Below are 55,990 nucleotides of genomic sequence, written 5' to 3' on the forward strand. Positions count from 1 at the left end.
ACCAATTAAACGACAGCCAACATTCCTAAACTCCTAACATATACTTTGAAGACTAAACTTATCTTTAAAATGTGTGGACATGATAACTGGTCAACATAAAAAATTGCTTAACAATTATACCAATAATAATCATAGACATATATGTGAAGATCACGGATAGCAAATGGAAGTAAACTGGTATGGAAAACTAGACATACAGATCATATATTTAAATGAAGAAGTCAGTGAGTGTGAGTGATAAAACTCATTGATAAATCAGGCCCCAAGGGCTGTATAACTGTAGCAAATGGGTCCTCTACCTTGACTGTGTACAAATGGTTTCCATAACAAACATTGTAAATCTGGGTAACCAGTACGCGGAACTCGCACCAGTCACGTCATAATGTCGACAGTAGCTGCCGTTTAGTCAATGCAGAACGCTACCAAAGCTGGGCATTTATAATGACCAGTGACATCAGGGATTGTGACCGATGACGATCGTATTGACCCATTTCTTTAAATGGTAACAAATAGGAAAGAGAAAACATTAGAGGCATTATTGTAACACAATACATTTAATTAAAGGCAAGTAAATGGTTATTTCATTTAAAGTAATCTTAGGGTCTAAAGGGTCTATTTACTAAGCCGTGGATATAGATAAAGTTAACGGAAATAAGGTACCAGCCAATCAGCTCCTAACTGCCATGTCACAGGCTGTGTTTGAAAAATGACAGTTAGGAGCTGGTTGGCTGGTACCTCATCTCTGCCAACTTTATCTCCATCCAAGACTTAGTAAATAGACCGCTAAACTTCTAAAGTAATCTTAGGGTCTAAGCCGCTGGTGCCATGGGCCAGTGTGCTCCCTGCACCCATTATAGATCCGACAATGGTCCCTTCATGTCTGGCTCTCACTATAATTTGTTGGGGGCGAGGACTGTTGCTAGATGGATTTACTTGAGCATTTGTGTGCCACCAACACAAGGGAGCGCTGAGTGACATTCGTTATCTAATGAAGTGAATTGGTCCTGTAAAAAAAAAAAAAAAAAAAGAACTCAGTGATGTTGGGTTTTTGGGGGCTTTTAAAGACAAATACAGAAATCCCTCAAGTTATGTCATCATCTGGAAGAAAGGACGTTTGCTATAAGTGGGCGAGAGAAGGAGCGGACATAAATTCCCAGATCAACCATTATAAATTCACATAAAAAACCTCAAAAACATCCTGTATGCTACAAGAGACCATTTCTATAATTACTTGTCTAGCCCTTCTAGTGATTTCACAGATGGCCTCATCTCAGGGTTATTTTGGTATAAGGGCAATAAGGTACCACAGCATGTAAGCAGGTTAGGTATGGGTTGCCGGCAGTCGGGATCCCGGCAGTCAGAATCCCTTTTGGAACCTAACCCCGCCAGTGCCTGAACTTATCCCCCCTTACCCACACCCTAAACCTAACCCTCCCCCCCTAGTGCCTAACCCTAACCTTGCATCCTAGCCCTCCCCCCTAACCATCCTATACTTATCTTCGGGATGCCGGTGGTGGTATGTAGACCATCAACATCCCCTCAGTCAGGTTGCTGACTACGTGCCCATGTGAGCATGAAGCACATACTATGACTGATTGCATGGCAGACGGACATGGGAAGGACTCGGGTTAAAGGGCAGTGTAAATGGGTAACCCGGGTCCCGTTTACAGCATGGGACTTTATTGACAATTACATTAAGTTTATGCAAAGAGTCAAAATTTGCAGGGTTGACCCTTCTTTTTCAAGACCTCTGCAATTCGCCCTGGCATGCTGTCAATCAACTTCTGGGCCACATACTGACTGATGGCCGCCCATTCTTGCCTAATGAATGTTAGAATTTGAGGGTTTTTGTTTGTCCATCCATCTCATGAGGATTGACCACAAGTTCTCAATAGGGTTAAGGTCTGGGGAGTTTCCTGGCCAAGGACCTAAAATTTCGATGTTTTGTTCCCCGAGCCACTTAGTGATCACTTTTGCCTTATGGCAAGGTGCTCCATCATGCTGGAAAAGGCATTGCTCATCACCAAACTGTTCTTTGATGGTTGGGAGAAGTTGCTCTTGGAGGATGTTTTGGTACCATTCTTTATTCAGGGCGAATTGCAGAGGTCTTGAAAAAGAAGGGTCAACATTGCAAATATTGACTCTTTGCATAAACTTAATGCAATTGTCAATAAAAGCTTTTGACACTTATAAAATGCTTATAATGTTACTTCAGTATACCATAGTAACATCTGACAAAAAGGTCTAAAAACACTGAAGCAGCAAACTTTGTGAAAAACAATACTTGTGTCATTCTCAAAACTTTTGGCCAAGGCAGTACATAAGAAGAATAAAGTATTGAGTTATTGATTAATGCCAAAGTTGCATTTCCCATTTACTGTAAAATATGATCAAAATGAATCTGAAATATCTGTTGTTTGCCTCTTTAACCCCTGCGCTGCTAAGGATGAGCGAGACTAGTCCTAAGAAGTTCAAGATGAGGTAAGAACTCTCCTTAAAGTCTCCCCTAATAACTGATGTTACTGTGAGTCAGGATCAGCTGAGGCTTCATGACATTCCTGCAAGGAAAGGTGTTGGTATAGTAGGATTATAATTTCAACCAAACCTGGACTGTAGCTATCTTTATGAGGTCCATGGTTGGGGTAATATCGCCACCATCCAGGCTTCTGTAAGCTTAGGGCAACCTTAATTGGGAAGAATGCAGTCTGTGCCTTTAAATGAAGAGGCCCTTTATTATTTAGTGATCGACAGATAATATCATCTGGCACTGCAGGAATACTAGTAGAGGCAGAGGATGACACTTTACGTGACCATTGTCTCACATCCTGGCACCATACCACCCGGGGTATCCTTATATGAAAGAAGAAAGTACTCTCTTCCCAACAATGTGTTCCCTTGGTAGTTATCTTCTGGGGGTTGGGTACGGGATGCCGGGATAATGACCGCATCCCATTTTCTGGTGACCACAGACCATAACACACGAGGGGGGAGATGTACGAAAGGAGAAAATGCGGTAAAACCAGGGTTTTACCGCATTCCCCGTATGTACTAAGCAGAATGCAAGGTCGCTAGGTAACACTACCTTCAGGTGGCGTTACCCAATAGAAGCCTATGGGCTTCTTAACGCGATTCTCCTGGCTGGGAGGGATCCAATCAGATCGCTCCCATGAGCCCCCACGTCCCGCGTCCTTCTGCGCATGTGCAAAAGGACTTCTGGGTATTCAACCCGGAAGTCCTCGGCCTGGCAGCATCGCAAAGGTCAGCTGTCCTTTACGAAATCCTTAGTACATAACGCTTTAATGAATCGCGGTATGTATGCGAAGTCAGGGGGGATGTACCGCATCGCGGAAGTGATGCTTAGTACATCTCCCCCTATATGACAGAAAACATTACGAAGTCCAGAGATGGAGGTCCTAATGCCCAGACTTTTCACATCCAGTAGGTTGTCTACTTTTCAAAATGGTATGCTAGGCATACCCCTACACATGTCATACCTTTCATTCAAATACTATTAAAAAATATATATATTATTATTTTCAAGTGAATTTGTTTTTTTTAATATAAAGCACCTTTTTGCAGTTTTGGAGAGATGGATTAACAAAAAAACCCACATAATTAGAAACATTAAGCAGATCAAAACATACTGTAATGCGATTTAAAAAGTGAAAATGTATTTTATGTTTTTCATTTTTCAAAGACTATTTCTTCCATGGTATAAGGAGTAATACGTGCCCTACTGTGGAATGTAGATGGAATGAAAGTCACTGTGGAGTTTTGCAACCTTTATAAATGGACTAAGTATATGCAAAGCTTTTATATAGACAGAGAGCCTGATTCTGAGGTGTAAGCAAGGCAAGAAAAAAAGAGCATAATAACTGTGCGGGATGCGGTCAGAGTACGGACAGTCAGGAGGCCGGCGTTTAACATGCCTGTCCCGGAGCTGGCTTCCCGTCCGATGGCAACCAAACTAAGTACTGGGGTTAGGGGGGGGGGGTTAGGCACTAGGGGGTTAGGGTTAGACACTAGGGGGTTAGGGTTAGACACTAGGGGGGTTAGGCATTAAGGGGAGGGTTAGGGTTTGGCACTGGGGAAGGGTTAAGTATAGGCACTAGGGGGAAGTTAGGTTTAGGCAGCAGGGAGGAAGGGATAGGTATAGGCACTAGGGGGAGGGTTATGGTTAGGCACTAGGGGGGGAGGTTAGGTTTAGGCATTGGGGGTAGGGTTAGGTATAGGCACTAGGGGGAGGGTTAGGCACTAAGGGGGAGGGTTAGGCACTAAGGGGGAGGGTTAGGCACTAAGGGGGAGGGTTAGGCACTAACTAAGGTTAGGTTTAGGCATCGGGGAGGGAGGGTTAGGTATAGGCACTAGGGGAGGTTAGGTATAGGCACTAGGGGAAGGTTAGGTTTAGGCAGTGGGGAGGGAGGGTTAGGTATAGGCACTAGGGAGAGGTTAGGTTTAGACATCGGGGAGGGAGGGATAGATATAGGCACTAGGGGAGGGTTATGGTTAGGCACTAATCAGGAGGTAGTGTTAGGTATAAGCACTAGGGGTGAGGTTAGGTTTAGGCATTGGGGAGGGAGGGTTAGGTATAGGCACTAGGGGGGAAGTTAGGTTTAGGCATCGGGGAGGGAGAGTTAGGTATAGGCACTAGGGGGAGGTTAGGTTTAGGCAGTGGGGAGGGAGGGTTAGGTATAGGCATCGGGGAGGGAGGGATAGATATAGGCACTAGGGGGAGGCTTATGGTTAGGCACTAATCAGGAGGTAGTGTTAGGTATAAGCACTAGGGGGGAGGTTAGGTTTAGGCATTGGGGAGGGACGGTTAGGTATAGGCACTAGGGGGAAGGTTAGGTATAGGCATCGGGGAGGGGGGGTTAGGTATAGGCATCGGGGAGGGGGGGTTAGGTATAGGCATCGGGGAGGGGGGTTAGGTATAGGCACTAGGGGGGAAGTTAGGTTTAGGCAGTGGGGAGGGAGGGTTAGGTATAAGCACTAGGAGGGAGGGTTAGGTATAGGCATCGGGGAAGGAGGGTTAGGTATAGGCACTAGGGGGGGGAAGTTAGGTATAGGCATCGGGGAAGGAGGGTTAGGTATAGGCACTAGGGGGGAGGTTAGGTTTAGGCAGCGGGGAGTGAGGGTTAGGGGTAGTGAGAGGGGAGGGTTAGGACATAGACTGGCAGGTGTCGGTGTCCTAACCATGTCAGGATACTGACCGTTGGGTTACCGAACACCGGCATTCAGTACCTAGAGGTGTCAACAGGTCTGGTGACAACAGGTGTGCGCGGCAGAGCCACACGCGTCTGAAAAGAGAGCATGGCCTAACATAAAGGGGGCATGCCCAGCATCCCAGGTGATGCTGGGCTGCCCGAGTGCCTGCACTATCGGCTCCTCCTCTGTGACAGAGTGCTGCAGGAGAATGTCATACTACAGAACCCTGCCCGTCACTGAGGAGCAGCATTTTGGCGTCACCCCCTCCGAAGGGGACATCAAGTGCATCCTGCACCCCTATAGTATCGCCACTGCCCATCCCCAACCCAACTGTGCCCCAGGACAAACCATGTAGCATTGCAAGGGGTGCAAATTATTTTTACATGCAGGTAAAACACTGGCTGCTTTTGCATGTAGCCCACAAATACTGGGCAGTTTTATATTTACACTGCAATTAGGATTTGATTTTGGATACTCCCCTCCCAATTCGAAATCTCTGCACGTTTTAAAGCTGCCCCACCTGCAATGCAACATGGTAATATCCCAAGGTGCATTTCTCATTTCCATAAATACCTCTCAGGGGTAAATTTACTAAAGTGCAGTTTTTTTTTAGAAGTGGAGATGTTGCCCATAGCAACCAATCAGATTTTACTTAACATTTATCTAGCACCTTCTAGAACATAATAGCTAAAATCTGGTTGGCTGTTACGGGCAACATTCTCCACTTCTAAAAACCCGCACTTTAGTAAATATACCGCTAAGTGTGCCCATAATTGCGGAATCATGTTATGCCTGCACAACAAAAATATTTAGGGAGTCACAAATGCTGAAAACTAGAAAAGGTGTCTGGAAATCAGGGGCAAATGTTACCCGTGTGATTATTCCAATGCAATGATTACAGCTCCTACTACAGCATTGTCTGTTACACAAGTGACATCTAGTGGTATCACGCAGCATTGCATTCAATTCAAAGTATGTTTTGTGGTCATCTATTCTGATACAAATCAATGAATGACTGGAACTTTGGATCATTAATAAATACATTTCTAATGCCAAACTGCACATAATGCATACTTGCCTACTTCTGAAAAAGCATTTCAGGGAGATAGTGAAAGCAGCACCTATGAGCACCACGGTAAAGTGGGCGTGCACTGATACATCTGAGAGGTGTGTCATAAAATTGATTTACATCCAAATGTAACTGAGCCCCAATGCACTTAGTAAGATCTATTTGTTGAGGAAAACACATGTAGCCATAGGGATCATTGTGCCTTATAACTAATGCAGGGAAATAATACTAATGATCCCATTTGAATGTATATATCTCTGTTTATATATATATATATATATATATATATATATATATATATATATAGCTTCATAATGGGGGTAAGGTGCAATCTGGGAGATTGCTAGACTCTTCAGGGAGATTGTCAGGGAGACTCCCTGAAATTGTAGCAATCAGGGAAAGTTGGCTAGTATTACATAATGGAGCAACCAAATTGCAAAATGAAAGAACATACTCAGTATTTATTGATCAGCAAATAACGCTCTCACGCGTTAATAAAGATCTTTAACCACTCACATTATACATTGTACCCAATCAAAAACAACTACAGTTTAAAAGTTTAGTCAGTAATGCAAATTTTACAGTTCCATCCGTTTTTAGAGCTATAGCAGTATTGTGTGATGGAGGAACAGCAGTTCCCATTCTGTACAGTATAAGGCAATGTCGTGTGATGGAGGAACAGCAGATCCCATTCTGTACAGTATAAGGCACTGTCTTGTGATGGAGGAACAGCAGTTCTCATTCTGAGGCACTGCCATGTGATGGAGGAACAGCAATTACCATTCTGTACAGTAGAAGGCAATGTTGTGTGATGAGGAACAGCAGTTCCAATTCTGTACAGTAGAAAGCACTATTGTGCACTGAAGGAACAGCAGTTCCCATTCTGTACGGTATAAGGCAATGTTGTGCGATGGAGGAACAGCAGCTCCCATTCTGTAGAGTATAAGGTACTGTCGTGTGATGGAGGAACAGCAGTTCCCATTCTGTACAGTAGCAAGCAATATTGTGAGCTGGAGGAACAGCAGTTCCCATTCTGTACAGTAGAAAGCACTATTGTGCACTGGAGGAACAGGCATAAGCACTGGTGACAGACCAAAAGGGCTTCTCCATTTGCTGAGATCCATCTACAATAATACAGGTCAACCTAAAACATCCTGCTTCTTAGCAGTGTCTGGTCGGGTGGAAATTCTGCCGATCGTTAGAAATATGTTGGCTATTCATTTTTGGAACCTAAAAAAAGTAGGTCTGCCTCTGTCCATCCCTATTATATTTCAACGCCTGTCATTAGTCCCCTGCCGGGATTTGACAGGCGGGAAGCCGATGGTCTGCATTTTGACTGCATCCCCCCAGGGGTACCCACACACAGAACCAGGACTTTGGGGCCAACCCTGTAGCCTACTGTGCCCGGTCCCAACACCCAGCTCCCTTTAATCCCTGCACGGTTTTTAGGGTTGTGTTGTATTTAGGGTCGTTTCTGGTGGGAACGGTGATCAGGCACCACCCCGCCCCTCAAATTCAGCAGTATGTCATGCGACTTAGTGGGTCTGGAAGAGAGACCGCAGAATGGGTCCTGTGCAAGCGCAAACCCCTAGACATCGGAGATATGCGTTCCTCCTCAGATGAACACATATCTCTGAATCGGGCTCTCTATGGGATAAATACTCACCCAGCAACATAGATTAACTCGCCTGTGCACGACTAAAGAAATCCACAAAACATGACCTGCTGGTGGTACTTGAGAAATGGAGTTGAGTACTCCTGCTATATTAAATTTAAGAATTAGAAAAAAAGGTAAAATAACCTTTACCCAAAGCTGGTCACCTAACAATACTTGACAGTTGTCAGTAGCAAACACCTTCATGTTTTAGATTGGTAAATTATTTTATTTCTTCCAGTGATAACAAGAAACAGATATAGAATTGCTTTTGCTCATTATATTGTTAGGACAATTATTTTGTAGCACATTCTTCCAGCGCCACCCTTTAATGGACACATGATTTCTGTCACAATTATTAAAGTCATTTGGGCACAAACATCATAGGTACCAAATCGTACAGTTGTGGGGGCTGAAGTGATGAGTCGGCGGCCTTTTGGGTGCTCTACGTTCCCCAAATTTGCCGATGAAATGTTCCCCACAGACACACACAATACAATATGCTGCCAATTTCAGGTGCAAATTTATGCATTTTTGCTCCTAATCCTGAATGGGCCCCAAATGTCCATTAACATTGCAAGCAATAAATGTTTTAAAATGAAAATACTCTCTCGGAAATAAATCGGGTGGCTGTCGTATTTTTGGCACTTATTCGGTTAAGTGCGAGAAAGTTGGACAAAAAGCTAGGAACAAACAGGCACCTACGGGTTAATACCATAATAGTACAATTGGTGCACCCATCCACTGATTTGCCTGTGCCGCAAAAATAATTGTTGCGTTTCCCCCCTTGCAGAGAGGATTTCAGAGTGCCCCATTAGCGTAGCGCCTTCTTCTGCGTATACAGGGCCCGATTCAGACCCGCTCGCGAGCACTGAGGGCTCGCAAGCGGGTCGATGTTGCCCAAGTGCGCATGCGCACGACGGATAGAGCCAAAAGCACTCCAGGGCTTGCGGCAGCGAGACCCTACCGCAAGGGTCTCGTCGCAAGCCCGATCATTTTGGCCGCTCGCTATAGCTGTGGGTGGTCACCCACAGCTATGCGAGCGGCCAGGAGACCGCTCCAAACAGTAAGAGGGACGGCCCTGAGTCAGAGCGAGCGCTCAGTCAGAGTGTCCAGCTCTGAATCAGGGCCACAGACCTCACTGCACACCGATGGTTTTGCAGAGGACCACAACAGTATAAAATCACCAGATAAGTCCAATACCGGTTATATCTTTGGTACTAATTTTCTTTATATGCATTAAGGACACACATCTTACAGTTCACAGTCTATGCTACTAAATCTGTTTTTGTTTGGGGGGCGAGGAGCATTATCTTGTCATAGACTTTCATTATGTGACACACCTACTCTTTACACATTTATACGCACCAATGGCACTTACTTATCTTATTACAATATTAGGCACACACTCCATTTACAGCAAAACTACATGGAGCCTAATGTGGTGGAGCTGACCTGTAGCACGAGTTTATAATACTTTTGCCCAGAGTGATATTCTTGTTATCACACATTACTAATCTTAAATGCTGCTTCAACCAATCAGCTCCTAACTGTCCTGTGTTTGCAAAATGAAAGTTAGGAGCTGATAGGTTGGAGATTAGTAACGAGTGACAACAAGAATATTACTCGTTGATACATCTGGGCCCAAGTCCAAGATGCTGTCAGGGGGATGGAAGGGGGAAAGGTTCTTTAATTAGCAGATGGATCACTTGCAATGAAAACCGCAGTCAGTGCAATGAGCAGATACACAGGGACGTCATTTCGGCCTTGAGAACAGAATTGTAGTTTTGTCCTTCATCTTGTGCACACGTCATCATTGCACTAAAAGAGACATGAAGGTGATAGGTCACATCAGCAAGCAATGGAGATTATACAGATATGAGAGGTGCATTAATACAGGAGCTTTAGAAGTTGTTGCATTACATTAGAGGACCAGAAGGTAACCGTCATAACTACTACAAGAGGCTAAATGAGGAGTCTAAAAACAATCAAGAGACCAGGACCAGTGGTGGGTTCACAGTCTCACCTGAGGGCGCTGGCCTTCGGTCACATTCGCGGTGATTCCAAGAGTGGTGATTATTGTGTCTAGGGGAACATGGTCACCAGGAGAATCTTGTACAAAATAAAGAATGACCTTTTCTCCCCCTAGAGAAAAAAAAATAGATTTGCATTATCCGTCAAAACACCTCGTACATAAATGATCATCTCAACCTTTGTAACAGTGATAAGGCTATAAATCAGAGTTTCCCAAACTCTGCCATTCCAGTCCAGGGTTTAAGGATATCCATGCTTGAGCCCAGATGGTTAAATGAAATTGACTGAGGTGCTAATCAAGTAATCGGTGTTCAAGCATGGATAACTGTAAAACCTACACTGTCATGGCGGATTTTGGGAACCTTTGCTATAGTTGGAGGGTTCTCTCTAAGCTAGTATACTAGGGACTACTAGGAATAAAATCCTTCCTTTGTTTCTTAATCTACTCAAACGAGTCTTCTATTGGTCGTAAACTAGGTGCACACGACCAGTGATATGATGATGCGATGTAACGACACATTGCGCGTGCCGTACACACTGCATGATCTGGCATATGATGGTCACCCACTGCTATGCGAGTGGCCAGGAGGCCGCTCCAATAATAGGTAGGACGGCCCTAATTCAGAGCGAGCACTCTTGTCAGAGCGTCCGGCTCTGAATCAGGCCCACAGTGAAGAACCTCTGGTACACCCCTCACAATGAGTAATCATGCATGGGGGGGGGGGGGGGGGGTCAATGATGTGGAACAGGTACGTGGAGGTGTAAATTATATGACACAGGTACGTGGAGGTGTAAATTATGTGGGACAGGTATGTGGAGGTGTAAATTATGTGGGACAGGTATGTGGAGGTGTAAATTATGTGGGACAGGTATGTGGAGGTGTAATGATGTGGGACAGGTATGTGGAGGTGTAATGATGTGGGACAGGTATGTGGAGGTGTAATGATGTGGGACAGGTATGTGGAGGTGTAATGATGTGGGACAGGTATGTGGAGGTGTAATGATGTGGGACAGGTATGTGGAGGTGTAATGATGTGGGACAGGTATGTGGAGGTGTAATGATGTGGGACAGGTATGTGGAGGTGTAATGATGTGGGACAGGTATGTGGAGGTGTAAATGATGTGGGACAGGTATGTGGAGGTGTAAATGATGTGGGACAGGTATGTGGAGGTGTAAATGATGTGGGACAGGTATGTGGAGGTGTAAATGATGTGGGACAGGTATGTGGAGGTGTAAATGATGTGGGACAGGTATGTGGAGGTGTAAATGATGTAGGACAGGTAAGTGGAAATGTAAATGATGTCGGACAGGTAAGTGGAGGTGTAAATGATGTCGGACAGGTATGTGGAGGTGTAAATGATGTGGGACAGGTAAGTGGAGGTGTAAATGATGTGGGACAGGTAAGTGGAGGTGTAAATGATGTGGGAAAGGTAAGTGGAGGTGTAAATGATGTGGAACAGGTAAGTGGAGGCCTTGTATTGGGAGAAAAGTTTTTGAACATTCAGACCGGAGCTAAAAGCTTTTATTACGCCTTTTTACAAATTTGGAATAAAACACTCTACAAGCATTTTCCCGTACCCCAAAATGCTGGAAAAACTTTAATTTGCTGGAAAATGAGTGAAATAATTTTTTAACCATTATTAAAAAGTGCAAAGAGCAGTCGTTTGACACCTTTGAACCTCCAGTACTTCACTTATGGCCATTAGCAGCCTTCTACACTATGTAGACAGAAGTGACTGGATACCCCCCGTGTTTCAGCTGGTTTGGCATGGGTTCACTAGTTGGAATGCATGGTTACATTAACTCTTAGAAGTATAGAGATGTTCTCAATACCTGTGCTCCCTACATTGTGGCAGGTCTACGGAAACAACAAATGTTTTTATCAGGACGACAAAGTCACCTGTCCTGTTTCCAGGGCAATGCTGTACTGGTATACAGAAGCAGGATTATGGACTGGCCAGAAATGAGTCCAGATCTCAACCCCATTGAGAACCTCTGGGACGAAATAGAGTCACGGGTGCGTTCTAGGCTGACTCGACCTTCTTCATTGTCACAGTTGGTCACTGTACTGTACATAAGGCGGAATGGAAGAACATACAGCCTGCTGGTGTCCAGGAACTTGTGGACAGTTTGTCATGAAGGGTGTCTGCAGTAATCACTGCACGTGGTGGACTTACAAAGTACTGACGTCAATAACATCTCAATGATCTATTTGCCGTCAGTGTCCAATCACTTTTGTCTACAAAATGTATAAGGTCCTGCTATCTCAGTTGTCACTTTTTTAAGATACAGGACAGTTTCACCACTTTTTCATGCTCTTCTCTCGATTCTTGTACAAAATTCACACATCATCGCCGCGAGTAGCATGAATTGGCATCTGTAATTGGATTCAGCGTTCCTCGGGTCGGGTGCGCGAATTAGCGCAAAATGTGCAAGCTTTATGACACAAACTATCATTCCCAAGCTTGCACATAATAAAATTCCCCCATGTGGGCGCTTCAAGAAAAATCTGACTTAGGTATCGGACTTCGGTATAGTGCCAACTATAAAAAGTACTCATGTAAGTTAAAGGGCAGGAAGCATGCCGAACACCACAAAGGACAGCTGTAACGATAAAAGTGGCCCTTTGCGATGGAGGGACTTATGGGTCTGTGACCCAAAAGCCCTTTCTGCGCATGCACAGAAGGACGCGCGAGCCGTGGGGGACTTGACCAGATCGGATCCCTCCCTCAGCATTCTTCCAATAGAAGCCCATAGGCTTCCATAGGGTAAGACGGTCAGGAAGATGGCGTTATATGACACAGAGCCAAAAGCACTCCTGGGCTTGCGGCAGCGAGACCCTACCGCAGGGTCTCGTTGCAAGCCCGATAGTCGCGATGGTCTTGACCATCACGACCATCTTTTTGGTCGCTCGCATAAGCTGTGGGTGGTCACCCACAGCTATGCGAGCGGCCAGGAGGCCGCTCCAATAATAGGTAGGACGGCCCTGATTCATTGCATCGCATTCCGGTGCTTGGTGCATATGAAAAATGCTGTAAAAGCCGCAAATTGGGGGTTTGACCACATTTCTCTGTTTTCTGCTTCCCGTCCTAAGTGCGTTTCCCCCTTATGTAATTATTATTACCAGTTATTTATATAACGCACACATATTCCGCAGCGCTTTACAGAGAGAATATTTGGCCATTCACATCAGTCCCTGCCCCAGTGGAGCTTACAATCTATGGGCCTGATTCAGAGCCGGACGCTCTGACCAGAGCGCTCGCTCTGAATCAGGGCCCTCCTCCATTAAAATGGAGCGTCCTCCTGGACGCTCATATAGCTGTGGGTGACCACCCACAGCATATACGAGCATCCAAAAAGATGGTCGCGATGGTCTTGACCATCGCGACCATCGGACTTGCGAGGGAAACCCTGCGGTAGGGTTTCCCAGCCACAAGCCCTGGAGTGATTTTGGCTCTATCAGAGCCAAAATCACTCCCACTGACATCAAGAGTGATGTCAGTGGGGCCGGCTACAGAAGGTAGGCGTTCCCATGGGAACGCCTCCGTCTGACAGGCACGCCCACCAAAAGGGGCGTGCTGTCAGTCACCATCGACAGCACGCCCCATTTGGTGCGAGACCCGCAGCGACAGCTTGGCTGTCGCAGTCCGGGTCTCGCACATGCGCACGACGGAGCTCCCTCCATCGCGCATGCGCAGTGGGGAACATCGACCCACTTGCGAGCGTACTGCCGCTTGCGAGTGGGTCTGAATGATCCCCTATATTCCCTATCACATGCTCACACACATACACACTAGGGGTAATTTTTGTTGGGAGCCAGTTAACCTACCAGTATATTTTTGGAGTGTCGGAGTACCCGGAGGAAACCCATGCAAGCACAGGGAGAATATACAAACTCCACACAGTTAGGGCCATGGTGGTAATTGAACCCATGATCTCATTGCTCTGAGGCAGTAACGCTAACCATTACACCGTCTGTGCTGCCCAGAGCATGTAAGAAAGTGTGCTGCACCCGTGGGCAATAACCCTACAGTCAGAGCAAGAGGGATTGGGCTGCGGGTGCCCAGACAAACGGAGAAGATTGATATCCATTATAGGTTGAAGAAATTCTCTGTGACATTTACACATTACAGCATGAACGTGCCCATACCCATGCAGAAAAAGTCTTCTTCCTAGCACCCTGCGCCTGTCACAACCCGTGCAGTTCCTCGTTTCTGCCTGCAGTGTCGCTCTCTGATCTGGTCCTTCTAGCACACACTGGTATGTATATCAGCAGTTTGTCGGCTGAGCTGGCTAGAAGCACCAGAGCAGAGAGGGCGCATCAACCTGGGATTTTTGTCGGTGTAAATGAATCAACCCGGGTCCAGTGACACGGGGATCCGACCCGGCTGGCTTGCAGGGTTGTGCACGGGTCGTTCCCATGTCACCCTGCAGTGCAATGGCGCGACCCGGGTCACGATGACACCGGTCGCGCCGCATGCTGCCCGATTGGCCGGCTTCAGAGGCGCTTGGAGATGACATCATCTCCAAGCGTCCACTGCCAAGGCAGACCAGAACGGAGCAGCGTACCCCACCCACCCTCCTTGCCTCCGGACCGCTGCGTAGTAAGGTAAGAGGGCCGTGGAGGGAGAGGGAGGGTAAGAAGCGCTGCTCACCTGCGCTGGAGAGCCGGGTCAGTGCAGTCGGGCGCCGCAGTGTAAAAGGGGTCTGTCCCAGGTCTGATACGGGTTGTAAATGTGTTCCAAGTCCTGAGTAAGACCCGGAACTTTGGTGTAAAAGGGATACTAGTCTTGTTCCGGTAAAGCTAAAAATGCGGATATAATAATTTTGACCTGAAACACAATAAAATAATGTCAGCCCCGAAGCATCACTAGATCATTTAGCACCCTGGTGGATTAACGTTGGGTAGCAAACTTAATTTCCGGCCTTTATTTACATCTCAACTCAAATTTTTTTTCTTGAACAAGTGAACAGCTAGTATATAGATCCAATACAGCAAAAATACACATTGGACTTACATAAACAAATAACGTTCCCAAATATATGACATATGCAAACATTTCGGGATTTCACCAAGGCGGAGATTAAGGCCTCATCTGTACAATGAGAGGCTGCTACTCTAGAATCCTTCAAAAACAGACTCAAGACTCACCTGTATACTCACACGTTTCACTAATGTCCTTTTACTAATGTTTCTCATTTGTATTAAGCTAATTTTGTATTTTGTGTTTAAATGCAAATATAAAGCACTATGGGTCTGATTCAGCACGGAACGCAAGTCTGCATACGCACGCACCCAGCCACTGCGACAATATGCTAATTAACCCAATCTCAATGACACCACAGCACAAGAACCAGACACCCAGCACTACATAATGCCGCCCACTTCCCTTTACTCACATCTGCAATACCTCGCTATACAGCGAAAACATTGGGAACCATCGAACTCATTAGCATAATAGTGATAGACCTGACCTCACTCAGGATTTGGGCCACTTCCGGTGTGCATCTAGAGCTCTGACTGCGTCTTCCATTGCAGGGGCTTAATTATGCACGTCCCTGCGCGAGTAAGAAGCCATGAGCGTTTGGGGGTAACGGATCGATGTGCTTGGATGTATACGCAGGACTGCGAGGTATTACGGATATGAGAAAGCAGCTGTGGGTGTCTCTATGCTGGCTGAGCTGTGGCAGGCATTAGAATATTTTCGCAGCTGCATTGCGTGCGATTATGCAGCTGGGATCGCAAATTGCGATCCATATTGAAAGGCCCTATGAGTCCTATTTGCAGAAAAGTGCTATATAAAATAATAATAATAATATTATATCTGTGTTAATATGGGCACTGCATTTAACAAGACGAAAGATGGAATATTCCCTTCTAATTTTAATTGAGCAGCCTCCAACTTTTACTTTGTCTATGTACGCCAATCTTTTTAGAATATTGGAGATGACCTGTTATAGCATTAGAGCTTGACCTAACAGTGCTCCCTTGTGGCTGATTGGGGTAATGTTCTACCGACTTAGACATGACATAAAAGCATGTCATTGCCTCGTTAGAGAACATGAATGATATCATTAGTAAGTAGGGTACACTGAATTTAATTTACCTTTACTGACAATCAACATCCCCCCGCTCTGCAGCAGATCTCCGCTGAAATTTCCTTGTACGCCATCTGCATTTGCCTGTAAGATGTCAACAGATCACATATTAAAAAATATCTCTGGACTCAATGCCACAGCGAAACAAACTTATATGACTCCAACTGTTGGATTATTTTATGTGAGCTTTCAAAAAAATATTTTTTTCTTAAAAACTCCCCCACAGGCTGCAATCCTCGTACTTTAAGAAAACGATCATAAAAACAAAAATGACAGGAGTTTATTTAAACATAAGGTAGAAAAGAGACACATTGTTCCAGCTAATTTATATAGACTGTCCTATACCGATGCGATAAAGCAGTGGGACCCTGCTTTATCGCATCTGTATATGACTAGTTAGCAGATAATAAGTGTATTTGCTTATTTAAATGACAAAGGGGCCGATTCATCAAATGATAAATGGCCCGGTAACCATGCGGAAACGCATATTTAGTTTACCGGGCCATTCATCATCAGGGGTCAGAAAGGACCCCCTTGGTATTCAGCAAACTCCAAAAACTGAATGTTTTCGGCGTTTGCTTGCGAGAACAAGCGCCATCTTCAGATGGCACTTGCTTTTGTAGCAACGCTCTTTACTATGGGAAGGAGTTCCGGGGATGCGAAGAGGGATCCGAGCGGATCCCTCCGCCTCCTCCTCGTGCATGCGCAGCCGGGACGACGGGAGCAGGTAAGTAACGCAGCTACAGAAGTGGATCCCTCCGCCTCCTCCTCGCTCATGCGTAGCCGGGACAACGGGGAGCAGGTAAGTAACACAGCTACAGATGTGGATCCCTCCGCCTCCTCCTCACGCATGTGTAGCCGGGACGACGGGGGAGCAGGTAAGTAACACAGCTAAAGAAGTGGATCCCTCCGCCTCCTCCTCAGGCATGCGTAGCCAGGACGACGGGGAGCAGATAAGGAGCAGATAAGTAATGCAGCTACAGATGTGGATCCCTCCGCCTCCTCCTCACGCATGCGTAACCGGGACGACGGGGAGCAGGTAAGTAACGCAGCTACAGAAGTAGCTGCGATACTAACCACAGGGACAACTGCTTTTCGGAGCAGTTGTCCCCTCACCGAAGCAATGATGAATTGCTCCGGTGTCACGTTTCCCCCGCTGCCAGTTGGATACTTAAGTATCCCTCGCAGCGAGTTCTAAACTTCATCATCGGAGGCCATATGGCCTTCGATGATGAATAGGCCCCTAATTCTGTACTTTAGTATAACAATGGGACTAAAGGTGGCGCTAAAGAACCATGAAGAGGTAATAACTTCAATCCACCGTTATATTATATAAATGGAGGACATGGTTGAGTCATAAAAAAAACAAAATTTATTTCCAAAAATCTCATATAAAATAAATAAATGTTAAAAAAACAGGTTACATATAAATAATCAGTAAAGTGGCACCGTGCATTACGGGTAATTATAAGTCCATATAGGTCACTCACCAGTCACAGGTGCTGCGGTGGGCTAGCTGGAAAAGGAAAAAAATCTCGGGCTGGAGAGCTCGGCACCACCGCAGAAAGCTTTCCCTGACCATATATAGGAATCCACTGTCCACACTCCTGAGCAAGAGGGGGGAGCCATGTGCCCCTGAGCCAGGGGCAAATCGCGGGTGGGGGCACAAGCTTGTGCTGTGCTAAGGAGACACAGACTGCTGCCTCTGAGAGGTATGGGAGGCACCCCCCTCCCTATCCACCACCACCACCTCTTGGCACCTTTGCACATACACATAATTTACATAAGCACATATACACACTCAAAAGTGCTCACCAATAAACCGGTTTCAAGGTGCCGTCTTGTAAAACCACAACCATTATACCTCAGAAAACGGCAGCACTCAAAGTTCCAAAACCAGGAACAAGCCCAAAATACAAAATCTGCCGGACACATCGGACAAAGACATACTTAGCTTCACCGTGTCCAAGTACTACCTCAAAATGGGTGCAAGCATTATGTGGAAGCAACATATCAAAATGGTTTAGAAATTAACAAAAGACAACTTAAAAAAATAAAATAAGAGAAGGACCTCTAATTTAACTTTGATCTGTTAACAATAGTTATTATCACAGGAATTAGAGTGATACTGAAAGGTACACGCATAAAGGGCTCGACTCAATTCAATGCAATGCTGAATATCCCTGGGAGGGAGCTCCTGGAGCTATTCAACTCACCGCGCTGTTTGGTCCGACTAAAGGATTTCTTCTCACACCTCCCTGAGGGTGCGAGGAGAAATCCGACAAAAGTGCCGGCCGCGGGGCTATTTTCCAGCTTAGCGCGGCGCTAAGTCGCCTGGCTGGCACTTTCGTCTGAGAATGCCGGTTCTCGCGACTAAACACCTAGGTTAAGTCGCGAGAACCGTAATTCTCCAACCTAACAGGCAACTGTTGGACCAAACAGCACAGTGAATTGAATCGAGCCTAGAGTGTTCGAACACGTAAGTGCCCATACAGCAGCCTGTGGATTAGTGGGCAGGATGGCGCAAGAGGTGGATCTTCTGACATCGGCTGAGCCCAGTAAGGTTGTGTTGACACAATTGGGGATATATACAGACAAATCTAGATTTGCAGGTCATCAAGGACAGGTGTACATAGTGGATGATGATGGTCGCGGCACTAGTGAACCCACTTACGATTGCTCCCCTAAGACGGATTGGTGCTTTCTTCATAGCTCGGGTATACTGTAGGACATCGCAGGGTAATTGATGTTGAATAGTGAAGGTGCTTATTGCACATAAAAGAAATGGACTCAGATGTCTGTCACTTATCTGGCATAAACCAGATACATATGGAACTATTACGACAGAAACAAATCTCTAGCTCCACATATTCGTTTTCCGTCAACTGTTTTTTAGCAGTAATTTACGCCCATTTTGCACCCTACATCACCCTCTCAGTGAACAAGATCATGTTACTTCCCAGCTTGGGTGCAGTTCAATATTATTATTAACAGTTATACATCTAGCTCTAGCATACTATAATTACATATGCCAACTCAGTTATCATCTAGTTTGGATAAAGAGTTGACCTCACCTGTAACTAGGCTTGCCATGTCATACCTTTAGTAAATATACCTCTTATTCTTGCCATATTGTACCTTTAATTCTGGACACGTGAATTACACAGCTGAAATAGAGACTTGAAGGCAGCCAGCCACAGAACCTGTGTATTACATACGTGTCCCGAATTAAAGGGATGATATGGCAAGCCTACCTATGACACACAGTGCCTGTAGCGCTATCTGGCCATGATTCAGAGCCGATCGCTCTGACAGAGCGCTCGCTCTGAATCAGGGCCGGTCTTTTTTTTTTTTTTTTTTAGAATGGCCAGCTATAGCGAGCGGCCATGATGATGGTCGCGATGGTCTTGACCATCGGGCTTGCGACGAGACCCTTGTGGTAGGGTCTCGTTGCCACAAGCCCCAGAGAGATTTCGGCTCTAACAAAGCCGGAATCTCTCCACTAACATCACTTGTGATGTCAGTGGGGCTGGCCCCAAACGACGGGCGTTCTCATGGGAACGCCTCCGTTTGGGCAGCCAGCCCCCTGGCCCGCCCACCAAAGGGGGCGTGCTGTCACTCAACATCGACAGCATGACCCCTTTGGTGCGAGAACCGGAGCGACGGAGTGCCCGTCGCTATCCGGGTCTCGCGCGTGCGCACGACGGAGCCGGCTCCATCGTGCGCATGAGCTCTGGGCCTCCATCGACCCGGTTGCGAGCGCACAGCGCTTGCGACCGGGTCTGAATCAGGCCCTCTGTTCCTTGTGACTCCTAACTAGGAATATTATTTTGTTTTTCATTATTTCACCACCCAGCAAGTGTCACTGTTGCTATAAGTCTCTATGGAGGGGCCATATTGCTGATTTTCTACATAAAGTGCTCAGACTTTATTACACCAGCTTAATTTCTTAATATTCTATCCGTGTTTACTGTACATGGCAGCAAACAAGGATAGTATTATAAAGCGGGTGATATACAATAGGATTAATACAAGTGCGGGATTATCAAGGGGACCATTATAAGGAATCATCTAGATCAACTGTTCTGAACCTCAACCATCAAGTTCCCCCAACAGGTCATGTTTTGTGGATTGCAGGTGGGATAATCACTGACCTAGCAACATAGATAAACTCACCTGTTGGGAGCACTTGAGGACGAGAGTTGAGACTCTCTGATCTAGACCTTCAAGTGACGTTTTGATGGTAACGTGCATAGACTCACCTTAGTAACAACATCTCGGACCTTCTTCCCCAGTGCAGCAGGAACTATGGAGAGAGCATTATACCTGTAAGGAGGAGGAATTCACACATCATCATGTTAGTATACCCAAAAAGCCTATTGTTAAGACATACCAGTGTGCCTCTACATGCTCACCCCCAACATTAACGGTGGTGCACATAGATGGTGAATCAATCTGTAGGGTGTGCTATGAAGAGTCAACAGTCAGAATGTCAACCCCCGAATAATTGACAGGTTCTAAATGTCGACAGCCAAAATGTCAACCTGGACTTTAGGTTGACAAGCAGTATATCTGACATTTGAAAATGTCAACATGGTTAAAATATCGACATGTTCAGAGTGTCAACATACAGTTTTTTTGCTTATTTTAGTCTAACCATAAAAATAAGCAAAGCAATGTCAGCTTTCTGGTGTCAACATTATGAACATGTCGACATTTTAATCTTGTCGACATTTTTAAATGTCTACATATTGTTCGTCAAACTTAAGTCGACATTCAGAACCTGTCAAGATTTTTGTGTTGACATTCTGACAGGATCCCATTTGGGATCAATCAGACGTCTCACAGTCACTGAGTACATCCTACGATCCCACCAACAGAGCAACGGTGGATCTAAAGGCTCAGCGTCAAATCTTTCAGATTTGGCCACAAACCTGTATCAATAACTGGATGAGATTGTGTAGGAGCACATTCAGTCTTTGGCATAGATGTACTAAGCCTTGGGGAGAGATAAAGTACCAACCAATCAGCTCCTGTCATATTTCAAACACCGCTTGTAAAGGGACAGTTAGGTAAAGCACCAACCAACAAATCGGCTCCTATCTCCATGTTCTCTCTCTCTCCAAAGCTTAGTACAACTCCCCATTGTGTTGGTGGCACCAGATAGTGATCCTGCTACATGGTACTATATTTTAAAAGTTATGGTTTCCCTTGAGATGTAATTAGCTATGAGCAGCACACCCTGTAATAACTGTAATATCCCTGCACAATACAATGTCCCCAGTGGGCAGGGACAGAAAAACTGTAATTAACAATGTCATCAGAGCAACACAGAGTATTTCAGCTATACATTTTTATCTTGTAAAAGGCAGTGACCTTCACAGTAGTGCAATTATGTAAGTGTGGCAATAGGTATGGAGGAAATAGAGGTTGGTCCCTGCTGAGATTTCCACCAGGGGCCTTTCAGTTACACCACACACTGGGAGCAGGGTCAACACACGAGGAGAGGAATGGAGGCAAGTAGGAGCCAAAAGCAGCTAGTCACTGGCAGGGACACAGCACAGTGTAGTGATGAGAGAGGTCATTCACATGGATGATTGAAGCTTGTGGTGTTAAACAGGATGTAGTTATAATCCCGACAGTCGGGAAACCGGATAAGGTGCCAGCCAATCAGCTCCTAACTGCCATCTCACAGGCTGTGTTTGAAAAATGACAGTTGGGAGCTGATTGGCTGGCACCTTATCACTTTTCACTCTGTCTCCTAACACTGCTTAGTAACTAGACCCCTTAGTAACATAACCTAGCGCTGTAGCAGGGCGATTTTCCCACCTGTGTTGGCCCCGCCCCCGGAGGATTGGCCTCTACAGAGCTCTATTGCCTGCTGCAAGCCAAATAAATGGGACGTGATCCCTGGTCGGTGGCGCAGCTCACACATCCCGAGTTACTGACATGACCGCAGATGAAACCATTACATTGTCTCAGATAAAGGAGTGAAGCAACAGGCTCCAGACTACAGAAAGCATTAGCAGAGCTAGAATGTCATGCACAGATTCTGACCTTTTGAATGCCAGCTCCTTGTAGCTCTGCTTTGCTTCATCCAGATAGAGTTCTGAAACCAAGAGCATAAATGCAGCGATGTTACACAACGGTCACCCTCGTATCTATCTAATGGCTATAAAATAGGGCTGATAACATGACTCTCAGGTGCAGAGTGTGTGATATGTGGAAATTACACTCGCTATGTGGTGATTGCTTATTAACACTGTGGGAGAAAATGTTATCCCTGTCCGGAAAGCTCTGTCTTATACAAAATGCTATAATGGGACACAAACATGCTTATCTAACACTGCTATTTACTCCAGCAATGATTTACTGAAAGGCTGAAAGAGCAATAGGAGGGATCGGTATGGAATACCACCGGACGCATGTACGGCGGTTCTAATCCCGACGGCGGAAGACCGGCAGTGAAGATCCCGACAGGTAAGTATATTGTCCATTACTAACCTCCCCCCCCCCCCCCCCCCCCCCCCAAGTGCCTAAACCTAACCTCCCCCTCCCCGCAGCCGAAACCTAAGTCTCCCGTGGGGTGCCTAACCCTAACCCCTCCCCCCTGCGGCTGCCCGTGTCCGGCTTACCTTCAAATCGGTATGCCGGGCGTCGGGCTCCCGGCGTAGGTAAAATGACAGACGTCAGGATCTCGACGCCTGTCATTAGACCCAGGGCCGGTGCAAGGAATCCGGGCGCCCTAGGCAACATTTCCCCAACTGCCCCTGCTCCCTCCAATTCATAATATACCATGTATCAGTCTCCCCAGGTAAATAACATACCATACAGCAGTGTTCCAAATTCATAATATACGCTATAGCTTATTACACACAGCAGAGCGCCAAAATCATAATGTACCTCATAACACTGCCTCCAATTCATAATATGCCACTCAGACATGAATTATGCCATTCATTTTTTTTTTTTGTGGACTCAGCAGCGCCCTCCAGTGGCCGGTGCCCTTAGGCAGCTGCCTAAGGTTGTCTAATGGTAGCACCGGCCCTGATTAGACCCCTGCCGGGATTAGACAGTCTGGAAGCCGGCATTTCGACCGTCGGCCTCATGACTGCATCCCCAATAGGATACCTAATTAATTGCTACATATTGTGGGGGGGAGTGATCAAAGAGTAATGTGGAGGTGTTACCCATAGCAACCAATCAGATATAGCTATCTTTTATCTAGCACATTCTAGAAAATGATAACTAGAAGCTGATTGGTTATTATGAGTTACATCATTGCCCTTAAGCTGGGTAAACATCAGGACGGATTGGCATACACACTTACCAATCATCGCGTGCCTGACGTCACAATATGTGCCCGCCCAGTTGAGCTGTCAGTCACCAGCGTTAGATTTACAAAAGAGGATGTGTGGTGGTGGTGGTGTCACTGTGTGTACTGTGCAATTAAGCAAAACAAAATATATTCTCTGTAAAGCACTGCATAGCTTGTTGCTATAGAAATGAAGCTCATTAGTGACAATAATAATGTTAATTTAAAAACACAATTAATGAGAGACTATTTTTTTCCCATTGGCACAGAACATTTAGTTATTCCTATAAGAAAATGGAAACATGTGATTATGAAAAATTTAATCTTCTTCCAAGAATCTAATTACAGGATAGCAATGAATAGAGAACAAAAAGACACACAAAATAAATGGAACATTTTGCCATAATTCAGATTAAAAAAAAAAAAACTTACATATGAGAGAATGCAAGATATGATGGTTGCTTTAAAAGACACACAAATATATATAACAGAGTTATATAGTGGGAGGAGCAGGGTCCCCCAGCAGCACAGAGTATATCAGGAGATGAGTGATGTGTTAGTGAGGACAGGGCTGCATGTGACAGGGGCAGTGATGTGAGGCGGGGATTGGAGGCAGCATGATCACAGAGAGTTAGATGGTGGAAGGAGTTTCAGGAGATTGTGGCATAACTGGTCAGGGGTGCCAGATCTGCCAGGCCATGGTACTTGGGAGCACGGTCAATGGGGTGTGGTCATGCCCCATTGTGAATAGTGGGGCAGTCTTTCCATGCTGCACACCCACTGAAGGGAGTGTGGGTCTGATTCAGAGCCGGACGCTATTTGCGCTCGTTCGTTCTGAAAAAAAGGGGTGGCTATTCAAATGAACCGTTCGCTCTTTGCGGTCTGTTCACGCCTCTATGTCTGAACGAGCGAACAAAACTTGCGGTCATAATTTTGAAAAATACGCCCCCTGGCCGCTCGCACCATACGCCATGTCCGCTATTTATTAGATTAATCGAGTACATCGAACAGCGTATGAACTGCTCGCTATTCTTGTGGTTGGTTTTTCCTACCGCAATCTTGCGAGCAGTTCTGACTATAAAATAACCCAGTCACGTGGTCAATGACGCTGCAGTATTAATTATGTACACCCTTAAAACGCCCGTTTTGACCTTTAAGCACGCCTGCGTTCTGAATTCCACTCCCCGTTTTCAAGCACCTTCCCGTTACCACCCACAAACGCCTCATTCTGTCACTCAAAATAGCAGGCATTCGCTATTTAGCGAACAAACGATTTTCGGCCGCACTGACTGGTTCGCACATGCGTATTACAATCCGTACGCATGCGCAGATGAGCGAACATCGCTCATAACGAACGAGCGGCCGCTTACGAGCGGCTCTGAATGAGGGCCTGTGTTTATTCCCCAGCATAGAGGTGTGTATGGGCCTTCTCTGCAGTCCGGATCCCTGGACAGGCTCGGCCATTTTTTCACCCCCCCCCCCCCCCCCCTTCCCCTCTAGTTCCTCCTGTATCTATATCAAATGATTTTCATAAATCCAAACTGATTATAATCATACACTTTAGAAGCTTTTCTATCTGTTCATCAATTTATCAGCTGTACGTAAACTCACCGCCCGTAAAATAACCTGCATCCACAAACTCTTGCAAACCCACATTTTCTGGACCAATTCCTACGAGACGTATCTGGTTTGCATCGAAAGATTCCTTTAGCTTAGAAACTTCTTTTGCTGTCCAGCGGCAAACCTGGCAACCGAACCGTCTCAGGAAGAACAGGACACTTATGTTGTCTGCCCACAGCGATTTCAATTCCACCGCCTAAAACAATTGTTATTTACACTGGTAAACAGATTTGTAAACATGTGGAAGACAATCTCTGGATCCTTCAATAGATTCATGTTAAAAAAAGGTCACATTGGCCCAACAGATCTGCCAATGGGTGTAGACAAATTGAAAAACTTTCAACATACCAGACACAGATCAGTACAGATCTGTACTGATCTGGCACAGATCAGTAGATATAGCTGTTCTAGATCTCTTAATAGGTTTCCAGTAGTGTCTAATACTGGGTACACACTAGGTCGACGGGTCGACCTATCTGACGATTGGTAAGTGCGTATACACTTACCAATCGTCCGTCCGATGTGACGGGCCTAACATCACAACTGGGCGTGCATTTAAATTTGCCCGCCCGGTTGAGCATTCGCTCACCGCCGGGTCCCTGCAGCATGTATACGAGCAATCGGCAGGTCACCCGTACACACCAGCAGATGCACCGATATATCTGCAGATATATAGCCCACCTGCTGTGCTGCACAGAGGATGTGATAGGCCTGTGAACAACTTTGTTAAGACATATTGGGGGTACACACCCGTTGACATGCTTGCGATATATCGGCAACTCGATTGAACGCCCAACATATATCACACAGTGTGTACCCACAGGGGCGATTTAAGAGAGGAGGGGGTGCAGACTGGGTGCAGGCCCCCTCCTCTCTCTCTAGTGGTGCCGCGGCGGCCGGCGGGTGCAGTAGATTCTGGTTTAGTGGCAGAAACTACTGCGCATGCGCGGGTCTCTGGGGAAAAGGGGGCCCACGCTGTTTTCCCGGGGAAACCAGTACTGCGCATGCGCAAGACACCGGGAAAATGGCCACTGCCATTCTCCCAGCAGAGCAGCAGTCTGGAGACAATGGACAGGTAAGTATAAAGACTAAATGGGTGTAGGGTGTGCCCAGGGGCCCGTGTGCACCGCACACCCTGCACCCATTATAGATATGCCCCTGTGTACCCAGCTTAAGACAAACCTTCTCCTCACTCAGACACAGTGCGTTCCCTATGGCACAGTATTAAGTAGAATAACAAAATTCAAATGCTCAATGGAAAAAGACGGAGGTGGTTATGTAATAGGTTCCAAAATTACAGTACTTTAGGGAGTTTGCTGCTATATTAAAAGTGTCTATCAGTTATTAGGCTGTTTTGCGCTTTAAACCATACTTTCCTACACTCCCAGAACGTCCAGGAGGCTGCCTAAACTTGGGTCGCCCTCCCGGGACACCTGAGAGAGTGGGCAAGTCTCCCAGAGAACTTGCCAGTGTCCCATTCCTGTCATTTTGTCACACAAACTAATATTTGCTTTCAGTACCGTAACTAGGGTAGTGCGGCCTGTGCCATGGCACAGGGCACCGCAGGGCAGGGGGCGCTGTTTGGGTCTGTCAATTTTCTGTTTATTATCATTCTCACTTGTAGCTTCCTCTTCTTCTATCCCCAGCATCTCCTGGCTGCCCCAATCTCTTCCCTGGCCCTTCCCCATGAGGCCATGGCCCTCTCTCAGGTGCCCTATATTATGTCCCTATTTATCCCCAGCATCTCCTGGCCTCCCCCTATCTCTTCCCTGGCCCTTCCCCCCTATCTCAGGTGCACTATTTTATGTCCCTTATTTATCCCCAGCATCTCCTGGCCTCTCCTATCTCTTCCCTGGCCCTTCCCCATGAGGCCATGGCCCTCTCTCAGGTGCACCTATATTATGTCCCCTATTTATCCCCCAGCATCTCCTGGCCTCCCCTATCTCTTCCCTGGCCCTTCCCCATGAGGGCTATGGCCTTTTTCGGGTGCAGTATATTATGTCCCTATTTATCCCCAGCATCTCCTGGCCTCCCCTATCTCTTCCCCACGAGGCCATGGCCCCTTTTTCAGGTGCACTTCTAGTGGAGGTGGGGGGGGGGGGCAATGCTCTTTCTGGCACAGGGCAACCCAAAAAGTCTAGTTATGGCTCTGTTTGCTTTCACTGTGCAGCGGATCACTGGTACTCTAGAATTGTTGGTATGTATGACCCATGTAACAGTGGGCCTACATGAGGTAGCCGGTCCAAGCCTGAACCCCCGTTCAGTCAGAGGGGCAAATTACCGGGTCAAACATTTCTACCCAGTAATTTGCTGATTAACACGGATATTTCTTCTGTCTGAAAACAGTCAACTTGGGTCAGAAATTCCCAGGTCTCCGGCCCTGGGTAAAGTCCTGGGTCGAAGTCCCCAGAATTTCGACCCGGGTTGACCCTTTCAGACAGAAAAAGGACCCCGTGTTGATCAGAAAGTTACCAGGTGGAAATGTTTGACCCGGTAATTTGGCTATATATATATATATATATATATATATATATATTATATATATATATATATATTTTTTTTAAATCTACTTAATGAATGTAAAGGCAGAAATTAGGGGTATTTTATCCTAATAATAGCACAAATAAAAATGACCATATTGTCAAATTAAAGGGCACAAAACTCATAAAGCTGTTGTTTGGTAGTTTGCGCATGGGAAAAGATGAGCACCTACCCCAGGCTACACGGGACACTATATTCCCAATATAAAACAGAAGAAAAATATGATCACTCAACTTTGTGCCTAGTATTGTCATGGTTGCTTTTGATCAATGTTATGTAATGCTTAGTTCGGAGGGGCTCACAAGCCAGCCCTTCCTTCCTAACAGATTATCAAGCTGGATCACAGATGTTGTAATTGACCAGCTCAATTGATCTACAGGTGGTACTAATTATTTCTAAAGATACCCTGAAAAACATGCACCGTCAGGATCCTTGGAGAAACACTGCTCTAGGAGGTGACTGCGATCAGCGACGTAACAAGGCTGCAGGGCCGCCCCCCGCCCCCAGTGCGCATGATGCTGCTCAATGGAGGGCAGGGCCATAACACTGAAGTGCACCACCGCCCCAGAAGGGTCTGCAAAGTGAGACTGCACTGCAGCAGCGATCCTGGCTGCAGAATTCCATCCCAGGCACCCTGCTAGCCAGAAGCAGGGGCGGTGGAGCACGAATGCTGCTGCCCACAGTGCCCTGCGCTCTGCGTGACCCCCACCCATAGTTATGACGCTGAGTGTGAATAAACTGCAATTTAATGATGTGTAAGGCATAAATGCTAGGATAGGAGTTTACAGAGATTAGGGGTCCCATTAACCATGAACTAAAAGCTTAAATGTTTTGATTAAAATGCCCATTCTATACCTATACCCTAAACAAATGAACATTATTAAAATACAGTTACACTGACACCAGGTAGCAGTAAATATGAGAACCTAACAGAGGCTAGCAGTAGCCACAGATTGGCCAGAGTAGCATGATACATACAACCACTGCTGTGCATGATGAAATCAGGCAGCTGCATTATGCAGCTGATGGTTGGTTTCCAGAGGGGGGAGAAAATTATACATATATATATATATATATATATATATATACACACACACACACACATCACTTTGCCCCTGTGACAATATACAGGTAACGAATGACGGCTGTTGTACACATGTCTGCTAGTATAAGCCTGCAGATTGCTGTGCAGCATCTCACCTCTCCAGTCAGGGCATTCTTTACCAGGACAGCCCCCAGCTTAGCCAGATCCACGTTCCCCATCCTGTCCCCGGCAATAATGACTGCCTGCAACCCGGGCAGGCACTTCCTACCCCCCCTGCCCTACAGTCCTAACAGCTGACCAATCACAGTGCAGGGATGCAGAGGGGCGTGTGTACCAGGGAGGGCAGAGAAGCCTTGAATGGTCATAGGGGCGGGGCTCAGTTGCATAACTGATACAGTTTCACATTCATAACAGTGCACGGAGCTGGGCTGGGTTCTATGTGATACATTGTATCCTCCTGGGAGTCTGTGCTGTCAGCTTCTGTTATAGCGGGCTGATTGCTGTTATGCTGGGTCTGAATGCAGGAGGCAGAGGGATGACATTATTATCACATATGCAATATAGAAAATAGATTCTGCTTCAACGATGATGAGAAGCGCTGTTGTCAAACAGCATGTGTCAGGATGGCCGAGCGGTCTAAGGCGCTGCGTTCAGGTCGCAGTCTCCTCTGGAGGCGTGGGTTCGAATCCCACTTCTGACATGGATACTTTTTACTAAGTTAATTAATAAAACAGGTAACAAACAAATTCAGATTTGCAGCGCTGTATCGTATTGTTTTAATATATTGGATGAAGCTGCATTACATCATCTCCTTGCTATGATAGGAAAGGAGCTGCTGCATAACTGATTGGGGAAATTAATTATCAATAGTTTTATGATTTTGTCATTCAGAAACGCTCTGTCCTGTACTGTGGTGCAATGTCCATTTCTGAGTAGAAAGTACCCACTTGTGATGTTTAATATTCCAGACCTAGCAGTTCTCTTTCCTGATTTGGGTGATCTTTTTCTGACAACCATTAATTCACGATTTACACTAAGGCCCGTATTCAATTTAGAGCGAAAAGCTGTTTTCGTGTGTTTTTGGCGAAAACTTTTAGCCGATGACGTCATTTTCGCCTGTTTTGGTTTTACCCCATATTCAATTTGAAAGACTTTCCACCTAGGCGGAAAGTCAATGCAATGTACTAGGCGGTAAAGTTTCGCTTATGAATAGCAGGCAGAAAAAAAGTGCAGAATTGGGGTTTTGGGGTGCAACATTGCGGGAACCCCCCTGCAGCCTTCAGACAGTCCCCCAAAGGTAAACTGTGTCCAAAAATAAAAATAAAAACATTAAGGACACCCCAAAAAATTACTTTGAAAAACGGGGGTGGAAAAAAAATTGGGGTACAAAGTTAAAAAGTAGCGAACTTGACTCTGGGGGGGGTCCCCAAGTATGCCCCAAGTGTTTTTTTCATTGCAGGTGTTTGCGGAAGGTGGATTTTTCACAATTTTTTCAACTTCACTTTCGCAACTTTTAAATATGCTGATCCCCATTTTCAAGTACCCCAAATTTGCTGGGATAAGTTATTTTCTGCAAAAACAATTCCTAAATACTATTCTGCACCACGTATAGAAAAACTCTATTTAGCAGCTATTGAGCCCGTTTGAAAACTCCAAATACCTTCAGCAAGCCAAATCGGGGGGTACCATAGCTAACACCCATGTCAGAGCATCTTTTGGGGGGTGTCAGGCTGATTTCCCCATTACTGACAGTACTTTTCGCCTGTTTAAGTTTCGCCCGGTCCCGTTTTCGCGTACTTTCAAATTGAAAACGGGGATACGCGGAAAACAGGTGAAAGAGGCGAAAAGTCCAGCAGGCGAAAAGTCTGGACTTTTCGCCTCAAATTGAATACAGGGCTAAGAATTATCAGCCTTATTCCCATTACCTACTTCACAAGTATTAGATACATTGATGACTGGTGTCAGTGGGTTATATGTATCTTAGAGCTCTGGTAGTGAAATTAATATTTAGTGAAATAGTGTTGTGTTATGAAAGCACTACAAAAAAACTGCCGAAACCCTGGATCAAACCAGAGACCTTTAGATCTTCAGTCTAACACTCTCCCAACTGAACTATTTTAGCTGTGAGATGTTATTAGTAACACGTCACACAGAAGTAAAATAGACAATCTCTATATGTTCCATGATCATGGTCTCTATATAAGAAAGGGACATATCTCCCTCAGCACTTGCTAAAGGGGTTTTGTTCTCCGGTCTGTATATAATAATCAGCGGTAAGCTTAGCTTATAACTGTCTGACACTGCAGAGCTTACACCATCTATATTTGGCGTTTAATGTACAGTTTAAGGTACAGTCTCCATTGCCGGGAATGGTGACCCAGGAAAATCCTTTCAAGCTTTGCTGAGTTCCTGCCAGGTGGAAGCACAATACGCTGGTGACCATCGATGTTGCGCATTTCTCGCTAGCTCATCACTGTGGAGTCAATGTGCTATCATGCCCTATATCTCTGTGCTAAGGCACATCCTGAACTTGTCTCTTATCGACCAACGCAGGATGTCTAAGGGGTAGCAGCTGCGAGTAGCAGTGGTGGTTACAAAATCACCGGAACAATTCAATAGTACTCCGTTGCGGAGACAGCTGATCCGAAAACCATCTGTCTCCGCGATCCCCCCACAAAGCCCCCACGTCCAGTTGTAAGAGCTAGACAGGGGCACCTCCTTCTGCTGAACGTCCAAAATTTTCAGAGCTTGATGAATTTTGACAGGGCCAGAAGGGCCGATGGCCTCAGGGCCGGCTCGAGGAAAGCGGAAGTGCCTCCGCCCTCCACTCCACGCTGCCGGATACATTATAGTCAGGGGGAGGAAGGGGTGGCGGCAGTGATGGGCCAGTGCGCTCTGCTCGGCCGGAAAGAGACGGCCCCTTAAAATTTATGAGCGACCACACCTAAGGCACGCCCACAGGGCGGTCTGCCGGGTTCGATCTACAGCACCATTCTGTACCCGAATTTAGGTCCCCATAAAGATGTATGGGGACTGCGGGCCGGATTGGGGCTGAAAGGTAAGCAGGAGATATCAGTGGTGTCTCCTGCGTTACCTTTATAATGAAATGAGGCTGATCCTTAATTTCTACAAAAGTAGGTAAAAATGGTAATGTGCAGCGGCTTTTGTAGAAATTCAGTGATGATGAATAGATCCCTTAGTACTGAAATGTAGTAAAAAGAGAATCTCCGGAAAGATGTTACTGTGACTCACTTATCCGGTGATCTCCTCTCTGCCTGTACCGTATCCGTCTAGTGCTGAGGTGACATGGAATCGATCCTTATGACAAAATGCCGACATATGACATGTTGACATAGTGAATATATCGACATTAGCATTAGACTTTGGTTCAGGGGTTAGGAGTCAGGATTAAGGAGACTGCAGATATGGATTGTCAATATAATGACCATGTTGACATCTCATCAGTGTTGACATGGTGATTGCTGATATTATGAACAGATTGACATGATGTTGGTCGACGTTATCACCTAGCCAACATTCTTGTATCAACATTATGAATGTCAAAAGGGCCACCACGGAGATAATATACTGAACACACATGAAGACGCCTGGCGGCCTGACTGGCCAATAACCATAGCACCATCCCCATATAACAATATATTTTAGTTGGCAAGTCATGAAAGTCTCAGATTTACATCCAATGTTCTGTGGTCACTACATTAGACGGCTACATTACAGCCGGGGAGGGGGGCAGACCAACAGGAGGAGATCAGCCCTACACATGTGTTTCATATACCTACAGATGAAGAAGAAGGGCATGGTCCCATCAGATGGAGCCATGCCAGTGACAGCCATCTGGTGCCAGTCACATCCCATGGAACAGCTACAAGTAAGTGGTTAATGCTAAGAAACTAAACTAAAAGTACATTATATACAAAGATGAAGCACTGAATCTCTTAAAACCCGAGTATGGAAACTGTGGCTGGTCCGATACTGTAGAACTAGAAGTCCCAGCAAGAAAATTAGTGCAAATGTGAAACTTATTCTAGTTTTAATTTTTTTTTTTAACACAGGGAGAGGTAATAAAAGATAGAACAGAACTGTATGGTGTGAGGGGCTGGATTGTGGCGGAAGGCTTCCTGCGCTTACAAGTGATATCGCTTTATCTGACACCATCATCAACTACACTCTTTCCGGTCAGAAACTGAATGGCCCATTGGCTAAAGCCCTGATCAGCTGACCTTACTTCTAAATAGAATCTTACCGCATGAACCCGATGGTTTGTGTACAACTACGATGGTGGGAGAACTGCACATGTGTAGGACCGGTTCTGTGCATGGGCCAATGAGCATTCAGCGTATGTAAGTGTAAGAGTAAATGACGTGAGTGTGGGGAAGCAGAGTATTTTCTATTGGGTGGAAGGGATGATGTGGGAGGGTCTGCAGAACCCTATGCAGATATCACATGACTAAGGAAACCTCGGACTCTCTGAGTTGGTAAAGAGAGGGATGAGGAGAAAACGAATGTGGGTTTTCTTTGGTACAACACTTTTGCAGATCATGATCCTGCTCAGTTCACGACATTTTCACATCCTTCAGATATTATATCACTGTCCACAAGGAGTTACATTGCTACTAGGTGCACCTTGTCAGGATGGCCGAGCGGTCTAAGGCGCTGCGTTCAGGTCGCAGTCTCCTCTGGAGGCGTGGCTTCGAATCCCACTTCTGACATGTCTCATTTTTAATTAGTCAATTCATAAGAACAAATATCAAACATACATGTGGAAGAAATGTCAGTGATGTCAATTAATGCAGACTTTATTTTATTACTTTACAGTATTAAATGAAGCTGGTTTTTGTCATCTCCTGCTTGGACTGGCTGTGATAGGAAAGGAGCTGCTGTATGACTGATTGGGGAAAGGAATCATCAATAGTTTAATCTATAATAATGTCATTCAGAAAGAATGTGACAGTAACAGTCAGCACTATGGTGCAATGTCCATTTCTGTAAAGTAAATACCCACTTGTGATGTCCAATATTCAAGACTTATCGGCTCTCATTCCTGATTTGGGTGCTCTTTTAAGGTGAGTACACACTACACGATATCATTAACGATTTGGCCGATTCTGACGCATCGGAACGACAAATGGTTCAAATCACGTAGTGTGTACCCGCTATCGCAATGCCGATGCGCGCACCCGGCATTCGTCCGTCGCATTCTCAGATCTTTTTTACATGCAGAAAGATCTTTGGATGCCGCTAGCGATACCATGCTGCCGAATGCAACATGGCCCCTGCTACCCCCCAACGCTCCGTCACTGCTGGTTTCGGCAGAGGTGTATGCACTCGCCGATGTCGGCACCCCCGCCGAGTCCGTCACGCACGATAGATCGGCTGTGTACACGTGTACCCAGCTCTACTGACATCCATTAATTCCTGATTTACAATAAGAATTATCAGCCTTATTTCCATTACCTACTTGACATATATTAGATACTTTGATGACTGGTGTCAGTGGGTTAGGTGTATCTCAGAGCTCTGGTAGTGAAATTAATAATTAGTGAAATATTGTTGTGTTATGAAAGCACTAAAAAAAGTCTGCCGAAACCCGGGATCGAACCAGGGACCTTTAGATCTTCAGTCTAACGCTCTCCCAACTGAGCTATTTCGGCTGTGAGATGTTATTTGTAACACGTCACACAGAAGTAAAACAAACCATCACTATATGTTCCATGATCATGGTCTCTGTATAAGAAAGTGACATATCTCCCTCAGCACTTGCTAAAGGAGTTTTGTTCTCCGGTCTGTATATAATAATCAGCGGTAAGCTTAGCTTATCACTGTCTGACACTGCAGAGCTTACACCATCTATATTTGGCGTTTAATGTACAGTTTAAGGTAAAGTCTCCATTGCCGGGAATGGTGACCCAGCAAAACCCTTTCAAGCTTTTCTGAGTTCCTGCCGGGTGGAAGCACAATACGCTGGCGACCATCGATGTTGCGCATTACTCGTCACTGTGGAGTCAATGTATGAACATGCCCTATATCTCTGTGCTAAGTCACATCCATAACTTGTCTCTTATCGACCAATGCAGGATATCTAAGGGGTAGCAGCTGCGAGTAGCAGTGGTGGTTACAAAATCACCGGAACAATTCAATAGTACTCCGGTGCAGAGACAGCCAATCCGAAAACCATCTGTCTCCGCCATCCCCTTCACAGCTACTGTCATAGCAGTAAAACTTAACACTGCCGAGTCTGACTCTGCAGTGCTAGTGCGCCATCGAGAACTGGGCTTCACACAGGCACACAAAGCCCCGACGTCCATTGGTAGGAGCTAGACAGGGGCACCTCCTTCCGCTGAACGTCCGAAATTTTCAGAGCTTGATGAATTTTGACAGGGCCAGAAGGGCCGATGGCCTCAGGGCCGGCTCGAGAAGGGCGGAAGTGCCTCCGCCCTCCACTCCACGCCGCCGGATACATGATAGTCAGGGGGAGGAAGGGATGGCAGAAGTGATGGGCCGCTGCGCTCTGGCTCGGCCGGAAAGAGATGTGGCGTGCCATGAGGCATGCCCACTTGAAACTTAACCACGCCCCCTTTCATGAGCGACCGCGACTAAGGCATGTCCACTGGGCGGTCTGCCAGGGTTGATCTACAGCACCATTCTGCACCTGAATTTAAATCCCCATAAAGGTGTATGGGGACTGCGGGCCGGATCGGGGCTGATAGGTAAGCAGGAGATATCAGTGGTGTCTCCTGCTTACCTTTATAATGAATTGGGGCTGATCCTTGATTTCTACAAAAGTAGGTGAAAATGGTAATGTGCAGCGGCTTTTGTAGAAACTAAGTGATGATGAATAGATCCCTTAGTGCTGAAATGTAGTAAAAAGAGAATCTCCGGAAATATGTTACTGGTGATCTCCTCTCGGCCTGTAACGTATCCGTCTAGTGCTGAGGTGACATGGAATCGATCTTTTCAACAAAATGCCGACATATGACATGTTGATATAGTGAAAATATTGACATAAGCATTAGACTTAGGTTCAGGGGTTAAGGGTAAAGGAGACTGCAGATATGGATTGCCAACATAATGACCATGTAGACATCTCATCAGTGTTGACAAGGTGATTGCCGATATTATGAACAGACTGACATTATGTCTGTCGACGTTATCGCCATACCAATATTCTTGTATCGACATTATGAATGTCAAAAGGGCCACAGCCGAGATAATATACTGAACACACGTGAAGACGCCCGGCGGCCTGACTGGCCAATAACCATAGCACCATCCCCATATAACAATATATTTTAGTTGGCAAGTCATGAAAGTCTCAGATTTACATCCAATGTTCTGTGGTGACTACATTAGACGGCTACATTACAGCCGGGGAAGGGGGCAGACCAACAGGAGGAGATCAGCCCTACACACGTGTTTCATATACCTACAGAAGAAGAAGAAGGGCATGGTCCCATCAGATGGAGCCATGCCAGTGACAGCCATCTGGTGCCAGTCACATCCCATGGAACAGATACAAGTAAGTGGTTAATGCTAAGAAACTAAACTAAAAGTACATTATATACAAAGATGAAGCACTGAATCTCTTAAAACCCGAGTACGGAAACTGTGGCTGGTCGGATACTGTAGAACTAGAAGTCCCAGCAAGAAAATTAGTGCAAATGTGAAACTTATTCTAGTTTTAATTTTTTTTTTTTAACACAGGGAGAGGTAATAAAAGATAGAACAGAACTGTATGGTGTGATGGGCTGGATTGTGGCGGAAGGCTTCCTGCGCTTACAAGTGATATCGCTTTATCTGACACCATCATCAACTACACTCTTTTCGGTCAGAAACAGAATGACCCATTGGCTAAAGCCCTGATCAGCTGACCTTACTTCTAAATAGAATCTTAGGGCATGAACCCGATGGTTTGTGTACAACTACGATGGTGGGAGAACTGCACATGCGCTGGACCCGTTCTATGCATGAGCCAATGAGCATTCAGCGTATGTAAGTGTAATAGTAAATGACCTGAGTGTGGGGAAGCAGAGTATTTTCTATTGGGTGGAAGGGATGATGTGGGAGGGTCTGCAGAACCCTATGCAGATATCACATGACTAAGGAAACCTCGGACTCTCTGCGTGGGTAAAGAGAGGGATGAGGAGAAAACGAATGTGGGTTTTCTTTGATACAACAGTTTTACAGATCATGATCCTGCTCAGTTCAAGACATTTTCACATCCTTCAGATATTATATCACTGTCCAGAAAGAGTTAAACGTTTAGCTACACATCTCGTCAGGATGGCCGCGCGGTCTAAGGTGCTGCGTTCAGGTCGCAGTCTCCTCTGGAGGCGTGGGTTCAAATCCCACTTTTGACATGAACATTTTTTAATAAGTTAATAAAACAGGTAACAAACAAATACATATTTGCAGCGCTGTATAGTATTGTTTTAATTTATTGGATGAAGCAGCATTACATCATCTCCTTGCTTGGATAGGAAAGGAGCTGCTACATAACTGATTGGAAAAATTGATTATAAATAGTTTATAATTTTGTCATTCAGAAATGCTCTGTTCTGTACTATGGTGAAATGTCTATTTCTGGGTAAAAAATACCCACTTGTGATGTCTAATATTCCAGACCTAGCAGTTCTCTTTCCTGATTTGGGTGATCTTTTTCTAACAACCATTAATTCATGATTTACACTAAGAATTATCAGCCTTATTCCTATTACCTACTTGACAAGTATTAGATACATTGATGACTGTTGTCAGTGGATTATATGTATCTAAGAGCTCTGATACTGAAATTAATTATTAGTGAAATATTGTTGTGTTATTTAGTTATAAAAACACTAAAAAAATCTGCCGAAACCCGGGATCGAACCAGGGACCTTTAGATCTTCAGTCTAACGCTCTCCCAACTGAGCTATTTCGGCTGTGAGATGTTATTAGTAACACGTCACACAGAAGTAAAATAGACAATCTCTATATGTTCCATGATCATGGTCTCTATATAAGAAAGGGACATATCTCCCTCAGCACTTGCTAAAGGGGTTTTGTTCTCCGGTCTGTATATAATAATCAGCGGTAAGCTTAGCTTATCACTGTCTGACACTGCAGAGCTTACACCATCTATATTTGGCGTTTAATGTACAGTTTAAGGTACAGTCTCCATTGCCGGGAATGGTGACCCAGGAAAATCCTTTCAAGCTTTGCTGAGTTCCTGCCAGGTGGAAGCACAATACGCTGGTGACCATCGATGTTGCGCATTTCTCGCTAGCTCATCACTGTGGAGTCAATGTGCTATCATGCCCTATATCTCTGTGCTAAGGCACATCCTGAACTTGTCTCTTATCGACCAACGCAGGATGTCTAAGGGGTAGCAGCTGCGAGTAGCAGTGGTGGTTACAAAATCACCGGAACAATTCAATAGTACTCCGTTGCGGAGACAGCTGATCCGAAAACCATCTGTCTCCGCGATCCCCCCACAAAGCCCCCACGTCCAGTTGTAAGAGCTAGACAGGGGCACCTCCTTCTGCTGAACGTCCAAAATTTTCAGAGCTTGATGAATTTTGACAGGGCCAGAAGGGCCGATGGCCTCAGGGCCGGCTCGAGGAAAGCGGAAGTGCCTCCGCCCTCCACTCCACGCTGCCGGATACATGATAGTCAGGGGGAGGAAGGGGTGGCGGCAGTGATGGGCCAGTGCGCTCTGCTCGGCCGGAAAGAGACGGCCCCTTGAAACTTATGAGCGACCGCACCTAAGGCACGCCCACAGGGCGGTCTGCTGGGTTTGATCTACAGCACCATTCTGTACCCGAATTTAGGTCCCCATAAAGATGTATGGGGACTGCGGGCCGGTTTGGGGCTGATAGGTAAGCAGGAGATATCAGTGGTGTCTCCTGCGTTACCTTTATAATGAAATGAGGCTGATCCTTAATTTCTACAAAAGTAGGTAAAAATGGTAATGTGCAGCGGCTTTTGTAGAAATTCAGTGATGATGAATAGATCCCTTAGTACTGAAATGTAGTAAAAAAGAATCTCCGGAAAGATGTTACTGTGACTCACTTATCCGGTGATCTCCTCTCTGCCTGTACCGTATCCGTCTAGTGCTGAGGTGACATGGAATCGATCCTTATGACAAAATGCCGACATATGACATGTTGACATAGTGAATATATCGACATTAGCATTAGACTTTGGTTCAGGGGTTAGGAGTTAGGATTAAGGAGACTGCAGATATGGATTGTCAATATAATGACCATGTTGACATCTCATCAGTGTTGACATGGTGATTGCTGATATTATGTACAGATTGACATGATGTTGGTCGACGTTATCACCTAGCCAACATTCTTGTATCAACATTATGAATGTCAAAATGGCCACCACCGAGATAATATACTGAACACACATGAAGACGCCTGGCGGCCTGACTGGCCAATAACCATAGCACCATCCCCATATAACAATATATTTTAGTTGGCAAGTCATGAAAGTCTCAGATTTACATCCAATGTTCTGTGGTCACTACATTAGACGGCTACATTACAGCCGGGGAGGGGGGCAGACCAACAGGAGGAGATCAGCCCTACACATGTGTTTCATATACCTACAGATGAAGAAGAAGGGCATGGTCCCATCAGATGGAGCCATGCCAGTGACAGCCATCTGGTGCCAGTCACATCCCATGGAACAGCTACAAGTAAGTGGTTAATGCTAAGAAACTAAACTAAAAGTACATTATATACAAAGATGAAGCACTGAATCTCTTAAAACCCGAGTATGGAAACTGTGGCTGGTCGGATACTGTAGAACTAGAAGTCCCAGCAAGAAAATTAGAGCAAATGTGAAACTTATTCTAGTTTTAATTTTTTTTTTTTAACACAGGGAGAGGTAATAAAAGATAGAACAGAACTGTATGGTGTGAGGGGCTGGATTGTGGCGGAAGGCTTCCTGCGCTTACAAGTGATATCGCTTTATCTGACACCATCATCAACTACACTCTTTCCGGTCAGAAACAGAATGGCCCATTGGCTAAAGCCCTGATCAGCTGACCTTACTTCTAAATAGAATCTTAGGGCATGAACCCGATGGTTTGTGTACAACTACGATGGTGGGAGAACTGCACATGTGTAGGACCGGTTCTGTGCATGGGCCAATGAGCATTCAGCGTATGTAAGTGTAAGAGTAAATGACGTGAGTGTGGGGAAGCAGAGTATTTTCTATTGGGTGGAAGGGATGATGTGGGAGGGTCTGCAGAACCCTATGCAGATATCACATGACTAAGGAAACCTCGGACTCTCTGAGTTGGTAAAGAGAGGGATGAGGAGAAAACGAATGTGGGTTTTCTTTGGTACAACAGTTTTGCAGATCATGATCCTGCTCAGTTCACGACATTTTCACATCCTTCAGATATTATATCACTGGCCACAAGGAGTTACATCGATAGTAGGAGCATCTTGTCAGGATGGCTGAGCGGTTTAAGCCGCTGCGTTCCGGTCGCAGTCTCCTCTAGAGGCGTGGGTTCAAATCCCATTTCTGACATGTCTCATTTTTAATTAGTCAATTCATAAGAACAAATATCAAACATACATGTGGAAGAAATGTCAGTGATGTCAATTAATGCAGACTTTATTTTATTACTTTACAGTATTAAATGAAGCTGGTTTTTGTCATCTCCTGCTTGGACTGGCTGTGATAGGAAAGGAGCTGCTGTATGACTGATTGGGGAAAGGAATCATCAATAGTTTAATCTATAATAATGTCATTCAGAAAGAATGTGACAGTGACAGTCAGCACTATGGTGCAATGTCCATTTCTGTAAAGTAAATACCCACTTGTGATGTCCAATATTCAAGACTTATCGGCTCTCATTCCTGATTTGGGTGCTCTTTTAAGGTGAGTACACACTACACGATATCATTAACGATTTGGCCGATTCTGACGCATCGGAACGACAAATGGTTCAAATCACGTAGTGTGTACCCGCTATCGCAATGCCGATGCGCGCACCCGGCATTCGTCCGTCGCATTCTCAGATCTTTTTTACATGCAGAAAGATCTGAGAATGTCGCTAGCGATACCATGCTGCCGAATGCAACATGGCCCCTGCTACCCTCCCCCCAACGCTCCATCACTGCTGGTTTCGGCAAAGGTGTATGCACTCGCCGATGTCGGCACCCCCGCCGGGTCCGTCACGCACGATAGATCGGCTGTGTACACGTGTACCAAGCTCTACTGACATCCATTAATTCCTGATTTACAATAAGAATTATCAGCCTTATTTCCATTACCTACTTGACATATATTAGATACATTGATGACTGGTATCAGTGGGTTAGGTGTATCTCAGAGCTCTGGTAGTGAAATTAATAATTAGTGAAATATTGTTGTGTTATGAAAGCACTAAAAAAATTCTGCCGAAACCCGGGATCGAACCAGGGACCTTTAGATCTTCAGTCTAACGCTCTCCCAACTGAGCTATTTCGGCTGTGAGATGTTATTTGTAACACGTCACACAGAAGTAAAACAAACCATCACTATATGTTCCATGATCATGGTCTCTGTATAAGAAAGTGACATATCTCCCTCAGCACTTGCTAAAGGAGTTTTGTTCTCCGGTCTGTATATAATAATCAGCGGTAAGCTTAGCTTATCACTGTCTGACACTGCAGAGCTTACACCATCTATATTTGGCGTTTAATGTACAGTTTAAGGTAAAGTCTCCATTGCCGGGAATGGTGACCCAGCAAAACCCTTTCAAGCTTTGCTGAGTTCCTGCCGGGTGGAAGCACAATACGCTGGCGACCATCGATGTTGCGCATTACTCGTCACTGTGGAGTCAATGTATGAACATGCCCTATATCTCTGTGCTAAGTCACATCCATAACTTGTCTCTTATCGACCAATGCAGGATATCTAAGGGGTAGCAGCTGCGAGTAGCAGTGGTGGTTACAAAATCACCGGAACAATTCAATAGTACTCCGGTGCAGAGACAGCCAATCCGAAAACCATCTGTCTCCGCCATCCCCTTCACAGCTACTGTCATAGCAGTAAAACTTAACACTGCCGAGTCTGACTCTGCAGTGCTAGTGCGCCATCGAGAACTGGGCTTCACACAGGCACACAAAGCCCCGACGTCCATTGGTAGGAGCTAGACAGGGGCACCTCCTTCCGCTGAACGTCCGAAATTTTCAGAGCTTGATGAATTTTGACAGGGCCAGAAGGGCCGATGGCCTCAGGGCCGGCTCGAGAAGGGCGGAAGTGCCTCCGCCCTCCACTCCACGCCGCCGGATACATGATAGTCAGGGGGAGGAAGGGATGGCAGAAGTGATGGGCCGCTGCGCTCTGGCTCGGCCGGAAAGAGATGTGGCGTGCCATGAGGCATGCCCACTTGAAACTTAACCACGCCCCCTTTCATGAGCGACCGCGACTAAGGCATGTCCACTGGGCGGTCTGCCAGGGTTGATCTACAGCACCATTCTGCACCTGAATTTAAATCCCCATAAAGGTGTATGGGGACTGCGGGCCGGATCGGGGCTGATAGGTAAGCAGGAGATATCAGTGGTGTCTCCTGCTTACCTTTATAATGAATTGGGGCTGATCCTTGATTTCTACAAAAGTAGGTGAAAATGGTAATGTGCAGCGGCTTTTGTAGAAACTAAGTGATGATGAATAGATCCCTTAGTGCTGAAATGTAGTAAAAAGAGAATCTCCGGAAATATGTTACTGGTGATCTCCTCTCGGCCTGTAACGTATCCGTCTAGTGCTGAGGTGACATGGAATCGATCTTTTCAACAAAATGCCGACATATGACATGTTGATATAGTGAAAATATTGACATAAGCATTAGACTTAGGTTCAGGGGTTAAGGGTAAAGGAGACTGCAGATATGGATTGCCAACATAATGACCATGTAGACATCTCATCAGTGTTGACAAGGTGATTGCCGATATTATGAACAGACTGACATTATGTCTGTCGACGTTATCGCCATACCAATATTCTTGTATCGACATTATGAATGTCAAAAGGGCCACAGCCGAGATAATATACTGAACACACGTGAAGACGCCCGGCGGCCTGACTGGCCAATAACCATAGCACCATCCCCATATAACAATATATTTTAGTTGGCAAGTCATGAAAGTCTCAGATTTACATCCAATGTTCTGTGGTGACTACATTAGACGGCTACATTACAGCCGGGGAAGGGGGCAGACCAACAGGAGGAGATCAGCCCTACACACGTGTTTCATATACCTACAGAAGAAGAAGAAGGGCATGGTCCCATCAGATGGAGCCATGTCAGTGACAGCCATCTGGTGCCAGTCACATCCCATGGAACAGATACAAGTAAGTGGTTAATGCTAAGAAACTAAACTAAAAGTACATTATATACAAAGATGAAGCACTGAATCTCTTAAAACCCGAGTACGGAAACTGTGGCTGGTCGGATACTGTAGAACTAGAAGTCCCAGCAAGAAAATTAGTGCAAATGTGAAACTTATTCTAGTTTTAATTTTTTTTTTTTAACACAGGGAGAGGTAATAAAAGATAGAACAGAACTGTATGGTGTGATGGGCTGGATTGTGGCGGAAGGCTTCCTGCGCTTACAAGTGATATCGCTTTATCTGACACCATCATCAACTACACTCTTTTCGGTCAGAAACAGAATGACCCATTGGCTAAAGCCCTGATCAGCTGACCTTACTTCTAAATAGAATCTTAGGGCATGAACCCGATGGTTTGTGTACAACTACGATGGTGGGAGAACTGCACATGCGCTGGACCCGTTCTATGCATGAGCCAATGAGCATTCAGCGTATGTAAGTGTAATAGTAAATGACCTGAGTGTGGGGAAGCAGAGTATTTTCTATTGGGTGGAAGGGATGATGTGGGAGGGTCTGCAGAACCCTATGCAGATATCACATGACTAAGGAAACCTCGGACTCTCTGCGTGGGTAAAGAGAGGGATGAGGAGAAAACGAATGTGGGTTTTCTTTGATACAACAGTTTTACAGATCATGATCCTGCTCAGTTCAAGACATTTTCACATCCTTCAGATATTATATCACTGTCCAGAAAGAGTTAAACGTTTAGCTACACATCTCGTCAGGATGGCCGCGCGGTCTAAGGTGCTGCGTTCAGGTCGCAGTCTCCTCTGGAGGCGTGGGTTCAAATCCCACTTTTGACATGAACATTTTTTAATAAGTTAATAAAACAGGTAACAAACAAATACATATTTGCAGCGCTGTATAGTATTGTTTTAATTTATTGGATGAAGCAGCATTACATCATCTCCTTGCTTGGATAGGAAAGGAGCTGCTACATAACTGATTGGAAAAATTGATTATAAATAGTTTATAATTTTGTCATTCAGAAATGCTCTGTTCTGTACTATGGTGAAATGTCTATTTCTGGGTAAAAAATACCCACTTGTGATGTCTAATATTCCAGACCTAGCAGTTCTCTTTCCTGATTTGGGTGATCTTTTTCTAACAACCATTAATTCATGATTTACACTAAGAATTATCAGCCTTATTCCTATTACCTACTTGACAAGTATTAGATACATTGATGACTGTTGTCAGTGGATTATATGTATCTAAGAGCTCTGATACTGAAATTAATTATTAGTGAAATATTGTTGTGTTATTTAGTTATAAAAACACTAAAAAAATCTGCCGAAACCCGGGATCGAACCAGGGACCTTTAGATCTTCAGTCTAACGCTCTCCCAACTGAGCTATTTCGGCTGTGAGATGTTATTAGTAACACGTCACACAGAAGTAAAATAGACAATCTCTATATGTTCCATGATCATGGTCTCTATATAAGAAAGGGACATATCTCCCTCAGCACTTGCTAAAGGGGTTTTGTTCTCCGGTCTGTATATAATAATCAGCGGTAAGCTTAGCTTATCACTGTCTGACACTGCAGAGCTTACACCATCTATATTTGGCGTTTAATGTACAGTTTAAGGTACAGTCTCCATTGCCGGGAATGGTGACCCAGGAAAATCCTTTCAAGCTTTGCTGAGTTCCTGCCAGGTGGAAGCACAATACGCTGGTGACCATCGATGTTGCGCATTTCTCGCTAGCTCATCACTGTGGAGTCAATGTGCTATCATGCCCTATATCTCTGTGCTAAGGCACATCCTGAACTTGTCTCTTATCGACCAACGCAGGATGTCTAAGGGGTAGCAGCTGCGAGTAGCAGTGGTGGTTACAAAATCACCGGAACAATTCAATAGTACTCCGTTGTGGAGACAGCTGATCCGAAAACCATCTGTCTCCGCGATCCCCCCACAAAGCCCCCACGTCCAGTTGTAAGAGCTAGACAGGGGCACCTCCTTCTGCTGAACGTCCAAAATTTTCAGAGCTTGATGAATTTTGACAGGGCCAGAAGGGCCGATGGCCTCAGGGCCGGCTCGAGGAAAGCGGAAGTGCCTCCGCCCTCCACTCCACGCTGCCGGATACATGATAGTCAGGGGGAGGAAGGGGTGGCGGCAGTGATGGGCCAGTGCGCTCTGCTCGGCCGGAAAGAGACGGCCCCTTGAAACTTATGAGCGACCGCACCTAAGGCACGCCCACAGGGCGGTCTGCCGGGTTTGATCTACAGCACCATTCTGTACCCGAATTTAGGTCCCCATAAAGATGTATGGGGACTGCGGGCCGGTTTGGGGCTGATAGGTAAGCAGGAGATATCAGTGGTGTCTCCTGCGTTACCTTTATAATGAAATGAGGCTGATCCTTAATTTCTACAAAAGTAGGTAAAAATGGTAATGTGCAGCGGCTTTTGTAGAAATTCAGTGATGATGAATAGATCCCTTAGTACTGAAATGTAGTAAAAAAGAATCTCCGGAAAGATGTTACTGTGACTCACTTATCCGGTGATCTCCTCTCTGCCTGTACCGTATCCGTCTAGTGCTGAGGTGACATGGAATCGATCCTTATGACAAAATGCCGACATATGACATGTTGACATAGTGAATATATCGACATTAGCATTAGACTTTGGTTCAGGGGTTAGGAGTTAGGATTAAGGAGACTGCAGATATGGATTGTCAATATAATGACCATGTTGACATCTCATCAGTGTTGACATGGTGATTGCTGATATTATGTACAGATTGACATGATGTTGGTCGACGTTATCACCTAGCCAACATTCTTGTATCAACATTATGAATGTCAAAATGGCCACCACCGAGATAATATACTGAACACACATGAAGACGCCTGGCGGCCTGACTGGCCAATAACCATAGCACCATCCCCATATAACAATATATTTTAGTTGGCAAGTGATGAAAGTCTCAGATTTACATCCAATGTTCTGTGGTCACTACATTAGACGGCTACATTACAGCCGGGGAGGGGGGCAGACCAACAGGAGGAGATCAGCCCTACACATGTGTTTCATATACCTACAGATGAAGAAGAAGGGCATGGTCCCATCAGATGGAGCCATGCCAGTGACAGCCATCTGGTGCCAGTCACATCCCATGGAACAGCTACAAGTAAGTGGTTAATGCTAAGAAACTAAACTAAAAGTACATTATATACAAAGATGAAGCACTGAATCTCTTAAAACCCGAGTATGGAAACTGTGGCTGGTCGGATACTGTAGAACTAGAAGTCCCAGCAAGAAAATTAGAGCAAATGTGAAACTTATTCTAGTTTTAATTTTTTTTTTTTAACACAGGGAGAGGTAATAAAAGATAGAACAGAACTGTATGGTGTGAGGGGCTGGATTGTGGCGGAAGGCTTCCTGCGCTTACAAGTGATATCGCTTTATCTGACACCATCATCAACTACACTCTTTCCGGTCAGAAACAGAATGGCCCATTGGCTAAAGCCCTGATCAGCTGACCTTACTTCTAAATAGAATCTTAGGGCATGAACCCGATGGTTTGTGTACAACTACGATGGTGGGAGAACTGCACATGTGTAGGACCGGTTCTGTGCATGGGCCAATGAGCATTCAGCGTATGTAAGTGTAAGAGTAAATGACGTGAGTGTGGGGAAGCAGAGTATTTTCTATTGGGTGGAAGGGATGATGTGGGAGGGTCTGCAGAACCCTATGCAGATATCACATGACTAAGGAAACCTCGGACTCTCTGAGTTGGTAAAGAGAGGGATGAGGAGAAAACGAATGTGGGTTTTCTTTGGTACAACAGTTTTGCAGATCATGATCCTGCTCAGTTCACGACATTTTCACATCCTTCAGATATTATATCACTGGCCACAAGGAGTTACATCGATAGTAGGAGCATCTTGTCAGGATGGCTGAGCGGTTTAAGCCGCTGCGTTCCGGTCACAGTCTCCTCTAGAGGCGTGGGTTCAAATCCCATTTCTGACATGTCTCATTTTTAATTAGTCAATTCATAAGAACAAATATCAAACATACATGTGGAAGAAATGTCAGTGATGTCAATTAATGCAGACTTTATTTTATTACTTTACAGTATTAAATGAAGCTGGTTTTTGTCATCTCCTGCTTGGACTGGCTGTGATAGGAAAGGAGCTGCTGTATGACTGATTGGGGAAAGGAATCATCAATAGTTTAATCTATAATAATGTCATTCAGAAAGAATGTGACAGTGACAGTCAGCACTATGGTGCAATGTCCATTTCTGTAAAGTAAATACCCACTTGTGATGTCCAATATTCAAGACTTATCGGCTCTCATTCCTGATTTGGGTGCTCTTTTAAGGTGAGTACACACTACACGATATCATTAACGATTTGGCCGATTCTGACGCATCGGAACGACAAATGGTTCAAATCACGTAGTGTGTACCCGCTATCGCAATGCCGATGCGCGCACCCGGCATTCGTCCGTCGCATTCTCAGATCTTTTTTACATGCAGAAAGATCTGAGAATGTCGCTAGCGATACCATGCTGCCGAATGCAACATGGCCCCTGCTACCCTCCCCCCAACGCTCCGTCACTGCTGGTTTCGGCAAAGGTGTATGCACTCGCCGATGTCGGCACCCCCGCCGGGTCCGTCACGCACGATAGATCGGCTGTGTACACGTGTACCAAGCTCTACTGACATCCATTAATTCCTGATTTACAATAAGAATTATCAGCCTTATTTCCATTACCTACTTGACATATATTAGATACATTGATGACTGGTATCAGTGGGTTAGGTGTATCTCAGAGCTCTGGTAGTGAAATTAATAATTAGTGAAATATTGTTGTGTTATGAAAGCACTAAAAAAAGTCTGCCGAAACCCGGGATCGAACCAGGGACCTTTAGATCTTCAGTCTAACGCTCTCCCAACTGAGCTATTTCGGCTGTGAGATGTTATTAGTAACACGTCACACAGAAGTAAAACAGACCATCACTATATGTTCCATGATCATGGTCTCTGTATAAGAAAGTGACATATCTCCCTCAGCACTTGCTAAAGGAGTTTTGTTCTCCGGTCTGTATATAATAATCAGCGGTAAGCTTAGCTTATCACTGTATGACACTGCAGCGCTTACACCATCTATATTTGGCGTTTAATGTACAGTTTAAGGTAAAGTCTCCATTGCCGGGAATGGTAACCCAGCAAAACCCTTTCAAGCTTTGCTGAGTCCCTGCGGGGTGAAAGCACAATACGCTGGCGACCATCGATGTTGTGCATTGCACGCTAGCTCGTCACTGTGGAGTCAATGTATTATCATGCCCTATATCTCTGTGCTAAGTCACATCCATAACTTGTCTCTTATTGACCAATGCAGGATATCTAAGGGGTAGCAGCTGCGAGTAGCAGTGGTGGTTACAAAATCACCGGAACAATTCAATAGTACTCCGGTGCAGAGACAGCCAATCCGAAAACCATCTGTCTCCGCCATCCCCTTCACAGCTACTGTCATAGCAGTAAAACTTAACACTGCCGAGTCTGACTCTGCAGTGCTAGTGCGCCATCGAGAACTGGGCTTCACACAGGCACACAAAGCCCCGACGTCCATTGGTAGGAGCTAGACAGGGGCACCTCTTTCCGCTGAACGTCCGAAATTTTCAGAGCTTGATGAATTTTGACAGGGCCAGAAGGGCCGATGGCCTCAGGGCCGGCTCGAGGAGGGCAGAAGTGCCTCCGCCCTCCACTCCACGCTGCCGGATACATGATAGTCAGGGGGAGGAAGGGATGGCAGAAGTGATGGGCTGCTGCGCTCTGGCTCGGCCGGAAAGAGATGTGGCGTGCCATGAGGCATGCCCACTTGAAACTTAACCACGACCCCTTTCATGAGCGACCGCGACTAAGGCACGTCCACTGGGCGGTCTGCCAGGGTTGATCTACAGCACCATTCTGCACCTGAATTTAAATCCCAATAAAGGTGTATGGGGACTGCGGGCCGGATCGGGGCTGATAGGTAAGCAGGAGATATCAGTGGTGTCTCCTGCTTACCTTTATAATGAATTGGGGCTGATCCTTGATTTCTACAAAAGTAGGTGAAAATGGTAATGTGCAGCGGCTTTTGTAGAAACTAAGTGACGATGAATAGATCCCTTAGTGCTGAAATGTAGTAAAAAGAGAATCTCCGGAAATATGTTACTGGTGATCTCCTCTCGGCCTGTAAGGTATCCGTCCAGTGCTGAGGTGACATGGAATCGATCTTTTCAACAAAATGCCGACATATGACATGTTGATATAGTGAAAATATTGACATAAGCATTAGACTTAGGTTCAGGGGTTAAGGGTAAAGGAGACTGCAGATATGGATTGCCAACATAATGACCATGTAGACATCTCATCAGTGTTGACATGGTGATTGCCGATATTATGAACAGACTGACATTATGTCGGTCGACGTTATCGCCATACCAATATTCTTGTATCGACATTATGAATGTCAAAAGGGCCACAGCCGAGATAATATACTGAACACACGTGAAGACGCCCGGCGGCCTGACTGGCCAATAACCATAGCACCATCCCCATATAACAATATATTTTAGTTGGCAAGTGATGAAATTCTCAGATTTACATCCAATGTTCTGTGGTGACTACATTAGACGGCTACATTACAGCCGGGGAGGGGGGCAGACCAACAGGAGGAGATCAGCCCTACACACTTGTTTCATATACCTACAGAAGAAGAAGAAGGGCATGGTCCCATCAGATGGAGCCATGTCAGTGACAGCCATCTGGTGCCAGTCACATCCCATGGAACAGATACAAGTAAGTGGTTAATGCTAAGAAACTAAACTAAAAGTACATTATATACAAAGATGAAGCACTGAATCTCTTAAAACCCGAGTATGGAAACTGTGGCTGGTCGGATACTGTAGAACTAGAAGTCCCAGCAAGTAAATTAGTGCAAATGTGAAACTTATTCTAGTTTTAATTTTTTTTTTTTTAACACAGGGAGAGGTAATAAAAGATAGAACAGAACTGTATGGTGCGATGGGCTGGATTGTGGCGGAAGGCTTCCTGCGCTTACAAGTGATATCGCTTTATCTGACACCATCATCAACTACACTCTTTTCGGTCAGATACAGAATGGCCCCTTGGCTAAAGCCCTGATCAGCTGACCTTACTTCTAAATAGAATCTTAGGACATGAACCCGATGGTTTGTGTACAACTACGATGGTGGGAGAACTGCACATGTGCAGGACCGGTTCTATGCATGGGCCAATGAGCATTCAGCGTATGTAAGTGTAAGAGTAAATGACGTGAGTGTGGGGAAGCAGAGTATTTTCTATTGGGTGGAAGGGATGATGTGTGGGAGGGTCTGCAGAACCCTATGCAGATATCACATGACTAAGGAAACCTCAGACTCTCTGAGTCAGTAAAGAGAGGGATGAGGAGAAAACGAATGTGGGTTTTCTTTGATACAACTGTTTTGCAGATCATGATCCTGCTCAGTTCAAGACATTTTCACATCCTTCAGATATAACATCACTGTCCAGAAAGAGTTAAATTTTAAGCTGCACATCTTGTCAGGATGGCCGAGCGGTCTAAGGCGCTGCGTTCAGGTCGCAGTCTCCTCTGGAGGCGGGGGTTCGAATCCCACTTCTGACATGAATATTTTTTAATAAGTTAATAAAACAGGTGACAAACAAATACATATTTGCAGCACTGTATAGTATTGTTTTAATTTATTGGATGAAGCTGCATTACATCATCTCCTTGCTTGGATAGGAAATGAGCTGCTACATAACTGATAGGAAAAATTTATTATCAATAGTTTATAATTTTGTCATTCAGAAACGCTCTGTCCTGTACTATGGTGAAATGTCTATTTCTGGGTGAAAATTACCCATTTGTGATGTCTAATATTCCAGACCTAGCAGTTCTCTTTCCTGATTTGGGTGATCTTTTTCTGACAACCATTAATTCACGATTTACACTAAGAATTATCAGCCTTATTCCCATTACCTACTTGACAAGTATTAGATACATTGATGACTGTTGTCAGTGGATTATGTGTATCTCAGAGCTCTGATGCTGAAATTAATAATTAGTGAAATATTGTTGTGTTATTTAGTTATGAAAGCACTAAAAAAATCTGCCGAAAACAGGGTTCAAACCAGGGACCTTCAGATCTTCAGTCTAACGCTCTCCCAACTGAGCTATTTCGGCTATGAGATGCTATTAGTAACACGTCACACAGAAGTAAAACAAATCATCTCTATGTTCCATGATCATGGCCTCTAAATAAGAAAGTGACATATCTCCCTCAGCACTTGCTAAAGGGGTTTTGTTCTCCGGTCTGTATATAATAATCAGCGTTAAGCTTAGCTTATCACTGTCTGACACTGCAGCGCTTACACCATCTATATTTGGCGTTTAATGTACAGTTTAAGGTACAGTCTCCATAGCCGGGAATGGGGACCCAGCAAAATCCTTTCAAGCTTTGCTTAGTTCCTGCCGGGTGGAAGCACAAGACGCTGGCGACCATCGATGTTGCGCTTTGCTCGCTAGCTCATCACTGTGGAGTCAATGTGTTATCATGCCCTATATCTCTGTGCTAAGGCACATCCTGAGCTTGTCTCTTATCGACCAATGCAGGATGACTAAGGGGCAGCAGCTGCGAGTAGCAGTGGTGGTTACAAAATCACCGGAACAATTCAATAGTACTCCGGTGCAGAGACAGCTGATCCAAAAACCATCTGTCTCCGCGATCCCCCCACAAAGTCCCGACGTCCAGTGGTAGGAGCTAGACAGGGGCACCTCCTTCTGCTGAACATCTGAAATTTTCAGAGCTTGATGAATTTTGACAGGGCCAGAAGGGCCGATGGCCTCAGGGCTGGCTCGAGGAAGGTGGAAGTGCCTCCGCCCTCCACTCCACGCTGCCGGATACATGATAGTCAGGGGGAGGAAGGGGTGGTGGCAGTGATGGGCCGGTGCGCTCTGCTCGGCCGGAAAGAGATGGGGCGTTCTCTTGGAACTTAACCACGCCCCCTTCATGAGCGACCGCGCCTAAGGCACGCCCACAGGGCAGTCTGCCAGGTTTGATATACAGCACCATTCTGTACCTGAATTTAGGTCCCCATAAGATGTATGGGGACTGCGGGCTAAATCAGGGCTGATAGGTAAGCAGGAGATATCAGTGGTGTCTCCTGCGTTACCTTTATAATGAATTGGGGCTGATCCTTAATTTCTACAAAAGTAGGTGAAAATGGTAATGTGCCCCAGCTTTTGTAGAAACTAAGTGATGATGAATAGATCCCTTAGTGCTGAAATGTAGTAATAAGAGAGTCTCCAGAAAGATGTTACTGTGACTCACTTATCCGGTGATCTCCTCTCTGCCTGTACCGTATCTGTCTAGTGCTGAGGTGACATGGAATCGCTCCTTATGACAAAATGCCGACATATGACATGTTGACATAGTGAAAATATCGACATTAGCATTAGACTTAGGTTCAGGGGTTAAGGGTTATGGGTTAGGAGTTAGGGTCATGGAGACTGAAGATATGGATTGTCAATATAATGACCATGTTGACATCTCATCAATGTTGACATATTGATTGCCAACATGATGAACAGATTGACATGATGTTGGTCGACGTTATCACCTAGCCAACATTCTCATATCAACATTATGAATGTCAAAATGGCCACCACCGAGATAATATACTGAACACACACGAAGACGCCTGGCGGCCTGACTGGCCAATAACCATAGCACCAGCCCCATATAACAATATATTTTAGTTGGCAAGTGACGAAAGTCTCATACTTACATCCAATGTTCTGTGGTCACTAAAATAGACGCCTACATTACAGCCGGGGAGGGGGGCAGACCAACAGGAGGAGATCAGCCCTACCCATGTGTTTCACATACCTACAATAAAGAAGAAGGGCATGGTCCCATCAGATGGAGCCATGCCAGTGACAGCCATCTGGTGCCAGTCACATCCCATGGAACAGCTACAAGTAAGTGGTTAATGCTAAGAAACTAAACTAAAAGTACATTATATACAAAGATGAAGCACTGAATCTCTTAAAACCCGAGTAGGGAAACTGTGGATGGTAGGATAATGTAGAACTAGAAGTCCCAGCAAGTAAATTAGTGCAAATGTAAAACTAATTATATTTTTAAATTGGTTTTAACACAGGGAGAGGTAATAAAAGATAGAACAGAAGTATATGGTGTGATGGGCTGGATTGTGGTGGAAGGCTTCCTGCGCTTACAAGTGATATCACTTTATCTGACACCATCATCTACTACGCTCTTTCCGGTCAGAAACAGAATTGCCCATTGGCTAAAGCCCTGATCAGCTGACCTTACTTCTAAACAGAATCTTAGGGCATGAACCCGATGGTTTGTGTACAACTACGATGGTGGGAGAACTGCACATGTGCAGGACTGGTTCTATGCATGGGCCAATGAGCATTCAGCGTATGTAAGTGTAATAGTAAATGACGTGAGTGTGAGGGAGCAGAGTATGTTCTATTGGGTGAGAGAGATGATGTGGGAGTGTCTGCTGAACCCTATGCAGATATCACATGACTAAGGAAACCTCGGACTCTCTGAGTCAGTAAAGAGAGGGATGAGGAGAAAACGAATGTGGTTTTTCTTTGATACAACAGTTTTGCAGATCATGATCCTGCTCAGTTCAAGACATTTTCACATCCTTCAGATATAATATCACTGGCCAGAAAGAGTTAAACATCTAGATGCACATCTTGTCAGGATGGCCGAGCGGTCTAAGGCGCTGCGTTCAGGTCACAGTCTCCTCTGGAGATGTGGGTTCGAATCCCACTTCTGACATTAAAATTTTTTAATAAGTTAATAAAACAGGTAACAAACAAATACATATTTGCAGCGCTGTATAGTATTGTTTTAATTTATTGGATGAAGCAGCATTACATCATCTCCTTGCTTGGATAGGAAATGAGCTGCTACATAACTGATTGGAAAAATTGATTATCAATAGTTTATAATTTTGTCCTTCAGAAATGCTCTGTTCTGTACTATGGTGAAATGTCTATTTCTGGGTAAAAAATACCCACTTGTGATGTCTAATATTCCAGACCTAGCAGTTCTCTTTCCTGATTTGGGTGATCTTTTTCTGACAACCATTAATTCACGATTTACACTAAGAATTATCAGCGTTATTCCCATTACCTACTTGACAAGTATTAGATACATTGATGACTGTTGTCAGTGGATTATGTGTATCTCAGAGATCTGATGCTGAAATTAATAATTAGTGAAATATTGTTGTGTTATTTAGTTATGAGAGTACTAAAAAAAAACTGCCGAAACCCGGGATCGAACCAGGGACCTTTAGATCTTCAGTCTAACGCTCTCCCAACTGAGCTATTTCGGCTGTGAGATACAATTAGTAACACGTCACACAGAAGTAAAACAAACCATCTCTATGTTCCATGATCATGGTCTCTATATAAGAAAGTGACATATCTCCCTCAGCACTCCCTAAAGGAGTTTTGTTCTCCGGTCTGTATATAATAATCAGCGGTAAGCTTAGCTTATCACTGTCTGACACTGCAGAGCTTACACCATCTATATTTGGCGTTTAATGTACAGTTTAAGGTACAGTCTCCATTGCCGGGAATGGGGACCCAGCAAAACCCTTTCAAGCTTTGCTGAGTTCCTGCCAGGTGGAAGCACAATACGCTGGTGACCATCGATGTTGCGCTTTGCTCGCTAGCTCATCACTGTGGAGTCAATGTGTTATCATGCCCTATATCTCTGTGCTAAGGCACATCCTGAACTTGTCTGTTATCGACCAACGCAGGATGTCTAAGGGGTAACAGCTGCGAGTAGCAGTGGTGGTTACAAAATCACCGGAACAATTCAATAGTACTCCGGTGCAGAGACAGCTGATCCAAAAACCATCTGTCTCCGCGATCCCCCCACAAAGTCCCGACGTCCAGTGGTAGGAGCTAGACAGGGGCACCTCCTTCTGCTGAACATCTGAAATTTTCAGAGCTTGATGAATTTTGACAGGGCCAGAAGGGCCGATGGCCTCAGGGCTGGCTCAAGGAAGACGGAAGTGCCTCCGCCCTCCACTCCATGCTGCCGGATACATGATAGTCAGGGGGAGGAAGGGGTGGCGGCAGTGATGGGCCGGTGCGCTCTGCTCTGCTGTAAAGAGACGACCCCTTGAAACTTACCCACGCCCCCTTCATGAGCGACCGCGCCTAAGGCACGCCCACAGGGCGGTCTGCCAGGGTTGATCTACAGCACCATTCTGTACCTGAATTTAGGTCCCCATAAAGGTGTATGGGGACTGCGGGCTAAATCAGGGCTGATAGGTAAGCAGGAGATATCAGTGGTGTCTCCTGCGTTACCTTTATAATGAATTGGGGCTGATCCTTAATTTCTACAAAAGTAGGTGAAAATGGTAATGTGCAGCGGCTTTTGTAGAAACTAAGTGATGATGAATAGATCCCTTAGTGCTGAAATGTAGTAAAAAGAGAATCTCTGGAAAGATGTTACTGTGACTCACTTGTCCGGTGATCTCCTCTCTGCCTGTACCGTATCTGTCTAGTGCTGAGGTGACATGGAATCGATCCTTATGACAAAATGCAGACATATGACATGTTGACATAGTGAATATATCGACATTAGCATTAGACTTTGGTTCAGGGGTTAGGAGTTAGGGGTTAGGAGTTAGGATTAAGGAGACTGCAGTTATGGATTGTCAATATAATGACCATGTTGACATCTCATCAGTGTTGACATGGTGATTGCGGATATTATGAACAGATTGACATGATGTTGGTCGACGTTATCACCCAGCCAACATTCTTGTATCAACATTATGAATGTCAAAATGGCCACAGCCGAGGTAATATACTGAACTCACGTGAAGACGCCCAGTGGACTGACTGGCCAATACCCATAGCACCAGCCCCATATAACAATATATTTTAGTTGGCAAGTGATGAAAGTCTCAGATTTACATCCAATGTTCTGTGGTC

The 55,990-nt window shown here is 45.3% G+C and overlaps 1 protein-coding gene and 10 non-coding genes across 14 annotated transcripts; 4 read left to right on the plus strand and 7 right to left on the minus strand.

The window, feature by feature from the left end:
* Positions 1-6,605: 6,605 nt before the first annotated feature.
* Positions 6,606-28,848, minus strand: PRXL2B (peroxiredoxin like 2B). 4 transcript variants are annotated; one of them, XM_088442867.1, is made up of 8 exons: positions 28,739-28,845; positions 24,989-25,193; positions 22,120-22,171; positions 20,325-20,388; positions 16,071-16,146; positions 14,619-14,795; positions 9,955-10,073; positions 6,607-9,749 (listed from the first exon to the last, which is right to left on the minus strand). In XM_088442867.1, exons 1-8 carry the CDS (start codon positions 28,799-28,801, stop codon positions 9,723-9,725), a joined length of 783 nt encoding a protein of 260 aa, XP_088298993.1. In that variant the 5' UTR covers positions 28,802-28,845; the 3' UTR covers positions 6,607-9,722. The 4 variants fall into 4 exon arrangements, with proteins under 4 accessions (XP_088298995.1, XP_088298996.1, XP_088298993.1 ...); XM_088442869.1 differs by lacking the exon at positions 24,989-25,193 and having other exon boundaries at positions 6,606-9,749; positions 20,325-20,368; positions 28,739-28,848; XM_088442870.1 differs by lacking the exon at positions 28,739-28,845 and having other exon boundaries at positions 6,606-9,749; positions 20,325-20,368; positions 24,989-25,130.
* A 352-nt stretch (positions 28,849-29,200) lies between these two features.
* On the plus strand, positions 29,201-29,283 carry TRNAL-CAG (transfer RNA leucine (anticodon CAG)). The gene has a single exon. It is a non-coding gene; the product is annotated as a tRNA-Leu (tRNA).
* A 3,947-nt stretch (positions 29,284-33,230) lies between these two features.
* On the plus strand, positions 33,231-33,313 carry TRNAL-CAG (transfer RNA leucine (anticodon CAG)). The gene has a single exon. It is a non-coding gene; the product is annotated as a tRNA-Leu (tRNA).
* An 869-nt stretch (positions 33,314-34,182) lies between these two features.
* TRNAF-GAA (transfer RNA phenylalanine (anticodon GAA)) lies at positions 34,183-34,255 on the minus strand. Its single transcript has one exon. It is a non-coding gene; the product is annotated as a tRNA-Phe (tRNA).
* Positions 34,256-37,449: 3,194 nt separating this feature from the next.
* Positions 37,450-37,522, minus strand: TRNAF-GAA (transfer RNA phenylalanine (anticodon GAA)). The gene has a single exon. It is a non-coding gene; the product is annotated as a tRNA-Phe (tRNA).
* Positions 37,523-40,047: 2,525 nt separating this feature from the next.
* Positions 40,048-40,130, plus strand: TRNAR-CCG (transfer RNA arginine (anticodon CCG)). The gene has a single exon. It is a non-coding gene; the product is annotated as a tRNA-Arg (tRNA).
* An 873-nt stretch (positions 40,131-41,003) lies between these two features.
* TRNAF-GAA (transfer RNA phenylalanine (anticodon GAA)) lies at positions 41,004-41,076 on the minus strand. The gene has a single exon. It is a non-coding gene; the product is annotated as a tRNA-Phe (tRNA).
* Positions 41,077-44,270: 3,194 nt separating this feature from the next.
* Positions 44,271-44,343, minus strand: TRNAF-GAA (transfer RNA phenylalanine (anticodon GAA)). Its single transcript has one exon. It is a non-coding gene; the product is annotated as a tRNA-Phe (tRNA).
* A 3,481-nt stretch (positions 44,344-47,824) lies between these two features.
* TRNAF-GAA (transfer RNA phenylalanine (anticodon GAA)) lies at positions 47,825-47,897 on the minus strand. Its single transcript has one exon. It is a non-coding gene; the product is annotated as a tRNA-Phe (tRNA).
* Positions 47,898-50,531: 2,634 nt separating this feature from the next.
* TRNAL-CAG (transfer RNA leucine (anticodon CAG)) lies at positions 50,532-50,614 on the plus strand. The gene has a single exon. It is a non-coding gene; the product is annotated as a tRNA-Leu (tRNA).
* Positions 50,615-54,299: 3,685 nt separating this feature from the next.
* Positions 54,300-54,372, minus strand: TRNAF-GAA (transfer RNA phenylalanine (anticodon GAA)). Its single transcript has one exon. It is a non-coding gene; the product is annotated as a tRNA-Phe (tRNA).
* Between the last annotated feature and the right edge of the window lie 1,618 nt (positions 54,373-55,990).

This window comes from Taudactylus pleione, unplaced genomic scaffold (assembly GCF_031769625.1).
Source record: "Taudactylus pleione unplaced genomic scaffold, aTauple2 ptg000318l, whole genome shotgun sequence".
Classification (NCBI taxonomy): domain Eukaryota; kingdom Metazoa; phylum Chordata; class Amphibia; order Anura; family Myobatrachidae; genus Taudactylus; species Taudactylus pleione.

Bases quoted from the DNA above. Each gene is read 5' to 3' on its own strand.
- PRXL2B (XM_088442867.1), bottom strand. From the start codon at position 28,801: ATGGGGAACGTGGATCTGGCTAAGCTGGGGGCTGTCCTGGTAAAGAAT. The intron at 10,074-14,618 runs GTGAGCAGCGCT...TTTTTTCTCTAG, and splicing joins GACCCGGCTCTCCAGCGCAG to GGGGAGAAAAGGTCATTCTT. The intron at 9,750-9,954 runs GTGAGACTGTGA...TGTCTCTTTTAG, and splicing joins CCGAAGGCCAGCGCCCTCAG to TGCAATGATGACGTGTGCAC.